Raw genomic sequence first — 60948 nt, 5'->3', positions numbered from 1 at the left:
AACGAAGTCCAGATTACTATAAAGGTAATTAAGGTAATAGCTAAGAACTAAAATAATAATAAGAAGGTAATAGTATTACTTTTTAACTAATATAGTAATAGTATTATTATTATCTCTTAGCTAGTCTAGATACTTATAAAATCCGTTAATATACTAGCTATAAAAATACTTCTTATATAATATAGTAATAAGATCCAGATTACTACTAAGGTAATTAAAGTAATAACTAGAAATGAATATAATAGTAAGGAAGTAATAGTACTATTTCTTAACTAGTATAATAATAGCATTATTATTATCTCTTAGCTAATTCAGGTACTTGCAAAATCATTTAATATACTAGCTATAAAAACACTTCTTATATAGTATAATAATAAGGTTCAGATTACTATAGAAGTAGTTAAGGCAATAGCTAAGAACTAGAGTAATAGTAAGGAAGTAATAGTACTATTTCTTGACTAGTACGGTAATGAGGTCTAGATTACTATAGAGATAGTTAAGGTAATAGCTAGAAATAAGTATAGTAATAAGGAAGTAATAGCGCTACTTCTTAACTAGTATAGTAATAGTATTATTATTACCTCTTAGCTAGTTTAGGTACTTATAAAATTATTTAATATACTAGCTATAAAAACACTTCTTATATAATATAATAATAAGGTCCAGATTACTATAGAGATAATTAAAGTAATAGCTAGAAATAGAAGCTATAGTAAGAAGGTAATAGTACTACTTCTTAACTAGTATAGTAATAAGATTATAATTACTAAAGAGGTAGTTAAGGTAGTAGCTAGGAACTAGAATAATAATAAGGAGGTAATAGTACTATTTCTTAACTAGTATAATAATGAGGTTCAGATTACTATAATAGTAGTTAAGGTAATAGCTAAGAACTAGGAGAATAGTAAGGAGATAATAGTACTACTTCTTAACTAATATAGTAATAAGGTTCAGATTACTATAAAGATAATTAAGGTAATAGCTAAGAACCGGGAAAGTAATAAGGAGATAATAGTACTATTTCTTAACTAGTATAGTAATAGTATTATTATTACCTCTTAGCTAGTCTAGGCACTTGCAAAATTATTTAATATACTAGCTATAAAAATACTTCTTATATAGTATAGTAATAAGGTCTAGATTACTATAGAAGTAGTTAAGGTAATAGCTAGAAATAGGAGCTATAGTAAGAAGGTAATAGTACTACTTCTTAACTAGTATAATAATAAGGTTTAGATTACTATAATAGTAATTAAGGTAATAGCTAGGAATTAGGAAAGTAGTAAAGTAATAATAGTACTATTTCTTAACTAATATAGTAACGAGGTTAAGATTACTAAAGAGGTAGTTAAGGCAATAGCTAGGAACAAGTTTAATAGTAAGGAGATAATATTACTACTTCTTAACTAGTATAGTAATGAGTTCGAGATTATAAAGAAGGTAGTTAAGGCAATAGCTAGGAACCCGAATAGTAGTAAGGAGGTAATAGTACTACTTCTCGACTAGTATAGTAATGAGGTTAAAATTACTAAAGAAATAATTAAGATAATAGCTAGAAACCGGAATAATAGTAAGGAAGTAATAGTATTACTTCTTAACTAGTACGGTAATAAAGTCAAGGTTACTAAAGAGGTAATTAAGGTAATAGCTAAGAACTGGGGTAATAGTAAGAAAGTAATAGCACTATTTCTTAACTAGTGCGGTAATAAGATTAAGATTACTAAAAAGGTAATTAAGGCAATAGCTAAGAACTAGAATAGTAAGGAGGTAATAGTACTACTTCTTAACTAGTATAGTAATAATATTAAGATTACTAAAGAGGTAATTAAGATAGTAGCTAGAAACGAGTTTAATAGCAGGGAGATAATATTACTACTTCTTGACTAGTATGGTAATAAAGTCAAGGTTACTAAAGAGGTATTTAAAGAGGCAGCTTCTAACAAGTCTATAAGTTACGAGGTAGTTTAATTACTCTATTAAACTATTAGTATTAAAGTTACTATTAGAGTAATTAAGGCAGCTACTATAAGTAGTTAAGAACAAGTCCTTAGTCTCCTTAATTAATAAGATAGTATTAGTAGTAATAAAAAGTAATGTCTTAATATCTCATGCCTCTATAATATTACTAAAAAGAAGAATACCGCAACTATTTACTAATTTATTACTAATAGTATTTCTCTAGACAAGCAAAATATCTATAAGATAACTCATTTATAGAGGATATTAGAGTCTGGGTATAAAGAAGTAATTAAAGTTCTTCTTATAATAAGTACTATTAATATAAATATATAAAGTATAACTAGGCAGATTCTATTATTCCAGGTAATAGTATATAGCTACTTTAAAGTAGTATAATTGCTCTTAAACTATAGTACTAAACCAAACTATATAAATAAAAATAGCAAATTACTACTTTCTATTACTTAGTTTAATTATTAGAACATTATAGTAATTATACTTACTAGGTACGAGTTAATAATATGGAACAAGTAAGTAAAGAAGGCAAGTACTAGAACCGGAAATACTTAAAGCCAAGACCTAGCCATAAACTTTAAGTAATACGGATACTTTTATACTAGGATAATATATAAAGATAAGAATACTAAGAAAGTTATAGTAATTAAGTTAAGCTATTAATTCTCGGGTATATATAATTATTTCTATTACTATTTATCTATTATTAATTAATTATAATTCCTACTTGCCTTATATTATTTATCTTAAAAGCTTTCCTACTTTCTATAAAACTATAAGGTATTATATAGACTACTATCTCAGAGAAACCCAAGTTAGAAAAAACAAATAAGCTAGTTAAATAGTATAATTTCTCTTATAGCTATAATAAGGACTTTCTAATATTAATAAAAGAACTTCTTTTCCTTTATCTTATTTATTCTTTCTTATATAAGATAGATATTTGTCTTCTTACTAGGCTTTATTACCTTTATCTAATTAAGATTTCCTGGTATTTCCGAATAGTCTAGCCAAAAACCCGGAATAAGGCCCTTAATAGCTTTTAATAGCTTTAAATCTATATATTAAAGCTTCCTAGAAAAGATGCTAAGGAAATCTCCAGAAGTAATAGAGACTAATAAAGAGACAGAAAAGAGTTTTATTAAGGCAGGCTTATTACTAATAACTCTTTTTCCGGATTCGCCTTTATAAGGCACTATATTAATAAATATAAACTTATTATAGTCAAGTCTATTCTTAATATTATAATATAGGACATATTTATTTAATTTTCTAGATATAGTAATTACTCTATAATTAGCCAGGAAATTCTTATACTTTATTTAGTCTTTATCCCAAATACTAAGATTATTTCCCCAGGCATACAAGAATTATAAAAAGTACTACCCGAGACCAGGGAATTAGTAGTAATAACTAATCCAAATAACCCGCATTAATACTTGCAGAAGCTCTAGTAAATAAGGAAAGAAAATAATAAAAGATACCCGTAATAAAGCAAGCAAGTTAAAGAATTACTTATAAACCAGTCTAATATGGCATATTCGCAAAGCCAAGTCATTTAATACGCAAGCGGAACTCTATAGCCCCTCGTAATTATATATTACCTAAGAAGTTAATATTAGTTAAGGCTATAAAGCCTTAAGGGTAGGCATACTATTTAAGACCCAGGAAGTAATCTAGAGGCTAAATATACGTATTTGGCGGGTAGAGTATAAAGGAAATAAAGTAATAGCTATTCTTATTCTAATAATAGTATTAGTATAATATAAAGAAAGAATTTTAATTTCTTAGTTATTTTCCCGTATCTCTTTTATATTTATCTTATTACTCTTATACTTCGTAATATTTCTCTTCCCTATTCTCTCTTTAATTACTCCGAGTATTAAATCTAATATAGCTTCTATTAATATAGTCTTAGATATCCAAAATATATATTAATTATAATAGTATTAAAGGGCTTTATAATACTTCTTATAGTATTAAAGGAAATATTACTATTTTGTATTTATTGCGAGTCTTTAAGTACGAGAAACTAGTAAGAAAGAATTATAGGCTATTAAATTTATAATTCTCTTAATATTCTTTTTACTAGGTCAAGTATAATAATAAGTTATTAAAGAGTTATAATATTAGGGGGCCTATTAACTATATATATTAAGCAAAAAAATCTCTAATACTAATTGCCTCTATTAAATAAATAATATATAATATCCAAGTAATAAAATTCCAGTCTTAATAATATTCCCGTATTTATTTCTATTACTTTTCTTATTAAACTCCGTGTCTCTAATATTAAATTCTGACTCTGCCAAATTAATACTTCAAGTCCGTTATAGGTCTAATACTACTAATAGCCTAATAATTATAATTACTAACCGGAAAACCATATTATAAGTATTAAGAGATTTCTATTAGTATATTATATTCTCTAATTATAAATAGGTGGCTATTCTTATAGTAATACTAATACCTAGTTCCTTTAAAGTCATATGCTATAGCTATATATATAGTAGCTTTTTCCTTATTACTTACTAGTATATAGAATATTAAATTGCGTAGTATCTTCTTAATATTCTTAACTTTATTTCTTATACCTACTATTTAGCCGGGATATTTATTATATATTTTATATACTAGCTAGAGATATTTCCTAGCCTTATTTAAGAGCTATATAAGCTCTAATCCAGGCTCTGCGAGACTTTACTTAAGGGCGAGAAACCGTGCCTAGTATAAGAGGCCCTTAATATAACTTCCTAGTTAATTTCTTAAGTAAGATTCTACTATTAATTTTTCGTATTTCTTTCTATTAATACTTAAATTAACCTGGATACTAGGAGAACTTGTACTAGTTTTATCTTTCTAATTATTAAGGAAAGTCAGAAGAATAGTATAGTTATATCTAATAAGTAGTACTATAATTAGAAGTCGGTTATATACCTAAAGAATATTAACTTTAGAGTATAAATTAGTATTAATTCTATAATATTTACGGGTATCTTAAATGAGGTTATAGATATAACTAAAGAATTATTCTTTCTTATTAACCTATTATAGAAACTTCTTAATCTCTCTTTAAAGCTTAATAATTATTTTATATTAGTTCTCTTTTTGCGTAAGTATTCTAATCTGGAAGATTTAGTAATTACGACTTCCTTTTAACTAAAGAGGTCCTAATAAAGAAGTTTCTGGTAATACCTTATTAGAAGCCTTTTAGCTACCTCTAGTAATCTCGCGGAAGTCTGCCTTAATTACTTGTATCTTAGTAACTAGAGAAATGAATTTCATATTAGCCCAGATAATGAATTTCTTTATTACCTTATTAATTAATACTTAATAAATAATACGGCTATAGTAATTAAGGTTTTATAAAGGGCTATAGCAAGTTAGGTAGCTTTTTATCTCAGAAATAGAGAATAATTTAGTACTATTCTTTAGGTCTATAATTGAGCCTTTACTATTTATAGTATAGAAATCTGACATACTTATATATTTATTTATGCTCTCTAGGGTAAGAATGTATTTATATAATAATATAATATAAGAATTCTTATTAAGATTAACTTTCTTAAAAATAAATAATAAAATAAAGTTAATAACTATTTCCTTAATTATTAAGTATATATATATCTAATAATATATAATACCTGAATAGATCTTCTTATAAATAAACGAATATTAATACCTATAAGCTAATATCTTTATATAGTACTCTAAGTATAGTAATAGATTATAGGGCAGTATATATAGTAATAGGCACTATCCGTAATATAAATAAGACCAGGAATAATCCTTAGTATATAATATATAAGGCTTATAATATAGCTTACTATATTTCAAATAATTATAGCTAACTTTATAGGGTTTCATATAAAGAGAATAGGGCATATTACTATAGTATAAAGCTTTATAGCTATAACTATAAGTCATATATAGTTTTCTATACTAGGTATTATAAACTTTATATATTTTCTTAATAATTATATTATTAATCCTAATATTATAATTTTTATAAGTATATATATAGTTATATCTATAAGTTAGTACTACTCCGCAGGTTACTAAATAGAAGTAATTAATATCTAAAAGCAGTTTATAATAATAGACTCGGATTTTATATTTATAATACTTTATAACTTATTCTATTTAAACCTAATAGTAAACTTTCTCTAGTATCTGCGCTTTATAATATCTTAATTACTTAATAATATATTTATATAATAAAGAGATATTAAATAATATAACTTGGTATTTTGGCTTATATAGATCTCTATAAGATCTCGGATACTTATACTCGCAATCTTTCTTTATTCTTAAGTAATATTTAAGGCAATAAACTATATTATATAAAGATATAAAATAGTATATATTAGAACAGGAATACTTATAGAGAAGTCTTAATAAGTATCTCCTAGTATAACTGCCTTTAGGGGCAAATATAGTGAAATCGTCCGGCTCTAAGACTTTAATAAGTATTTCTTTATATTAAGGATAGTATAATATAAGACTTAGACTAATATTATTTAAGTATTCTAAAATAGAAAGTACTTTAGTCTATATAAGAATAGGCCTCAAGGTATTAGAGTTACTAATAATATATATCCTATATTAAGCATAACTTAGTAATATATTAATATAATTAGAAGTCTTTAAAAATCCATATTTCTGCTTATTATTACTTCAAACTAATAAGATAATAATAACTTTTGCCTCTTTGCCTTAGAAGTTATCTATAGTAGTAATTCTCAAAGTATTAAGTAGTATTATTTTCTGGACTTGAACTTGGCTATTTATAGAAGTTTCCGGGTTATCTTAAAGTTCCTGAGCTTCTAATTCTTCTTAATCTCAATCCCTAATAATAATTTCGAAGAAATTCACTAGTTACTTCTTGATTTTCTATAATTATCCCAGATATAAAGTAATAACTATAATATCCTTACTCCTATATATTTCTTGCCTTATAAGATATAAGACAAGAATAGTAATTATATCTACTTCAAAAATATTAGTTCTAAATAAGGAAATAGCTTAAGCAGATCGCGGGTTTTCTTTCTCTTAATAATTAAGCTAATATAAATAATCTCGTATCCTATTAACTTCCGGATATTCTAATACTAAGGAATAATCTTGCAAGTCCGAATAAAGCAGAACTCTAACTAGCTCTGAGATAAAAGGATATATTTATTACTAAGTCTTTAATATACTTAATAGTACCCGAAGATTCCCTATTTGTGGCCTAACGAGATACTTAAATAGCGAGATATTAAGGGAATATCTCTTGCCTCGGGAATTATTATATTAAAGCTTATAGTTATTAATCTAGGGCCGGAATTACTTATAATTACTAATTAAGATTATATATTTAATTCCGGGTAAGAATATAGTAAGGGTATATGCCTTAAGAACTTCTCTAGCTTCTTTATAAAGTATAACTTTTGCTTACATATACTAGAGTAACTCGATATTTCTTACTAGCCCAGATATTATTATGCTAATAACGTGGGCTTCTCAAAGATATTAAAGATCTAGTTCCCTATAATATCTATCTAGTACGGATTTGGAACCATAGTAGGAATCTAGTATATAAGTAAGATTATTAGTAAGTTATATACTTCTTTACTTAATCTAATACTTATAGAGAATATCATGCTCTAATATTAATATCTTTCTTAGAGAAATGGCCAAGAGCTGAGTAATAGAATAATTCGAAGCGAGTTTCTTTAGTGCTCCTCTAAGCTAACTCTCTATAACCCTAAACTTCCTTCTCTTTACTTCCTAAAATCCCTCCTTATTTACCCTCTTCCCGAATAATTCCTTGAAGTACGGATTATAGGTCCTTATAAGATGGGCTTAGATATTTATTCAAGAGTTTGGATTATTTAACCTAGATAATATATCTTTAATTTCTCGTAGTATTTCCCTAATATCCTAATTATATTCCCACGTATTATGTTTTTCTGTTCTCGTGGGTTTAGTTCCTTCCCGTATATAATAAAGAGTGAGATTTTAAAGCAAATCGGATTTGAATCATGAGCCTATACGGATGACTTGCATTACGTCATCCTTCACTAAATGCTCTAATAACTGATCGAGAGCATGATTCGTGTAGCATATATAGATAATAGGGCCTAGGTCGACTGCCTTCCGGTTATGGAGTAAAGCCTTGATGATTGCCACTCAGACAAGTTGGACACTCGTACGAGGTTAAGCTACCAGAGTCTAGGAAAATACACCCTGTGTTCTCTAGACAGGCTACGCAAGGCGGCCCAAGACCCATTACCCGGACAGCAAAACGACCCTCCGCCACCGATCCAAGTAACAGAGGATCAGGAATGGGAAGTAGAGGAGATAATTGCCGTACGCAAGACCTATAAGACCTTGCATTACAGGGCTAAGTGGGTGGGATGTGACGAAGACCCAGAGTGGTACCCAGCAGCTGATTTTAAGTACTCACCTCACAAGCTACGGGACTTCCACTTAGCAAATCAGAGCCTACCAGGGCCTCCGGCGCTCCTGAATACCTGGATTCGGAAGTGGGAAGAGGGCGCAGACTCATACGAGGAGCTGGAAGATAGTAGAGAGATGTCTAGAAGCTTGAGGGCAAGCTTTTTTCAAAGGGGGGGGGGGGTAATGTGACGATTCTGTCGTCACCTGACTTTCACCTGACTACCCCCTGAGGCTTCCTGAGCCCGTCTCAGGAAGCGACTCACGTAGAGGCCCCTTGTATATATACGAGCCTCCATAGTCCTTTCTCTCTCTTCTCTTCTTCTCTCCTTAGCTTTAGATCCTTCGTTCATAGGCAATCTACTACAAGATCAGGAATCTCCGGCCTTACCGCCCGTTCCTTAGCATCCCTTTGTACGTGCCGTCACAGTAAGAGGCTTCTTTTGATTGCAAGAGGAGCAAAACTGGTCTTGCGGGCTATTTACCGGGGTTATAGAACCCTCCCAGCTCTTTTGCGAACGCGTAGAACCCCCTATACTCTCCCCCCGATCCGTATCCACGTCCCTGTCCTCTTGCTGGCCTACCCCCCCCCCAAGCCATCTTGCGGGCCTTCCCAAGCCTCGCTCTCACCTGCAGAGCCCTCTTCCCCGTTCGTTGCACCCTCCCAGCTCTCTCCTATCCGTTCCTCCGTCCGTTCCTCTTCTCGCGGACCCTCCCTCGCACGTATAGCTTCCTCCCAACCCTGTGTCCGCGGGTCCTCTCCCTTACGTATAGCCTCTCTCCAAAGCTCTTGTCCCGTTCGCTCCCACCACTCCGCTCTCTCCTGTGCTTTTACTACCCGCTCTCGTGCCTCCTCTCTCCGTATCCGTGCCCGCAAGGCCTTTTCCACGACCCGTTGTGCCCGTTTAAACCGCCGGACCCGTCCCTCCTTTGAAACCGGCTCCCCCTTCTTCTCACGATATTCGTCACGTCGACGGGCGTGGCACGCGGAGCACGTTACGGCCCGGAAGTCCCGCGAATTCAAAGGATAGTCCGTAATTAGTCGAAAACACTTGCATTTAGAGCAACGGAAGCGTTCAAGAGGAAGGGAGGGGTTTTGTCGTACTTCTTCCCGTCGTTCGCAGCTCGGGCAAGGCGTGTCTAACGTGAATCGACGGGCACGGCACGTTGGACAAAAGCTGGTGTAGGTAAAGAGTCTAAGAAGTTAAAATCGTAGTCGGGGTCCATTTTAGGGAGGAATTGAGAGCCGTGAGGAGGAATTAAGAGAGTTAAGGACGTAGAACCGTTTGGTGTGCTGGCACGGACCTTACGGGCGATCACGTGCCGGTGACCGTTTTGTGCGGACGATTCGTTAATATAGAGATAGAAGATGCTCGTAGGTGATCACGTGCAAGTTAAGCAAAATTCCCCAGTTATCACGTGTTGGGCTTGTAGGTGAAGCTAGGAGGCCGTGGGGTACGCTGATTGATTGATTGATTTGATTTGACTTGATTTGATTTATTCCTATTAGCTGTTTAGGGCCTGGCCCTATGTAGCCCCACTCCTAGCTGACCTGAGCTAAATACGTAATTAGTCACGGGACCAGAATCATCCTACAGCCCACGTATCGTCACATTTCAAAACGTTAAGGTCAAGGTCCATCTGTCAAATTTGAGTCGGACGCAGGCCTAAACGGTATTTATAATTAGCAAAGGCTCGTTTTTAGCATATGTACATGTTGTAAACCGCTCTGAGATAGACTTACAGGGTGCGCATACGGTTCAGTCCATCCGATAAGCTGTCAGCTTCCAGAATTGTCATCTCCTGTCTCAATGAATTGTAACCGTTATTGCATGCAATAGTCCTCGGGTGGCTTGGTCCAAGAGCTATCTCAAAACCATCGGATGCTCTCTGATACAAGTCGGAGGAAGCGTCGTACTGTTTCCTAAGGTGGAGCAAAGAGGCGAGGCTGCAGACGCTCATCAGCGTATTCGGATGGTCCATCCCTAGTGTCTTTTCGCTTCCCTTCAGTGCATCTCGGCTCGTTGCTTCTGCCTCTTCATATTTGCCCTGAAGTTGCAGCACCACTGCCAGGTTACCGATGCTTATCAAATTGTGTGGATGCTCCTTCCCTAGTGCCTTCTCGTATCTCTGTAGCAACTGTCGATATGTTGTTTCCGCTTCTTCATACTTGCACAGCTTCTGTAGCACCAATGCTTGATTATTGATGCATGCCAGTGTATCCGGATGGTCCATCCCGAGTACCTTCTCATATCCTTCTAGTACTTGTTGATTCAATGCTTCTGCCTCTCTGTACTTGCACTCATCCTGTAGTACCAATGCCAGTCTGCCCATACATGTCAATGTAACGGGATGCTGCTTTCCCGGTTTCGACTCAAGCCCCTCCAGTGCTCGTCGTTGCATTGCCTCTGCCTCCGCATATTTACCCTGACTCTGCAACACAACTCCTAAGTTAGTAACGCTGATCAGTGTTTCCAGATGCCCCTTCCCTAGAACCTTCTCTTTCCCATTCAGTACTCGTCGATTCATCTCTTCTGCTTCTTTGTACTTGCCCTGATCTTGCAACATTACTGCTGAGATAGTAAGATTCGCTAGGGTGTCGAGATTCTCCTCCCCTAGCAACTTCTCACACTCCTCTTTGCTTGTCGATTCACCATCTCCACCACTTTGTACTTGTCCTGGTTCTTTAGGCTCCTCAGAGCGAGAACCCCTGCTTCTGGCCTTGAACATCCAATGCCCGTGTAACACGAACGGCGCCCAATGGTACAACTCAGGTTTCCTTTCTCTGATGGCAAGTACGGCGGACTGTAGGGCTTTTGCGAGATCGACCCTGATTTCGTCTTGGCCGCTCAGCGACATGTTGAATGAAGAGTAAAAAAGGTCAGAGAATAATGCCGCATCACTGTCGTCAAACTTCCAGAGAGTCGACACAGTTGATGCAGCTCCGGAATAGAGAAATGCAGGAACAAGGCCAATGACGTCGTTGCTCAGGTTTGTTCTCGACAAACCACTGCCGCATGCAAGAAGCGTCGCATGATAAGAGCGTGGGGCGGGCGAGAGGTCGTAGATGTCATCGATAGTGAGAGACTCATCGCCATGGCCAAATAACAAACACTGCTTCGACGGGTCTTCGTCCGTGAATTCGCCGTGGCCATGGTAGTGCAGAAGGTCGGTCCCAGAAGAAATCTCCGAGCGAAAGTTGGAAGCCGTAAAAGAGTCTCCCGAAAAAGATTGGGCCTTGAACTTGTTACCAAGGGATTGAAGAGATGTAAAGGCCTGTGCGGATCCGCCGAATAAGGAAGCCTTCCACTTTTCTCCTACGTCACCAGACTCCCGGGATAGGCTGCCTCCACGCGACTCGTACTGTTTCCTGGATTGAAATGCGGCTTTTAGCGCTGTCAGGCTGCTACAATAAACGATGGGATTTCGCTGAATCAAGACATCTCCATCAAGTTCCAAGGCATGTAGCGGGATCCGATGCAAATTGCCTGCGGGACAGAAGACTAATGTCTGACCAGGCTTAGTAGCATGTGCAAGAGGCTGTACCAAGGGTTGCAGCTGTTTCAGAAGCTCATCCGCGTCTTTCGCCTTCAAGTCTTCTGTCCCTAGCGAAGCGAACTTGTCAATCACGTCGTGAACTTCTCTCCAACTCATTTTGGTAGACCATATGTTTGGCGCACACCCTTGGTAGCATGTGACTAAAAGAGGCGGACTCAATCCGTCATAATCGAGTTCGCCAGACCAGTCCACGAACACGACATCACTGCAAGAATCATCTGCAATGAACCTCATGTCATCAAAACTAACCATCGGAACCCACTCTGAAGATGTGAGCTTTTCCAAAGTTCGGAGACCCGTTTCTTTTGGAGCCAAAGTATAAGCATTCATCAGCCAACCAAAGCCTCTCGACTTCATGTTTTGAATTAGGTGCCATATGCGAATATTTCCTTCCTGCTCATTGGATGGAGAGAAGTTCAGGCAAATGCGGATTCCTTGAAGCGTCAAGTCGAATTTGTTGGCCAGTTCAGTTGCCAAGAGCATTTTGTGCACCTTGGAACGTCCAGTAAGTCCAGCCCAAGATTGGACATGCTTTTGAGCAATAGCTTCGGCGGTATAAAAGGAGTCAAAAAACCGGTACAGGGATAACGGTTGGAGCCTTACAGCTGGACCAAAGCACAGACCGGCAATCCATTGGAGGTTGTGATACTGCCGCTGCAAGTCTCCGCTGTCGCGGTTCTCTTGCAAAGATGTTTCGAAAAGACCGAGTATTTCAAGAAATTCCTCCGACTTCTCGTTTTCCAAAGCGCATGGGATCCCTTGTTCTTGTGACAAAATATTCAATCTGACACGCATTGCCGATGCCAAATTGTTCCTAAGGTCCGTGATACTGAAACTCTGTGTTGCTGTTTGATTGAGTTGTGGTATCAAATCGAGTAGCCGTTTCGTCCCCTCAATTTTCGCCTCGGCGGAACCTGCCACTATGAATTCATGTGCTAAGAATACAAGCAGGTGGTGTCGTTGAACCTCTGGTTGCTTGCTCTTCTTCAAAAGCCAGTTCGAGAGTTTTTCAAACGTCCCTATCCACCGAGTTGTCGACAGCCGGGAAAGCCGCTCGGCTAGCCCTTCCGTGGTGATCTCCTGCAATAGGGTTTTTGCATCGATTTCAGTGCTTGATTCTGTATCTAATAGAAGAATTTGCTCCAATTCTTCTTGAACGATCTCTTGGCTATCGACAGCCTCTCGAAGCCATCTTAGCACAGTCCGATATCGGGAATTCGCACTCTTGGTACCCAGGTTCTGACTTCCAAGTACAAAAGTAGAAAAGTCATTTTCCACACTCCCTGAATCTGTCTTGTGGTCTCTTAATAGCCAGTGCTCATCAATCCGTATGCAGCGATCGTTCGACCACTCTGGGTGCAACCCGTTAAGATGCGGGTTCTGAAGGAAGGGGGCGGTAGAAGTGTCATTTCTCTCTCCATCTGCGTTGCCCCAAAATTCTGTTCCATCCTTGAATAACTTATTGAGTTCTCCCATTGTTTGAAAGGTCCCTTCAGTGTCTCCCGCTTTTTGACATATGTTCAATTTCTGGGAAAACCAGAGACGCAAGTGTAGTGACGAATTAAAACGAGGGTGTTTCTTATCGAACTTATCATGCCACAGCAGGATAGAACCAAATTCTCCAGAGGAAAAGGCCACTTGGTTCGCCGATATTCGATAGAGATAAAGCGAAGCCAATTGCCCGGTTTTTTCGAAGAAGGCCTCAATCTGTCGATAAAACCTCCAAAACATTCCTCTGACCTCAGAGTTTTCAGAGGACTTGAGTATCTCTTCCGCTGTGTTGACTATATTCTGAAGCACTGTGGATTTTGCTGAATTATGCAGTAGAGCAGAATCATCTTCTAAGAACCGGACCCATTTGGTCAAGCTTATCTGAGGATCGTCCCCGGTATGACTCAACTCTTCCAGTCGGACAGTGAGCTCCAAGTGATTCAGACCTTCTGGAACCGGCGCCTCTTGAAATAATTTCCGTGACTTTCGAAATTGTTCATCTGCTTGATCAATTTTCCCAGAAAGTCGGAACGATACTGCTAAGAGCAATCTGGCCTGGCCTTCAACAAACCAGACAGGCTCTGAATCCAACGGCGAGCAATAGCTCAGGAATGATTGAATGGAGTCCTGCTTTGTCACTTCTTCTAGCAAGTGGTTGATTTCGACCGCCAGTATTCTGTAGCTTTCACTCAAGCGGCCTTGGTTTTGTAGAAATTGCCGCAGATTGCTTAAACGGCTTCCCTCGGCTGCTTCCTCGATATGAGGTATGACCGTGAAGTGTTCGGATTTGAATCCTAGATGTGGAGAAGCGCAATCAATGTGCAGGTAGTATCGGTACAATGCGTATATCTGTGCAAAGTTGAGCCAAGTCCATTGCACAAAGTTCCCGTCAAAGGTGCAACCTACCTGTACATCGTCCAGCTTTTCTATCGCCACATTCTGAAGCCATTCCCTGGTTTCACGCATGCTGTCTCGTGCAGCAGTAAAATCGCCTTCGGTTTTATATTCCACGTGGCCCAGCAACAGCCGTATCAAGGTGTGAATGCTATGCGAGTCAACATCTTTCCCCTCCCTTCTTGCAAAGGCAATGGCCCTTCTGAGTATTTCGGCTGCTTGCAGATATTCCCCTTGATTCCAGAGTATCAAGCTATGCTCGACAGATACAACGCCGCTGCATTGCAGTTCTGGAGCAATGGATGCGATAAGGGCCAGTGCGTCCTCAAAAGCCCCAACATTGCCATACAAAACCGCTCTGTCCAGTTTCAAGACTGTGTCTTCGTCCAACGTGTCGTACAAAGATCGGAATCGGCCATTGACTACTGGCACTAGAGGTGCAGGAATTGCTCCTACTGATCAAATCATTCGTTATTCTCGGTTCACTGACAAGGTTTGGTGATCCTACCTTGGGGGTAGTTCGCACCACTCGGACGGCCAAATTTTGAACGCAGGCTTAGATTCTCCATGCCGAACTCTCAACTTCGATCTTGGGCGAGAAGAAATCGACTGTGTATTCTATCGCAGGTCGCAGCAGGCATCGTTTTGGAGGACAAGTGCGGCAGAATCATAACACCCCTCAGCTCAGCTCCAGTTGCTCCTGCCTCGGGCAGCACCGCATTGGTCAACGAGAGATCGTGCTATGATGTTCTGCGGGTCAGCGTAAAATAGAGAACAACTTCTCACACTGGGCTCAGGCCACTTTAGACAGAATCGTTTTTGTTCTGCGTGCAAGTTCTGCCAACTCGCAGCACCGACATCATTTCTAACAATCTTCACAATTTGCTAAGCTGATAGTACTATATCTTTTTGTTCACTATGTGTGAGCCTGAATCAGACGCTAAAATGTGGGCTGACGAATCTACACTTGATTCTAACGGCGGACCAACCTTCTTGTACACATTGGAGGAGGACGTGAACCGAAAAGAGCAACTCGCAAGCTTTCGGGATGAGAACTCAGACGCCCGAAGGAAGACTGCTTTACATAGGGAGAATGAGCAACAGCTGCTTGAGGAAGGACAACTAGCCCGATCTGAGTTCTCCGCACGGCTAGAAAGAGTTACTTTTGGGTCTTTTCAGGGTCAACGGGCTTGCCTCATTTTGTTTTCCGTCGATTTCTGTCCCAGAAATCGAAGCTGGTTCCGCTTTCGTAAGGCGAATGTAGAAGCCTTATTCCAGGCAGAGCAGCCGAGAGCAGACGCGTCGGTCGACGACGAGGGGAGCTCCGCTGGGCCTCTCATCTGCGAATTCTACCCAAGGCTCATTCGTGGTCACGTCCGAAGTATCGCGGAAACTTACGGCTTCTCGGTCTCCGGTAGCCTTCCTCCCATCACCACTACCAACATCTCAGCAACTTGGTCGCTGAGTAAGCCAAAAGAAAGTGCACATCTGCTCCATGGCTGTCTGATCGGGGAGGGGGCGATACGGGTTCGATGGACGGTCAACGAGAACGAAGCAAGCAAGAGTGGGGTATATGAGCGGCTCAAGTTTGCTGTCATTGTGCGGCACGCAGACCAGGCTCAGTTCTCCATGGCCCTGCGAATCAGGGCAACGACACTAGGCGGCCTTTCTATCGTCGGTAACGGTGGTTCGCGCATCATCTTCAGACCAAATCAGCGACATGACATCGAGGAGAACAGTCAACAAATGGGACTGCCCTGGTTGAATGGAGGCTCTATTTGGGCAAGCGGGCAATCTTGGATGCCTGCTGCACAGAGGGTTGACGGGCAGAAAGATCTGGCGGAGGAAAACTTGGAGGACTTGACGCAAATGGAAGCTGTTTTGCTCGGGAGACATGGTCCAGGCGCCCCACCAGTGGACAAGCTCTAGCATTTCACATTATAGGCAACTATAACTCTGCTGCTTAAAATCCTATCGTAATCTTATATGTCGGAACCGGGCCCTTTCCCTCCCAAGGTGACTAATCGCGGCCGTCAGATAGCACTATAAAAGCTGGCGGTGGGTGATAAGGTGAGACGCGGCAACTATATACGTATCCTACTTTCTTGAGTATTGTTGACTTGATATGGTTGTCCTGATGTGAGTTAGGTGACAGTTGTTGCCTTGGCGCAGGCCAGGTCAGGTGGCAACTAAGAGTCACTGCTCTTAGCTGTGTATATATATGAGAGCTATTAGCTGAGTTGAATAGAGACCAGTTCAATCGTAATAAGTATATTTCTAATTCTTTGAGGACAGATAGAAGTATCTCGTGGTTATGTAGATGAAGCTGTGCCATCGTGAGTTTGAATAGCTTTATTTTTTCTTCTTTTCTTTTCTAATCGCTATAAGTTTCTACGCTAGTAATTCTATATGGGTTTTCAAGAATCATGAGGCTCCTAGGCCGTTAGCCAGTCAGTTTGGCCTGTAAGCACGCGTAAAGTACTGCGATTTGACTAACCCTTTAAAAAGTATAATTCTCGATCTGAAAATAACAGCTAGGAAGCAGGTAATAAAGATATTTGGGGCAATTAGCAAGATTAGTTATCCTCCACTACAAATTGATACTACAATCCCCAAAGCAAATCGCCTTATTTCTTTATTTTCTTTAATGAATTTGGGCTTCCTAATCTTCCTTAAGTATTTACAGATATTTCGCCAAGTGCTCTTCCTTTCTCCTGCATTCTCTTTTCCTTATGCGTAGTCTTGGGCATTGCTATGCCATGGATATTGCTCAAATAACTCGCCAGATCCTTAGGGGGCATATCTTGCTAATAAGTACAAGTTATAGGGAAGCAAGGGCATATATAGGATATAGGGAAACCGGGGGCATTAATATGCCCCGCTATATAATTAGGGCTACTAGAACGAGTAACCTGGCTCATTATTACCGAGATTCTCTTAGTAGGTAAAAGATTCTTGCTATAAAGGCAAAACGGGCAGAAGAAGGAAATTATTCAATGCCTATTATTAAACTAGCTAGTATACCCATACTCTCTAACCAAACTCTATACTTCTTCCTAATAAGAGGCAAAATAATTATCTTTCCTAGTCCCAAACTACTCTTATTCAAGAAACTACTTGCAGATACCGCACTATAAGACTAACTTAATAAAGAGGAAACTAAGTCGGTACTTATAGTATATATAGCGGAGATAGTCTTTTTTAGAGAAGAAGATCGAACTTATTAATAGTATAACTTTTAGAGAATCCTATATATTACTAGTTATTAGAGTTATTAGGATAGTATAGCTATTATAATAATAATACTACTCCCTATAAGGGATATTACTAGCTATATAATATTTCTAGTAAAGTACTAGTATATACTAGAAGATATATTTAATCTAATTATAATATGTCTTAAATAATAAATACCTATAAAGCTTTAGACTTATAAGCTTGAGAGGTCCTTAAATATAATACGAGTATAGTAATTCAAAAAGCAAGAGATAGCTTTTAAAGGCTTCCTTTGCGATTTTATTAACTTCTTTAATATAAGTAATATATATAGCTTTAGATATATAATAATTAGAAGATATATTAGCCTTAGAAAAGTAATATATATATATATTAAGTAAAGGTTCCTTCCCAGAAATGAATTTACTAGACTTATATATAGTAGAAAAGACCTTAACTATAAGATCTAATAGTACTATATCTATATAACCTTCCGAGCTTATAGCTATTCGAAATCGAGTAATAGATATGTTTTTTAATATTATACTTCCGTTATTAATATTATAGAGACAAATAGCCTCGGATTCCTCTAAAAGATAATGAGATAAGCTAGTAAGAGAACTCCTATTTACCTCGAACTTATTATCTATTATTAATGGATCTCTATTATAAGTATTATAATTATCTTCCTATCTATATAAATTAGTAGTACTAATTATATTATAGTTATTCCGTATAACCTCGAGTATCTAGTTATAAGTATCTGCTAAGATAGTATTAGTTAATATAGATTCGAATTCCAGATTATAGGTTATAAATTAGTAAGAATACTATCCTATAAAGGCTATATAATATTCTTCTTGGTAGATAATACCTATAAGAGCTCTTTAATAGTTCTTTAGCTATATAATTACTATAATAAGGCTTTTAATATAAGGATTACAAGTACGGATAGTAGTACTAATTAATTCATATAACTTATAGAGTTTAGATTTAACCTACAAGAATTTAAGACTAGCCTTAATAATCTCAGGATCCTACTATATCCTAAGCTACTCTTTTTTACTAATAGTCTGAGATAACTACTAGGTTCTATTAAGAGAAAGCTCATATATTTTTGGCTATATTACTAATATAAATACTATGAAATATTTCCTATATACTAATAACGGATATAGTAAAGTAATAATAACTATAAATATCCAAGTTAGTCTTATAGCCTATTAAGAATCTTTAATCTTTAGTAGATATATTTATATAGAGTATATTTATATATTCTCTATATAATAAGTATAGTATTATATAATATTCAAATCTAACTAGGTAACTAAGGTCTATAATATTCTCTCTAAGCTTTATATTATAAAAAGGCTATCCTAATACTAACCGGAATATAGGAACTCCGATAAAGGCATCTGACTAACGAATCTTATAAGAATAAGTACTTATAATTAGGTCCTTTATTAGAATTAGTAATATTAATTTATATCCGCAAAGAATATACTTACTTAGTTTAATAATAATTAGGTTAGCCCATATTATTCCCGGCCCAAACACGCTATTAACTAGGCCTAATATAATAAGTAAATATAACGAGTCCTAAGTAGCTATTATAGTAGGCAATAATCGGAAAGTAATAGTTTTCTACTTATCCGAGATTATCTAGCCTTTCTAGTACTTGAGATTAATATTAGTAGTAATTATATAATTACTATTATTAAAGCAAATTATATAGAAGTTATAATAGTTCTAGTAAAGGTAATAATTTGGCTATTCTATAACTGCCGGATTACCCCAAGTAAGGTCCGAGCTATAGCCGCAAGAATTAATATAGAGATTTATATATAGTACTAGATTAAGTATTAGTCTAATACCAGATAGCTTAAGAGTAAAGATATCCGAGAAAACTATAGTAATTAAGATATTAAGATAATTTTTCGTAATTACCGACTTTACTCGAGTCTTATTTAATAGCTTACTATTCCGCTCTAGCTTATTAATATATATATAGGCCTGTAATATTTCTTTAGTAATTAGCTACTTTTTCCCAGAGAAGTAGTAGGTAATATAAAGCATATATGAGATATAGCCTCATACTATTTTTGAGGTAATCTTCTCGTCTAGCTTACTAGATAATATTTAAGTAAGGTATAGGAGAAATAGCCTAACTAGCTCGAGTAATATATACTAGGTACCGGAATAAAAGTATATCTCGGGATCTTTAATTTGGACTAGATTTAAGAATTAAGTATTAGTGAGATCTAAGAAAAAAGAAATAGTAATAAATTAATATTACTAATTTGAATAATATAATATGCCAGACTTACCTCGAGAGTTATCTGGACTAATAAGCTTAATAAAGTCTTTAAAGCATATAATAGTAATTATAATTATATTCTAGTAATTCTATAAAATTAGTAAAATAATTTATTATAATATATTAGTATTACTAATTAAAGTCCTATTAGCCTGCTATATATCCCGTATAAGCTTTATAATATAATTATTTAGCTTCTTTTCTTTAATACTAAGTGTTCTCTATTACTTCTATAGGAAAGATATTACTTATAGCTCTTAATACTAAATAAAGGCAAAGGTAATAAAGATAAGGAAAAGTAAAAAAGTAAGTACTAGATTATAACGGACGTGATTCTAGAATATAATACTAATTCCTTCTTCCTCTTTTATAGGCAGAAACATATATATATAAATAGAAAAATATAAATATATAGCTTTTTTTAGATAGAGGCCTATAGTCTTTATCTAAAAAAAGTACTCTTTCCTATACCTGGCGGGCCTTAGATAAGAGCTAGCCCTATACTAAGAGCTTAGATAATAGTAAACTATTATACTTTATTAAGCATGAATTCTCTATCTAGCTTAGTAAAGTTAAATACTTATCCGGGCTTTAGAGTTAGTAATATACTAGTAAGAATATTAAGGTTAAAACTAAATCCTCTTTTAGTTATATATACTAGAGGTTTTATAATAATAGTAAAAGCTTATAAGTCTAGTATTATAATTTCCGTAAATAGAAAACTTAGCTTCCGGTTTATTTCCTATAATATTTATAGAATAGGCTAAAAAGAAAATAGAAATACCTCCGGAAACTTAATAAGTAATTATTAAGTTTTGGAAGCTATAATAAGTAATTATTAAGTTTTGGAAGCTATAATATAAGTACTAATTCAAACTATATCTTCCGTTTTATATTTAGTTAGGCTTAGTAATATAGATATATGCTTTGCTTTCCTAAAAAGGCTAGAAATATTATCTAATTTTGTCTTATTATCTATATTAGAGTTTTTTTTCCGTAAAATAGTAATATTAGATTATAAATATAGAGGAAAATAATTTTGCTATTTAAAGAAATAAAGCAAACTAGTAAATTAACTTATAAAAGCTTACTTCCTTTTTACTATTCTTCTTACTACTTTATAGATTTATTATTAATTTAGGGAAATTAGTCAAATTCTGCTATAATTTATAGATTCTTTCTATAATCTATATATATATAAGAGAAGCAGATATTATAATAAATAAGCTTTCAAATGCCTTACTAATCTTAGTATATTATTAGTATCTTATAATTAGAATATTTTAGTCTTATAACTTTTTTATATACTATATCTTATAGTTATCCCACTATATCTTTATAAAGAAGCCGAAATTATTTATCTAGAAGTTCGGCAAGACCTAATAAATAATTTTATATTAAGTTAATTAATAAGAGATATTCTTATTATAAGGAAGTAATCTCTCGTATTATAGGGAGGATCTAGATATTAGTAATACTCATATAGTTATTATTATATTAAGCGCTCTTACTAGAAAGATTTCCGGGCAAGTTTTAAGCTAACTCAAAAGCTATAAATAAGAGATTTTGCGAAGTTAATTAGATTAATATAAGAGGTAATAAAGAGCTAATATTAAGACAATATCTAATTCGAGTAAGGCTCTATTATATATTTGGTATTATAAAATTCTCTGAAATATAAGTAGAGATTATCTCTATAATAATAATAAAGCCTTTAATAACTTGGGTATTCTAGTTAATCTTAATTAGCTAGTCTAGAACTATGAGACTTAATAATATGGCAATAATAGAGACTTCCTTATTACTTAAAGAATATCCCAAAATTACTTTACTTAGGGTAGTTATTATAAAGCGGAATATACTAAGACTATACTAATTACTAGAACTAAAGAGAAAAATATAGATAATATTAATAGAAGTTTCTAGAATTAGGGAGAATAGTATATTAGGGTAAGAGATAATCCTATAAAGAGAAAGAGTCTTATCTCTAAATATTAAGATAGTAATTTTAATCTTTTAGCTAGTATTTATAATATTTATTAGGGTCTTAATAATTATAAGTTCTGTTTCTATACCGAGTTTTATAATAATATACTAGTATATTCCCGTATCCTTACTTTTAATAAGATTCTAGCCTATCTAGAAGAACTTTTTTATGTCTATAATAGCTTTAAAACATGAGGAAATTATATTAGGTCTAGAAATTATATATATTCATTTTCGGTAAGCTACTTTGGTTTTAGTCTCCTTATAAAGCTATTAATTTATAATACTTAGTAAGCTTGCAGTACTCATTAATATATTATAGCTAAATTAATAGCAGGTACCGCAATAGTAATAGCTATATTAGAAGTCAAAGCAGGGCCCTGGTCTATTATATCTTAAAGTTAGTAGTTATTTTTATAAATAAGATAAAGTATTAAGTACTTATAGTATTCTGGAAGATATATTAGATAATTAATTAAAGATTATAAGTAAATAAGCAAAGTAAGTAATATTACTAGTAACTAGAGATTGCGGCATAAGAAGGCTATAATTATAGGATATAGAGGATAGAATATAGTAGAAATACAGATAATTTAATAGTAGTATATAGTAAAACAAGAATTAATCTATAGAGGAAATGCTTTGGGAAGCCTTATTAGCCTCTCACTTTACCTTAGGGCAGCTTTAAGGCCCCAAATAACTAGTTACTAAAGAGCATATATAATAAGAAATTATAAATCATTATATTGAATTAGATATTACTAGCAAACGCATAATATATTATTAGAGTATTAATAGCTAGTTAGATAAAGGGAGCCTCCCTAGCCCTAGTACGGTAATAGCCATTTATAACAAATTAATTATATTATATTAAGAAATCTATTACTTATTAATCCCGAGGCTCTTATTAAAAATCCATGTGGCAACCTAACCTAATTAGGTTAGCGCATATTAAATGAGACCGCCATATATCTCTTGCCTTAATCCGATATTAATTAAGTTAATTATTAAATTAGCTTCATAACAGCCTCTATAAACGACTCTCCGAGGGCCAGAGGCCAGTTTATAATAGTACTATCTCCTCCCTTAAATACTTATAGTAGGCCCAAGAATAATACTACCCAAGTACTAGCTATCTTAAGGATATATAACTAATAGTAATTCTGGAAAGTACCTAATATTTCCTAGTTAGGGGTTATAAACGAGGTTTCAGGATAATATTACTAAAGAGCCCACTATAAGTATTTAAGGAAGGAATAATATTACATTCTAGCTAATACTTCTATCTCGCAAACTTCTTTTGCTACGAGCTCAAACGCAATAACTAGTTAAAGAATAATTATAGTATATAAACCATAAAATAAGCTACTTTCTACTTGGTATAACGGAAAAAATATCTTTTAATAATCTTTAATATTAAGAAATATCTGCGGGATATACTTATATTATCTATAATTATTTCGCGAATTTGATTTAATTTAATTATCTCGCGAAGTAAGCTATTAATAAACTATGCCTTACTTCAAAATATAGCTACCTTTATATAAGGCCGACCCTAATTTACTACGCATAAAACCAGTAACTATAATATGCCTTTCATGCTTTAATAAATACTACAAATATTAACCCCGTATAAAGTACTTTACTAATCTTTACCAAAAATTAAATTACTTACTATAAACCTCTCGAAGTTAAATATATTAGTAATAGTAGAAATAACTGCAATCTTAGCTTCTAGAGCTTATAAGTGCCTCGAGTAATATATATAGGGAGATATCTAAACATATTTCTTTTTATTATTATAGTTACCTAGGCTTTTTAGTATATAAACTATAGCAGCTAACTATAATTAGTATCCTTTGAGTTCGCGTCTATAGTATTAGAGTATAGGTCTGGGCGGAAAAGAAAAATAATATATTAAGGCTAAAGATTATATATTTATAATAGAATAGATACCTAAGGAAATAATACTATAAGTAAAATAAGCTTATCTATTTTATATATTATAACTCCGTGAGAAAGTATCCTAATCCGGTACTATAGGATTATATTATTTTATTCCGGGCTTTAATTATAATACCTAGTAAATTATATTTAGTGTCTCTAGCCTATATTACGGATAATAGCTAAAGTAATAAGGGTTTATCTTCGCAAAAGCCCAAGATAAAATCTATTAGGGTTCTATTATTAATTTCTAGTAAATTATATTTAGCTTGTTTTGCCTATATTATAGACTAAGGTAATAAGGATCTGTCTTTACTAAGGTCCGAGGTAATATACCTTAAAGTTCTATTATTAATTCTAGTAATAAGTAAAAGTAACTATAAATCTTTAGAAATACGGTATCCTAAAGTATCTTATACTAACTTAATAATATCTTGGCTATAAAATAATAACTAGTTAGTTAATATTAGATTAAATAAAGAATTAATTACTATACTAGCTAGTCGAGTATTAATAATATCTAGAGATAATTAGGATAGCTTTACTAAAGAGAGGCTACTGGGTTTTAATAGTTTAGTATAACCAGATACCTTAAATAATTCCTTAAAGGAATAATCTAGTAATTTATTACGAGGAATTACCTTAATTACTAGCTATTCTAAAGAAAGTCTATCTATTACTATTCCCGGAAAGAAGGAAAATAGTATACTAATCTGCTTCTTTAACCCTGGATAATACTTATTAATATAGTCTATAACCTCTTAATACTAATTCGTCCGGAGGTTATAAAGTCTAATAGTTAGTAAAATAGAATAACAAGTTCTATTAGTAATAAAGGCAAGAACTTACCTGCTTTCTATTATATTAGTAGGAAATCAGAGCAGGATACTATAGCCAAACCGCTCGGTTATTCTTTATAGCGGCTTTCCTAACCCCTTTATTTAATAGTCAAGCGTTCTCTTTACTTAATTACGCTTTTTCTTCCTCTTCTTTTTCTTCTTTTTTTCCTGCTTTCTTTAATTCTTACTTACTTCTTTGCCTTTCTTTCTCTTACTAGCCTTTTTACGCTTATACTTAATTATTTCTGGGAAAAGGAAGTTAGTATATCTATCTCTAATAAATTATTATTTCTTCTTTTTAGGTATGACTTTCTCGGCTTTAAACTTGGCTATTAGTTTAACTAGGTATACTTTCTTTAAAACTTAAAGAACTATTTTCGCGGGCTTAATAAACTTATCTATTAACTTTCCTTTTTCGTTTATATCCTAAATATAAAATTTGAGCTACTTTAGTAATTAATCCGGGGCTAGGATTATTTATAGCCCTTTACTTTATTTTAAGGCATCTTACTCGGGCCTTAATTAAATAGTAAAATTAGAAAACTATATATAATAGCAGAAATTCTAGATATATTCCTGTTTCTTTATACTCTCAATCCGTTTTAGACTTAATTATTAGGCTAGAGATAATATTTACTTATTATTTCTCTTATTTACTAGATTTACTATAGCTAATAACTTGTATTCGGAAAAGTAAAGTCTGCGGGTATACTTATCTTACTATAAGCTCTAGATAATAATAACCTTATACTAATACTATCTCTAATTCTTTATTTGTTTTCTTAAGTACTATATCTTTTAAATTAATACTATAGTACTTCTAATAAAGGTATTTACGATTTCCTCTCTTTATAAGAAGCCCTTTACTATAGCTTATATAAGAATAATACTATTATAAATCGCATTAAAGCTATAATACTACTTATAATTATATTATCCTCTTTATATTATAGTTATAGCTCGGATCTTACGAGCCTCTTATATATGCTTCCGAGCAAGATATTCCCGAGTAATAGACTAGATAAGAAGTATTATATTTCGTGTTTTCAAATACTTTTAGTAATAGTACTTGGCTTTTAGATTCTTCTAAATTATAATAGTATAAGTATTAAGATAATTAGTCCTAAGATTCTCTAGAAATACTAATATACTAGTATAAAAAAGAATTATTATCCTATTCTTATCCAGATTATAGCTATTACCGGCTCTAAGTAACTTTATAAGAATATTATTTACTATATTCCGGATATCTAATATCTATAATAATAAAGAAATAAGTATATAATATTTCTAAATAAATTCTTTATATATTTATCTTATTAGGTATTTAGTACTACTACTTTCGGGATTACTTTTAGCTATATCTGCGAGCTTAATATATATGTGTTTTAAAGCTCTATTATTCTTAAAGTTTTACTTATATTTAGAGGCATATTATATTATATCTAGCTAGTACCGGATTAAAGAGGTAATAGTCTATTCGGAAAACTACCTATTTCCGGAGATATTCTAATTATCTATATTATTATTATAATTAGATAAAGGCCAAATATTAAGGTTTACTAAATAATAAGAATTATTATATATTTATTTATTTCCGAAATTATCTGTATTCTTAATATATACTTGGTTTAAAGATTAATCTCTATAACTAGGTTCTTATATAGTAACTAGTAGGCTTTAATTATAGGAATTAACGGGATTCTTATACTAATTATAAATGTCTAGTAGGCTTTAATTATAAGAGTTAATAAAGTTATTCTCGTACTAGTTAGCCTAACCGCTAGTATTAGGCTCTTTTTCCTATATAATATACTAAGGAAATAGAGAAATAAGAGCCTATTTACTAGATATAGAAATAAGATAAGATATAAAGGCAAGGCGAGATATAAAGGCAGGAATTAGTAAGTTAGGCTATAGGATATTTTAAATAGCTACTATAACTTTATTATAAGTAGTAGAATAGGTTTTAATATATTAGTATAAATAGTTAATTACCTAATAAGATATTAGAAGAATTATATAAGAGAGTAAATTAGTAAAAAGATAATTCTTAACCTTATCTATATCTAAGTATAAGTCTAATTCAAGCTCTAAATTAATAGGTAATATCTTATTACTTGATCTTATTTTCTTTTAAATTATTATTTATTTATGGCTAGTATAGCAAATAACGAATAGTTAATAGCTTATATATGAATTTCGGGAAATATAATAAAAGTATAAATTAAATTAAGTAATTTGCACTTTTTGGCCTTCTATTCCTATACTAGCCAGATATAGGCAATGCCTTAATACTAAACTCTAAGCCTCCCTACCTATTCTTATCTATAGTATATAAGCTTATAGGAGCTCAAAGTCTTATATAAGCCTATATACTCCTACTAGCCCGTATATTTCTACTAGCCTTAATTCTTATACTAGCCTGGATTCTCGTACTACCTATAATTCTTATACTAGTACGTGAGCTTATAGGAGCTTAAAGTCTCGCACGAGCCTATATAGTCTCACTAGCCCGTATACTCTTACTAGCCTTAATTCTCGTGCTAGCCTGAATTCTCGTACTACTTATAATTCTCGTACTAGTATATAAGCTTATACTAGCCTATATATTATTAATAAATCTTTATTAGTTCTCGCAGATTAAGAGCTAGGTTACAATTATAGTATTAGTATAAATAACTAACGAATGCCCCTCTTCCTTATATACCAAAGCTCCGTTTCGTCTTACTATATAACCTGGCTAAAAATACTTGGTATTTATATACTTCTTAGTTCTTATATACTACTTGGTTTCTATATATTACTTGATTTCTGCATATTACTTGGTTTCTGCACACTACTTGATTTCTATATACTACTTGGTTTCTATATACTACTTGATTTCTATATACTACTTGGTTTCTATATATTACTTAGTATTTATATACTTCTTGGTTTTTACACGGCATTTGAAATAGGGCCTTATTTTTACCCCGCATTATTATAATACCCCTATAAGATAACTACTACTAAATCCTCTATCCTAAGTACCCCTAATAAATCTATTTCTTAAAATAGTATAATAATAACCTCTTTAGGACCAAATATACAAATTCCTAGATATTATCTATTAGTTATAGATTTAATCTATATAAGTTATATATACTATTTCTACTATTACTAGCTACTAAGACTCGTGATCTATTAACTAGTATATAGTAATTTTATCTCGCTAGTAAATAAATAGAACTACCTTAAACCCAGAATACTTCCCTAATTAATAAGCTTTCCTAATTAATATTTTCTTTTTTCTTACTTCCCTATTACTTAATATATTATTTATAGAAACTATTATAGAAATAAATAGATACTATTCTATATATAAAACAAAGCCTTACTATATAGTTTAGTATATATAATTAAATAAGATTATTCTCTTAAAGTTAATAATATTATTAATATTATCTAAATAATTATAAGTATAAATTATTTATTTTTAGATAGTACTATTCAAATACTAGCTCCTAATCTATTACTTATAATTATTATAATTAGAAGTATTATTCTAATAATAATAACTATTTAATATCTATATTAAGCGAGATATATAAAATTATGAGACAGATTAAGATTACGTAAATATATTAATTCTTAGTACTAGGAAATAGCTAGTATAAAAGTTAGGTTAGTACTAAAAGACTATTAGTACTAATATATAGTTAGTACTATTAACTAATTAGTACTAAGAAGCTAATAGTATTATTAAACTACTAGTATAAACTATTTACTAGTATTATAGAAACATTTATATTAGGGAATAATTAGTATAAATATGTAATTAGTATAAAGAAATAATTAGTACTAAATAAACCTTATTTTATAGCCCTCTAAATTCAAAATTATTAGCTTTATAATATTATATATAAACTTTAATTCTATTTTATAAAGATTAATTCTTTAGGCTAGTATATAACTAGTAGAATTCTACTAGCCTTAGAAATATCTAGGAAAAAGAAAAGGCGGTTTTAGTAAGACTAGTAAAATTCTACTAGCCTTAGAAATATCTAGGAAAAAGAAAAGCGGAATTAGTATAACTAGTAAAATTCTACTAGCCTTAGAAATATCTAAGAAAAAGGAAAGCGGGATTAGTAAGACTAGTAGAATTCTACTAGCCTTAGAAATATCTAAGAAAAAGGAAAGCGGGATTAGTAAGACTAGTAGAATTCTACTAGCCTAGGAAAAAGAAAAGCGGGATTAATATAACTAGTAGATTTCTATTAGTTTTAGAAATATCTAAAGAATTAATACTAGCTTTTATAAGACTAGTAAAAATCTACTAGTTCTAGGGAAAAAGGAAAATATTATCTAGTTTCCTAAATACTAAAGTAAGGTAAGTAACTCCCGTAATTACTATATTTCTATTCCAGACTTGAGAGCCTATCTTAATTATAGAGAAAAACCTATACTTAACCTTAGAAAAGCTAATTAAGATATATAGAAAAAAATATTATATTATTTTCTTTAAAACGTAATTAGCTATATATATATCCGGTAAAATACTATTTTTAACTAATAAGCATTTACTATTTGCTTCCTATTACTACTATATTAAGTATATGCCTATAATACTAGCTAAAGAAAAGACCTTACCTAGAAATTAAAAGATAAAATTACTTATCTATTTTTCTTTTCTTAAAAGTAATAAGTAAATTATTTCCTTATTTTTCGAAAATATATAGGTTATAAATCCGTATTAAGAATATACTTTCTATTTTTAACTTTTTCTAGCTACTAAATTCTAACTTTTAGTATTTTAAATATATTTATTTTATATATTCTATTATAGATTTTCCGGTATTAGATATATAAGCTTAGATTATTTAAAGAACTATATGCCTTACTTTCTTAATATTTAAAGAATAATCTCCTATATTATAGCTATTAAGCTACCCAAAAAAAGAAGTAAAAAATTAAGTAAGCGGAAGTTTATCTTAATTAATAAGGCTTATAACCTGGCAGAGTTCTATAATATTAATATAGCCCTTATTATTTATAACTATTAGACTAGTTATTACTTTATATATAATTCTATTAATCTCAAGTCCTGGCTACTATCCAAAGAATAAATTATAAGTTACTAGCCCTAGTTTTAAAGATTATAAGGGGCATAACTAATAGGGAGTTAGTAACTATTATATCCGGTACTAGTAAACCTGCTTCTGTATAATATAAAAGCAGGGCATAGAAATCTCAAGTATTATACTAGACTAGAGCGAGTAAAGCCAGAGTAAAAGATTATAGTAAGTAAAAGAGGGAAAAATAATTAAGTCATATAACTAGAAATTTACTAAAGTTCCGTTATAACTAAATACACGCTATATACTATAATATTAATACCGGGCCTACCCTACTATACTACTAAATTAAGCCATAAATTGCAATAAATAGTAATAAGATACTAGACTTATTACCTAGTTTCTGTTTTTATCTAAATAGAATATTATTAATCTCAATCACGTGGTAATACCTCGGACTTAGTATTAATAGAAGCAATAAGCGACTTTATCTAATATATTATCTTTAAATACTTAGCGTAATCCGCGACTAGAAATAAGAATTAAATAATTAGGTAAAAATTATATTATATGGCTTCTAGCTAAAGACAAGAATAAGACTAGGATAATTATATATATTAGAGATTCTTATTACTCTAATAAAGAGCTTACTAAGGAAGACTATAATTACTTAGTATTAGTTTTAAAGATTAAGCAAGATGAGATATATTCCTTTATATAGGCTAGTATATTTAATAGATTACAAAAATTAGCCAAGTTAATAAACTATAAGTTACCTCAAAATAATAAGAAAGCAGAAATAGAAGAATTAATTACTTAATAATATTATATAATTCTCTGACTAATCTAGAAGCAGCCCTTATAGGAACATTATACCTTAAGAAAAAGAGAATAAACTACTAGTTCTATATAAGAACTAACTATATATTTAATATATAAGTCATATAACTCCGCACATATAACTTCCCTATTAAAAGCAAATCCTTTAATATATACCTCACACGCTAAAGCTACAAGTATCTCGCGTAAATATTTAATCTTTATAAATATAGAAATTGGGTTCCTATTATATTACTTATTAAAGCATGCGGAGAATATAAACTTCCTCTTCCGCAAGCTATATAAGTATAGCAGGAAATAAGCCCTATTACTAGCATATAAGAGAATACCCGGGCTAGTAGAAATAATAACTATAAAGCTCAATTACTTATATAAAGAGAACGGCAGGTAATAGAGAGAAATACTAATGCTTTAGTAAGTAACTAAATAATGCCTATACCTTAGCTAAATACATAAATACTACTCCTTATAAGTAATATTTTATCTTGGTAAGTAAACCATATAAGATAGTAAAAAGAATAAAATGAAACTACTCAGAGAGACTTTAAAGCAAATAGACAAGGGCCACTTTCTAATAATAGTACCGGTAGCCTTCTACTATAATTAGGATATTTACTTGGCTTTATAAAAATCAAGATAATTAGTTATTTAGCTACGAGAGCTTTAAGTAAAGGGTCTAGAAGTTTGGTTAGAGGCTTAATTCAAGCATATATAATATCTGGCTATACTAGACTTACTAGAGCCATAATACTCTCCTACTAGTACTATTATAAGAAGTATATATAGTGAGTATATTATAACGGACTAGCTATTACTAGAAAGAGCCCGAATAGAGGTCAAAATATAGGAGTTAGGATAATTAAGGCTAAAATAAATTTAATAATTTATGTTCTCTCAAAAAACATATTTTATTTATCTCGGATATTATTATATAAACGCAAGATACCGGAGTACCTATATTCCTATAAAGCAAAAGTCCCGTAATATACTTAACTACTTTAACTAAATTACGAGAATCTCAATATAAATTAAAATTAAGTAGTTCTAAACTCTCTTAAATAATACTTAATTATTTCTATTTCCTAGGTATTTAATCTCGTATTAAGAACTTCTATAGTAGTTTATTAAATTACTTTTAAGTCTATAATACTTTAACCCAATTTCATTTAAGTAATATATTTGCTATACTCTAATAAGTTCTTTATAACTTAAATCTCGGGCATAAATAAGAATACCTAATTCAATTCCTATATTAGTATTTTTTCAATTATTTTAATTTAAAGTAAAATAGGAATTTATATTAAAGATCTATAAACAAGAAATATTCTCAGTTATTATTACTATTATATTAGCCTCCTTAGCCATATTATGGCTAATATATATATTATGGCCTAAAATACCCGAGAACTATACCTTTATTAATTAGCCAGCCTCAAATACAATCACGTGACTATAATTGAGCCCTATATAAACTCTTTATAAAAAAATAATCTAGATCCATTTCTGGCGGGGTTTATAAGCCATCTCTAGTAAGTCAGAGTTATATAATTATAATAGAGATATTTCACGTTAATATCCCGAGGCCCCGTATACTTTACCTATATACTTTAGAATTATTAATTAGAAAGGCATTATATTTTCAATTAAATATTTCTCATAAGCTATTACTATTCTTGCTTTTCTCAGAAGAATATAAAAGATATTAGTTATAATAGAGTTTAGTAGTAAAAAGAATAAGAGAAACTTTAGAAAGCAAATTCCATAATTAATACCTAACCGGACCTATACCCGAAAGCAATAATGCTTCCGTAAATAGTAATATAGCTTGGCTAATAATTAAAAGGAAGCTAAAGTAAATTTTCCTTATCTAAACCTACCTATTACTTATTAATAAATATAGAGCGCGGGAGATTTGGCCGAGATATATTATTAGAAAGAAATATTATATATAATAATCCCTTATTAGTCTAGATAAAGGTCCTATTATTAGAAAACACAAGAGTCAGAATAGTAGTATTAAGCTCGAGAATTTATAGAGCCGCTCCTGAACCGGTATTCTATAACTTGACTATTATGTCCTTTAAAGCTAAAGCTACTTGCTTGCCGTCTGGCGAGAATATAATAGCCGTGACTTAGTAAGTATAACCCTCAAGTATCTATAGCGTGGTCCCTTTTACTATATCCCAGAGACATATTATCTAGTTATTCAAAGCTAATACTACCTGCTTACTATCCGGCGAGAATATAATAGCCCTAATTAACCGAGTATGGCCCTCAAGAGTCTAAAGCGCCATGCCCGTTATTATGCCCCAGAGTTATACTATCCCGTTATATAAAGCTAATGCTATATACTAGCCATCCGGCAAGAACATAACGGCCATTATACCGTGAATATGTCCCTCGAGCACCCGAAGCACTATCCCTATTACCGTATCCCAGAGTAGTATTATCCCGTTATATAAAGCCGACGCTACCTGCTGGCCGCCCCGCAAGAACGCAATGGCCCTAACTAAGTAAGTATGGCCCTTGAGTATCTATAGCGCGGCCCCTGTTACCGTATTCTAGAGCCGCACTATATAGTTATCTGAAGCCAATACTACTTATTTATCTTCTATTAATACCATAATAGCCATGATTCTGCAAGTATGACCTTTAACTATTTATACCGCAGTACTCATTACGATATCCCAAAGCCGCACTATCCCATTATTCAAAGCTAATACCACCTGCTTACCATCCGGCAAAAACACAACGGCTGTAACTTTGCGAGAATAGCCCTCGAGTATCTATAGTACTATCCCCGTGCCTTTATTATAGAGCCGCACGGTCCGGTCATCCGCAAACGCCACCTGCTGGCCATCCGGCGAGAACGCGACGGCCGCGACGGCCGCGACTAAAGAAGTATAACCCTCAAATATCTATAGCGTAATTCCCGTCTCTAGGTTCCAGAGCCGTATTATTTGATTATTTAAAGCTAACGCCACCTGCTAGCCGTCCGGCGAGAATATGACTGCCTCGACTCTATTACTATGTCCCTCAAGCGTCCAAAGTGCGGTCCCTGTCGCCGTGTCCCAGAGACGCACTATCTCGTTATCCGAAACTAATGCCACGTGCTGGCTGCCTAGAGAGAATATAGCAGCCATAACCGGGCGAGTATGGCCCTCGAGCTAATGCCCGGTACCTATTACCGTGTCCCAGAGCTATATTGTCTAATTATATGAGGCCGACGCTAGTAGCTTGCCGTCTGGCGAGAAGGCCAAGGCACTAACTAATAATAAATAGCCCTCGAGTATCCAAAGTACCATCCCTATTACCGTGTCCCAGAGCCGCACTGTCTCGTTATCTAAAGCAGATACTACGTGCCGACCGTCTGGCGAAAACACAATAGCCTAGATAAAGCCGGCATGGCCCTCAAGTATCTATAGGGCCGCTCCCGAGCCAGCGTCCCATAGCCGGACCGTCTTGTCCCCTAATACTAATACTAGTAGCATGCCGTCTGGCGAGAAGACTATGGCGCTAACCTAGCTCGAGTAGCCCTCGAGTATTTATAGCAAGGCATTCTAATTACTCTCGACCTCCGGTAACCTTCATATCTATTAAGGCACGTAGTCTTTAAACTACTTCTTTACTATACTTATTACTAGCGCAAATATAAGCACACTATAGTATATCTAAAAAGGAGCCTACTCAATTACTAGCCGGTTATAGAAAACGAATTGCCTTATATTATAGACAAATTCGGACAGCCGGGAACACTCACTTACCTGAATTATATATTAGCTAAATATTCGTATTATGTTAGAAGCTAGCTCACGGTAATAATAGACTCCAAAGAAATAATAGTATTAATTCCTTTAGAAACCTTCTATATCTAACCAAGAGCTTCAAGCTAATAAAGAAGATACTCTTATAGGAACTAATATACTTGATTATTATCGCGAAGCTAAGCACTGCCTTTATAAAAATATTAAATCTAGTAAAGACATATATACTAAACTTTAGGAGAAATATACTACTTTACTTAAATACTCGCAAGTTCAGTTATAAGCATGCCTGAAGTATCTAGGCTATAGATGTCTTACTTTAGAGAAGTTAATATAAGCTATATATAACTATAAGCTAATATCTAATATGCTTACTTTTTGTTTACCCAGAAGTTTGAATCCTTATACCTATTATTATTAAGGAAAAAGTCCTAAAATAAAGAGTAATAGAGATAAAGCAAGCAAGTCTAGTTCTTTGAAATATCTAAGACAAAGTATAAATCCTCTAGGGTTTAGTTAATATCCTTCTTTATAATATATAGTAGCCTGCTTAAGAAGTATATAAAAAGCAGTAAGAAAAGAATAGCTATACTTCTAAGGATATGTCTTAGTATATAATATAACTCTTTTTTCTCTTTATTTGTATATTCTGGAATAATAGAATATTCGAGAATAGTAATATAAATCTAGTTAAGGTACTTTTCCGGTACTATAATATTACTACTACTATTCTTAAGAATTATATCTAGCCTTTTAGGTATAAATTGCTTCTTCTTATAAATAAAATAATAAGTAGTTATTACCTAGATAAATAATTTACTTATATTCCGGACTAGATATTAAACTGTCTTATTACCCGGCCAGTTAGTATCCAGAGATTATTCTTGGCTAATAAGTCTTAAGTCATACTCTAGGAAAATACGGATATTATAATTAATAATTAATAGTAATATATTATAAAGAATAAAGTCGCGGTATTTGGTCTCAGGTATTTAGAAAAAGCTATATTATATTAGTATCTCAGGTCTACTTATTAAGAAGACTTATAATTGGACTATTTTTAATAATTAAGCTTTAGCTAAGAGTTAGAGAATAGTCTAAATATTATTATTATTATTATATTTATTAAGCGTATTAATTACTAGAACATACGAGAAATAGTAGCTATTACTATCTAGCTTTAATAATAGATAGAGAACAAGCTAGTACTATTAGTCCCTAAGTAACTAGTTTATAATATTACTCTATTCTATAATAGTATTATAAATATATTAATGGAAAGTAGGTATACTACTCGCAAGCTATATAATAATACTTATAATAAACTTTCTAGCGTGGCCTATATCTCTACTACTTTTTATAAAGAAAAAGCTAGCCCCAAGCCAGTTCTTCTTAAAGTATCTCCAGGTAATAGTATAAGTAATAATTAACTTTCCCGTTTTAGCTAAGCTATTTAGCTAGAAAATATACCGCTTATCTTATTTATTAGCCTATATATATATCTTATAAAGAATATTAACGCGGGTATTATTAAGGCAAATAGATTTATATTATCTATAATATAAATTAAAGAATATATTAATAACGAATAGTAAACTATTAAGCAAGTTATCTAACTATTAGTTACTAGTTAGTATTTTGTTTTTACTATAGATATAATGCAGAGAAATCCCTTATTATAGACTTACTATCCTATATAGAGATTTCGAATAAAAGTAGCCTTAAATAATTAATACTTAAATACTTATTAATCTCTTTATAAAGCTAGCAAAACGCATTTTTCATTCCCTTACTATAAATAAGCGGCATATATATATTAAAAATACCTAGTAAAAAGTAAGCCTTATTCTTTTCGCGCTTTATTTCACGCTTTTCTACCCATAACATTTACTTATTAATACTGAATTTAAATAAAGCACTTCCCTAAAGAGCCCGGAAGGCTAATCCTATTATCTTATAAACTTATTATTCTAATAACTTCTTATTACTAAGTAGCTTGCCCTCTAAAAAGAAGAATTCAACTAATAATAAAGTAATAAGCTCTTATAGTATCTAGCCCCGGATAAACTATTTACTTTCTCGAAAGGCCGCTTCCTATAACTAGGGAAATAGATTATTCTAATTATAGCTATTTATTAAAACATCTAATAAATATATATAATATTTGGCTATATTATAATACTAGTAAAATATAGAGTTAATAGCCTCTAAGAGCTCGGTATTATTCGATTTATTAATATAATAAGTATTTACCTAGAAATACTATAGACTATTATAAGTAGCTTATTCTATATAGAACTAGATCTTTTAATCTCTAGCCTTAGTATTTCTAAGACCTTTTACCAAGTCTTTAAAAATAACTTCTTTATTATTATTTCCCTAAATATACGAAAATATTATATAATATAAGATATTATTAATTAGGTCCTTAGTTAAGCCGAATTTACTATTAGTTTTAAGTTATAAAAGATATATCTCTAAGCGCGAATAATAAGAGGCTTATTTAATTATTCTAGATAAAGAAATATCTCAGATAAACTTATATGAATTTCAAGAGCAAGCTATAGGTAAGAAAGTAGGGCTAGTAAAATACTAAGGACCCAATATTAGAGTATAGGTAGTTTATGCCTGAAATATTAGGTAATAATTAATTAAAGTTAATAATTGCGCCCTTAATACTTCTTTATAGTTTAAAGCTATAGCTATACTTTCGAAAATTAATCTAGCTATAGCTATTCTTAATTAATTCGGTTATTTAAAAAGCAATACCTATATTACTCTTTCTAGACTAAGCGAAATGCCCGAGACTACCTTATAGTATTATAACTATAGCTATCTATTAATCTAATAAAAAGGCACTAAATAATAATACCTTACTTCTTAGGAAAAGAAAGCACTAGTTAATTATATGCTATAAATAGCTAATAATAGATACCCTTTACCTATTAAGTTTATAAGGACCTTAGTACTTATTATTATATATTAATACGCGTTAATTTTCCATACTCCTATAACTAATAGTAATGAGATTTAACTACCCGGAAAGAACTAGCCCCAAGCCTTCTATAAACGCTACCTAAAGTACCCCAGAAGAAAAGAGCTAAATAATAACGTTAAAGATAAAGAGCCTATACCGCCTAAATATTAATCCCGTTTCCCCATATATCTCTTCTAACCAAGTTAATAAAATTAAACTATATATTATATAATACTAATTTCAAGTAATATACCATAAGACTATACCATAACATTTCTCTATATAATTTAGTAAATATATCTGATATAAAAGCATAGATTTCTTGCCTATAGATTACTAAACTTACTAAACCTCTCATTTACGTAACTATCTTAATTACTAAATATATAAGTATATAAAAATAAGAAGAAAGAACTATAGATATCCAAGGTTATATATTTGGATTAATAAAAGATATATAGTACTACCGCTAATTTATACCCAAATACCTAATAATAGAGGGAGAAAGAAGGAAAATAAAAGGTCAAGCCATATAGCTATATACTCTAAATATATTATTAAAGTATTAGAATATAGTTCCATAAATATACTCTATATAATTCTAAAAATATATCTTATACTCGAGAGATATTTAATAGATTTTATACTCAAGCAGATTTCCTTCTTTAATATTAGCTAAATACTTCCGCTTAAAGTACTTTATTAAGTCTCCTGGCTTAGTAAACTTATAGGTACGCTTTTCGAATAGCAAGCTCTATTTCCCTAAGTAAAGGAAGTAGGTAATAGTTCTCTTTTCTATAAATACTAATAATATAGTATCCCTTAATACTTGCTTCTCGGCCTTAGTAGCTACCAGCTACGGGTTAGCCTCCTTTAATAGTATTGGACTTGCCCTTTACGTAGATAGCCTCGCATGCGGTCAGGTAGTAGCTTCCCTCTCCTAGAAATAGTAGTAGGCAGTAACTATATTAATAGCCATATTACGCCGGCGGAACTCTTCTTTAATAGTTATTCCCGGAAGTATTATTATTATCTCGGCTAAGTACTTCTGGATCAGGGGTATCTTATTATTCTCGTCTAAGGTAGTCTTTATATCCTGGCTAAGCTTGAGCCCAGAGAGCTACTGCTTAATCTTATTTACCGGGTATTCCAGATTCTAGCAGTCTTAAAGGTACTTGAGAAGCGCAGCTCTTAGCTACTGCCTGGTATTAAAGATTACATAGCCAATAATCCGGTATATGGGCTATTATATTACCGTACCCTGGAAGCGGTACTTTTACTTCTCCCGCTTTATAATAAGGCGGCGGATGGCGGGATCCTAATTAATAGACAGGGATTTCTCGGGTATAAGTTCTTGCGGCCGGTCAGGATTAATCTAGCGAGTTATCTAATAGGCCGCCCGTATTAGGTTATACTAAGGTTTATAGCCAGAGATAATAGCTCGAGTATTAGTAGTAACCTTCCGCCGGAGGTAGTACTTAATAAAGGTATTAATCTTAGTATATTACATAATTATATTCTAGAGCACATTACTTATATTACCTATCTATTTATAGTTAGTATGTCGCGCGGCGGGAAGGGGCGGGGTTACGAGAAGGGGGCTATAGGATACTCACTACTCTAGTTAAAGGCATTACTCATACTATATTAGAGGTAGTATAAACGTGTAATCTAGGGAAACCTAGTAAGTATGCCAAGCCGCTTTATTTATTTTAAGAGAGTCATATATAGTAATTACTAGTCAGGCGAGATCTCCTACCTATAGGGCATACTAATAGACTTGCAGAAGACGGGGATATTAGCTAGTTCCGGCTTTAGATATAAGGGCAGCTACTTATAGCCAGGCAAGATATCTAGCTCGCTAATTCTCTTAGCTAATGTGAGACTCGGGGCCAAGAATGCGTTATTAGTAAAAATGAGGCCCAGGAGAGTAACGTACGGACTAAGAACCAGAGACGGATTAAAGATAATCTCGGGAAGTAGAAACATATTCCTAGATTCTCTGTAAGCTATACGTCTCACTAGAATAGAAGAAAGGGTTAGGGGAATAAGAAAGGGCCCAGGTAAAACTTATACTTCTTTCGTACCAAGATACTTCTTTATAAACTCGTACGTAAACTTAATTAGGATCTAATAGAGCCTGCCACTAGGGTCCCGGAGCAGGTTTACCACAATATTACTATAGCGGAGGTTCAGGAGCACTAAAGGTCGGTTTCCGGAGAATATATCTAGCTTGCTAAAGAGGCTAGTCTCGATACGGTACTAGCCGTAAATATACCTCTGCTTTGTTATTATTAAGTTAGTCTATAGGATACCGGCCAGATCCTTAATATATATTACCGTATTATTATACTTCTTTATTATTAAGTAATATTTCTTTACTAGCTTCCTAAGAACCTGTAACGGAGGACATTTATTAGCCTCTTATCTGTAATTATTCGGACTGGATTAAGCGGGAAGACAAGAAGCACTACTTACCTAGTATATGTAATAGTTTACCTTTCCCTTAATCTTCTCCCTAGTTACTTGTTTATATATGAGCCGGAAGACCTTCTAGTATGTCCCGAATATACTAGCTAACTTAATACCGGCAAGCCTCCTCTCACTCTTCCCCTGATATTAATTTAATATCTATTTAAAGAAGGCCTTAAGGATATAGTAAGAGATAGCCTATATTATCCGGGCAGGATTCTTTTATATATATTTATAGTATTTATAAAGAAAGTCAGATTAGTAATTTAATAGTAAAAAATAATAGGCAAAAGAGGAATAGGGTATATACTAATAGAACTATCCCTTAATTATATTAAGGAGAAAGAGACTACTATTACTATAGTTCTTCTCTTTATTCTCGGATTCGTTAGAGTTATTCTCTTAATTAAGGTAGTACTTTAGCAAGTAGGCATTCTTCTCTCTAGTAATTTACGCCAGATCTGCCTTATTAATATTAGTATTAATATCTATTAGTATAGTATTAGTATTATCCTTACAAGTAAGCTACTCTAGATCTGGCAGGTCTGACTCATTATCTCCGTTAATATTAGTATTAATACCCGTTAGCTCGGTCTCGATATTAGTCTCCTCTTGCTTATTCCCTATATTAAAGTAGCTCTTAATATCTGACCTATTACTAGCGGAGGAGGAAGAAGAGCTTGGTATTAGTTATTAGTAATAACGCATATTAACTAGATTAGCTAAAGGAGATAATAGTAATAGTAATTAAAAGAAAAGAAGTAAGGCAGAAGATATTAAAGAGAAGCCTGCTACCCAAGTAATAGTAGCAGAGGGAGAGAGGAAAGGTAGAGTAAGAGAAAATAATAGTTAAGTATAAGAGGTTTAGAGAAAAGAAGATAGAGAAGGAAGAGAGGATAAGCAAAGATATAGGATAGCCACTATCTTAAGTTACCTAGTAAATAGTAGACATCTATTTTCTGCTCCCTAAAAAGGCTCAGGCTTATTAAAAAGTAGAAACGAGAACAGAAAAGCAGTTATTAATTTTGGGTGTTCCTATAGTCGGCTAGGGTCGTGCCGCCTTGGCTACTAGGTATACGAGTATTAGAGCAATGCGAGATTTTGGCAAGTCGGCTACTAAAAGCAGCGGCCAAACCCCCCCGAAAACAATAGCTAGTTCGCCGTCTGATTATTAAATATAGCTAAATAATTCCTTAAATAAGAGTATTTAGATTTCTTTTTAGAAAAAGAAATAATATAATAGCTAGTATAAAGATATAATTTATTAAAAATAGAATATTAGAAATAGATATAAAATAAAGCTAAGCCGGAATTACTTATATAAAATAATACTAAAAATTAAGGCATTTTTTCTATTTTATTTTATAATTTAATATTTTCTAATATATAAGATTCTTTAAACTTTAAATTCTTAATTATTATATTAATTCTATTATTATATTTTCTAAATTATTTTTTATTTATTTATATATTTTAGTATTTTATTATATATTTTTTTATTTTTCTATAATTATATAATTCTTATAATACTATTTATATAGTTTCTAAACTTTTAATTATTTTATTTTATTAAAAATTTACTAAAATTGAACTAGAATTACTTTTTTTATTATAAAAAGCTTTTTTAAAAGAATTAATTATTATTTTATAAATAAATTTTTTTAAAGAAATATTTAATTATTAATATAGCTATTTCTTTAAGAATTATATATATATAATTATAGAACTCGAAATATAAAATATAAAATATAAAATTATTAGTATAGCTATTTCTTTAGAAATTATATATATAATTACAAGATATAAAATATAAGATATAAATAATAGAATATAAGTAATAGAATATAAAATATGAGATATAGTTATATAACCTTATATTTTATTAGTAATTTAACTAGTAGACTAGACTTCTTTAGGCTTAGTAAATTTAGGAATTATATATTAATACTATAATATTATAATTTCTATTTCGGAATAATAACTTTACTAATTTATATAAATAGTATTTTATAATTATATAATAGTATTATATATTTCTAGTAAACTAATACTAATTAGTTTATATATATAAATTAGAAAGAATTAAGCTATATTTACCTAAAATTTAGTTATTTAGAAGCAAAGCTATTATTTTAGTTAAAGAAAAAATAACTATTAATTCTATTATCTATAATTCGGTTATATAAGTAAGAAAAATACTTAATTTTATTAAGGTTTAATTATACTATATTAAAAAAAGAATATCTATTAGTTCTATTATTTATAATTTAGTTATATAAATAAGAAGAATATTTGATTTTACTAAATACTAAAACAGTTAGTTATTTAATTATTCTATTTTATTTCTATTTAATACTAGAAATAACTTCTATAAAACTCTTTTAAAAAATACTTTCTTTTAAATTCTTGAAGTTCTTAAGCTTTAGAACTATTAAATTCTCTCGGAATCTCGATATTTTATTTCTCAAATTTCACTTCCTAAATTTCTTATTATAAACAAAATTTTTACTTTAAATATAATACTTTTTATAAACTACTTATCTTATAAACTACTTTTCTTTTTATAAATCTACTTTTTTTATAAACTACTATACCTCGAACTAAATATAAGCTTATAGAATATATAATAATAGAATATATTATAGTAAATAATTCCTTTATTAGATTTATCTAATTTAATTACTTTATATATAATAATAATTATAAGAAATTAGTAAAAAAGTAAAGATATAGAATTAATCTGAATTCTATTAGAATAAATAAAATAACTGAGTTTTTAGATACTAAGCTATTTTAATATATTTTCTATAAAATAGTTAATAATAGCTTTTAGAAGCTATTTAGATATAACTTTAAGGATTTTATTTATTAAGGGAACTTTAATAAGTTTAAACTTCCGGAAATACTATATCTATATAAGATTCTTTAATATAGTAATATATTTATATAATAGAATAATACTATTAATACTATTATAAATACCCTATATATTATTATAAAAAAAGATATATAATATATATAATTAAATAAAGATATATTAATAGCTAGACTAGATCTTATTAAGGAACTAATCCTATTAGGCTTTTATTACTTTTATAAAGAATAAGTATCTAGAATCTATTATTTTTAATATTTCTATATTATTATTTCTTTTACTATTTTTATTATTATTATATTCTATATTTCTATTAGATTTATATACTAATATAAAAGCTCTAGAAATAAATAATATACTTTTACTAGCCCTATTACTACTATTATAACTATATTTAAATAATCTCTAATTTCCTTTAATTATAAAACTTATTAGAGAAATTACTAAGATTTATATTAAAAAATAAAAATATAATAGATTTAATAGTAATTTTAATTATAAACTTACTATTTTCCTTAATATTTACTAATATATAAAGCTTTTATAAAAGGTACTAATATAAGCTTTTCTTATTATATTAAAGAAACTAGTTTAAACCTATTTCTATAGTAACTAGTTCTTTTAATATATATATAAAGAGGCTTATATTAATATTTATAGCTTTTTTAAAGGCCTCGAATTCAAATATCGAAATTTAGATATATAAAATACTACTATATTAGCTTTTATAATAGCTAAATTCCCGGAAAAAACAACTTTTAAAACTATTTAATTACTAATTAATAAATTATATTAACTATAATATAGTTTTATATCTAATTTATAAAATATTAAATTCTTTTATAATAAAATTATTATTTCTTACTAAGGCTTCCGGATATATAAATATATAATTTTAGACTTTCCTATAAATCTCGGCTAGCTTATTAATAAGCTCTAGTTATTTATTACTATATATAAAAGCAAATAATAAGCTAATTTCGAAATCTTCTTTACTAATTAATAATATTACTTTTAGAATTTTTTAAGCTATTATTTTTCCGGAAATTATTAATATAAATCCAGCTATAACTTCAGAATCTATAATAACTATTTCAAGTCTCGTAATTATAATAATTATATTTTAAAGTTATATTTTATATATAAGACGCCCGAATACTATTTATAGAAATATATACTAGAAAAATAAAAGACTAAAAAGGCTTAATTTAGAAATAGAAATATTTATTAGTTTAGATTCCGAAATACCTATAATTTTAATAAATACTTTAGTAATACTTATATATAGTATATTACTAAAGCTAAAAATAAAGAAAATAATAAGAATAATAAGAATAAACTAGTAAATAATACTTTTAAGGCTTTATTAGTAGAAATAAATAAATAAATAAAATATTATTTAGATTCTTATTTTACTTTAGTTAAGAGCTTTTTAGCCGCTTTTACTACTCTTATTTTACTAATAACTATAGCTAATACCCTTATAAATAATCTTATTTCTCTTTTCTTTATATACTAAATAATAAATAAAAACTATATATTAAAATTTATTAAATCTTTAATAGAAAATATCTAGACTTTAATAATTAATAATATATTAAAATATAATACTTATTACTTTTATAAAGTTATAATTAATACTAGAGCCTTTAGATACTTAACTACTAGTTCTAACTAATTCCAAGCTCTCTAGTAAACTAATAATAGTATTAAACTTAATAAAACTACTAAAGATTAAGTTAATATCTAGTTTAATATTAGATTTATATCTTTTATTAGATCTATAATAATAAGTATACTAATTAGGTAAATATAATTCTATATTATATTTTTAAAAACTTTATTTCTATTTAGCTTAGCTAATATAAATAAGCTAGAAGTCTATTTTAATAATCTTACTAATTATCTTATAACTTTTACTAGAAAATATATATCTATAATATAATATTTCAGATACTTTTTCCTGCTTTAAAATATTATATTATAAGACTTTATTTCCGAATTATTTACTTATAATTCCTGCTTTCTTATAGAGATTAAATTATAATATCTATACTATTATTTTAGTTATTTATCTATTAGTAAGCTCCGAAATATACTAGAATAAATAGGCTATAATATTACTATAAAAGCCCTTAAATACTTTATAAAATACTATAAATAATACCAGAAATATAGCTAATTACCTAAATAATTCAAGTTTAATCTAAGAAATAATATTAGCTTTAATTATTTTATTATTATTAATATTTTCTATATTTCTAGTAAGCCTATATTATATATTATTAATAAAAGTATTTAATATTAAGCTAGCTAATAGTTTCAGAATATTAGTATAATATATATCTAAAATATATTTAAATAATACTAGATTAATAACTATTTAGGCCCTTGTAAATTAAATTATAGCAGATATTAAAAAGTAATTTACTAGTAAAGAATTTATTTAGCTTATAAATACTATTAGAACTAAGGTTAAGATTATTTTTATAGAAGCTTATAATTTCGTCGGAATTATAAAATATTACTATAGCCTAATCTAATATACTTATTTTATTATTATAGCCGAAATTAATAGAATTAATAAGAATACTATATTTTAAATAGCTTTTAAGGCTATTAATAACTTTATAAAATCTAATAATATTATTTTAATTCTTTTAATTTATAATATTTTATTTTAAATAATTAAATATAATACTTTATTATTTACTATATTATAGTAATTAGTAGTATTTAAAAAGATAATAATAGAAATTCAGAAGCTTTAAGCTAGATATTAAATTATAAATATTTCAAATACCTGAAATAATTCTAATATTACTAATATTTATAAACTATTTCTAAATTCGAATATTTTTATTTAATATAAAAGAAATACTAGTTAATCTAATAATTAGAATAAATTATATAAGCTAATAGCTATTAATAGAGAGAACTATATACTAGCTTTATTATATAATAATACTATTTTCTATTTAATTTCTATAAAGCCTTTTTATATAAGAGATATTAAGATTATTACTAATAGCCCTAAATCTAAATCTATTTCCGAACCTAATAATAAGACTAAAAGTAATATAAATATAATTCCTTTTATTATTTCTGCTATTTTACTAAAATATAATAGAGAATATTTTTATAAAACTCTAGATATTATAGTATTTTTATAAGATAATAAATTATATAAGAATTCCTATTAAGTTAAAATTACTAGCTTTCTAGAAAAGAATATATTTGAAATTACTTCTAGGTCTCAAATACTAAAAGAAATATATATCTTTAATTCCCGGTTTATTAATAAGATTAAGAATAAGGATATAGAAAAAGAACTTAAAAAATCAAAACTAGTTATCTAAACCTATAATAATAATAAGAAATATATAGTATTAATATAATTACTTATTATTTAATATATTAGCTAGAGAATTATTCTTAGTATTATTATTATAATAATAATAAATACTATAGAATTATATTTATATAATATTTTATAAGCTTATATCTAATTAATAATCTTATTTAATTATAATTTCTATATTAATTTATTTTATAAGCTTACTAGAAAGCTAAATCTAAAGAATAATTTTATTCTAAAGATTATAAAACTATTATATAATATATCGGAAACTAAGAACTACTAGTTTAAAACTTACTATTTCTATTATATTAATAAGCTTTCTATAGAATAGTTAACTTATAACTCTTGTTTCTTTTATAATAAGTAATTCTTGGGAATTATAAGCCTTTAAACTAATAATACCTTATTTATTAGAACTAATAATTTTATAAAAACAGAATAACTAAAGCTTTATAAGACTAAGTTCTTAGCTAAGAAATATAAATTTCTTACTTTTAACTATAATCTCAAGTTTAATAAAAGTATTATTTATATAAATACTACTAGAATTACTTTTATATAGAAATACTAGTATAAAAACCTTTAAATTATTTCTATAAAAAATATTATTACTATAAGTAATAGAAGTACTATTTATTAAATCTTTTTATTAAAAACTAATATATTATTTAATATACTAGAGAAATATATATTATATTAGTCTATTAAATAGAAGCTTTATATAATCTATTAATTATTATTTAAGCTATTAAACTCTCGGAAACTAATATAAAAGCATTTAATAAATATATTTAATAGCAAATTAAGAATATTACTAGAGAACTAAGATTTATAAAACTAGTAAAGGAATTCTTATATTTAATTATTTTTATAGATATTTTATTTATAAATAATAGAAATCTTTTTTCCTAAATTAAATATATTCTAGTTCTAGTAAATAAAGCTAGATATACTAATATTATTTACTAGTTCTCTATTAAATATAAGAGAATTACTAGAAGTATTCTAGCTTTAGAACTTTATAATATAACTTATAATTTTAATATAAGTATTTTAGTTAAATCTATAATTAATAAAATACTAGAAATAGAACTACTACTAGTTATTTATATAAATTCGAAGTTATTATATAAATACCTTATTAAATTAGATACTATTCGAGAGAAATACCTAATAATTAATATAATATACCTTTATTAGATATATAAATAATAAGAGATTATAGAAGTTAAGTAAATTAAAAGAAAATTAAATTCTATTAATTCTATAACAAAATTAAAGCTATTAAATACTCTTAAGTATCTTATTAATATAAATATAATATAATTAGATATAGAAAAATAAATTAAATATAAATAAAATAAGAAATAAATATATAAAATAAGAAATAAATATATAAAATAAGAAATAGATATATAAAATAAGAGAATATTATAAGAAGAGAAGTTATATATAAAAGACTATAATCTTTAGTATATAACTAAAACCTTAAAAGTAATATAAATATATAGAATATTTAAGAGATCTAATACTAGACCGGATTAGGGAATTTATATATAATTAAAGAAAAGTACTATTTTTTCTATTTTTTCTATTTTTTAAAAAGTTTCTAGTATTAATATAACTATTTCTTTAGGAATTATATATATAATTACGAGATATAAAATATAGGATATAAATAATAGAATATAAGTAATAGAATATAAGATATAAAATATAGTTATATAATCTTATATTTTATTAGTAATTTAATTAGTAAACTAGATTTTTTTAGGTTTAGTAAATTTAGGAATTATATATTAATACTATAATATTATAATTCCTATTTCAGAATAATAACTTTACTAACTTATATAAATAGTATTTTATAATTATATAATAATACTCTATTTAATAACTAAATAGTAAACTAGTTACTATTTTCGGAGGAATTTAGTTACTACTTTTAGTAGCTAACTTACTAAAATCTCATACTATTCTAATACTTATATATCTAGTAGCTAAGGTAATATAACCCTAGCTAATTATAAAAATACCCAAAATTAATAAACTGCTTTTTTATTCTTGTTCCTATTTTCTAATAAGCCTGAGCCTTTTTAGGAAATAGAAAATAGATACTTACTATTTACTAGATAACTTAAGATAGTAGCTATCCTATATTTTTACTTATTCTTTTTCCTTTCTCTATTTTCTTTTCTCTAAGCCTCTTATACTTAATTATTATTTTCTCTTATTCTATCTCTCTTCTTTCTCTTTACTATTATTACTTGGATAATAGGCTTCTCCTTAATATTTTCTACCTTACTTCTTTTCTTTTAATTACTATTACTATTATTTCCTTTAGCTAATCTAGTTAATATATATTATTACTAATAACTAATACCAAGCTCTTTCTTCTCCTTTACTAGTAATAAGTCAGATATTAAAAGCTACTTTAATATAGGAAATAAGTAAAAAAAAACTAATACTAAAACCGAGCTAATAGGTATTAATACTAATATTAATAGAAATAATAAGTCAGACCTACTAGATCTAGAGTAGCTTACTTATAAGAATAATACTAATATTATACTAATAGATATTAATACTAATATTAATAAGGCAGATCTAATATAGATTACTAGAGAAAAAAATACCTATTTACTAGAATACTATCTTAATTAAAAGAATAACTCTAATAAATCCGAGAATAAAGAGAAGAATTATAGTAATAATAGTTTCCTTTTTCTTAATATAATTAAAGAATAGTTCTATTAATATATATCCTATTTTTATTTATTTACTATTTTCTATTATTAAATTACTAATCTAATTCTTTTTATAAGTATTATAAATATATATAAAAAGATCTTATCCGGATAATATAGGCTATTTCTTGCTATATTCTTAAAGCCTTTTTTAAATAAATATTAAATTAATATTAGGGGAAAAATAAGAGAAGGCTTACTAGTATTAAATTAGCTAGTATACTCGGGATATACTAGAAAGTTTTCTGGCTTATATATAAATAAGTAGCTAGAGAAAAGATTAATAGGAAAATAAACTATTATATATATTAGATAAGTAGTATTTCTTGTCTTTTTACTTAATCTAGTCCAAATAATTATAGATAAAAAACTAATAAATATTCTCTATTATAGGTTCTTAGGAAGCTAATAAAGAAGTATTACCTAATAATAAAAAAATATAATAATATAGTAATATATATTAAGGATCTAGCTAATATTCTATAGACTAACTTAATAATAATAAAATAGAGATATACCTATAGCTAGTACTATATTGAGACTAGCCTCTTTAGCTAGCTAGATATATTTTCTAGAAACCGATCTTTAGTACTTCTAAACCTTTATTATAGTAATATTATAGTAAACCTACTTCGGGACTCTAGTAATAGGCCTTATTAAATCCTAATTAAGTTTATATATAAGTTTATAAAGAAATATCTCGATATAAAAGAAGTATAAGTTTTACCTAAGCCTTTTCTTATTTCCCTAATTTTTTTTCTTCTATTCTAGTAAGATATATAACTTATAGAAAATCTAGAAATATATTTCTATTTCTTGAGGTTATTTTTAATTTATTTCTAGTTCTTAATTCATATATTACTTTCCTGAGTCTTATTTTTACTAATAATATATTCTTAATCCCGAGTTTTATATTAGCTAAAAGAATTAGTAAGCTAGATATTTTACCTAGCTATAAGTAGCTACTTTTATATCTAAAGCCGGAACTAGTTAATATTCCCGTTTTCTATAAGTTTATTAGTATATCCTATAAGTAAGAGATCTTACCTAACTAGTAATTATTATATATAACTTTTTTAAAATAAATAAAATAGCTTAGTATATTTACTAGGTTTCCCTAGATTATATATTTATACTATCTCTAATATAATACAAGTAATACCTTTAACTAGAATAGTAAGTATCCTATAGCCCTCTTCTTATAACTCTGCTTTTCTCTATTATATAATATACTAATTATAAATAAATAAGTAATATAAGTAATATATTCTAGAATATAATTATATAATATATTAAGATTAATACCTTTATTAAATACTATCTCTAGTAGAAGATTATTACTAATACTCGAGCTATTATCTCCGGCTCTAAACCTTAGTATAACCTAATATAGGCGGCCTATTAAATAACTTACTAAATTAATCCTAACTAGCTATAAGAATTTATATCCGAGAAATCCCTATTTATTAATTAGGATCTCGCTATTTACTATCTTATTATAGAGCAAGAGAAATAAAAGCGCCGCTTCTAAAATATAGTAATATAATAGCCCGTATACCGGATTATTAGCCATATAATCTTTAATACTAGGTAATAGCTAAGAGCTATATTTCTCAAGTATTTTTAAGATTACTAGGATCTAGAAAATCCGGTAAATAAGATCAAGTAATAGCTTTCTAGACTCAAGCTTAGCCAGGATATAAAGATTACCTTAAACGAGAATAATAAAATACCTCTAATATAGAAGCACTTGACTAAGATAATAATAATATTCCCGGAAATAATTATTAAAGAAGAATTCCGCTAGTATAATATAGCTATTAATATAGTTACTACCTACTACTATTTCTAGGAAAGGGAAACTACTACCTAACTATATATGAGGCCGTTTATATAAAGGGCGAGTCCGATATTATTAAAAGAGGCTAACCTATAGCTAGTAGCTACCGAGGCCAAGAAGCAAGTATTAAGAAATACTATACTATTAGTATTTATAAAAAAGAGAACTATTACCTGCTTTCTCTACTTAGGGAAGTAGAGCTTACTATTTAAAAAGCATACCTATAAGTTTACTAAGCCAGGAGATTTAATAAAGTACTTTAAGCAGAAGTATCTAGCTAATATTAAAGAAGAGGATTTACTCGAGTATAAGATCTATTAAATATCTCTCGAGTATAAAATATATCTTTAGAATTATATAAAGCATATCTATAGAACTATATCCTAATACTTTAGATAATATACTAAGAGTATATAGCTATATAGCTCGACCTTTTATTTTCCTTCTTTTTCCCTCTATTATTAGGTATTTGGGTATAAATTAGTAATAGTATTATATATCTTTTATTAATCCAAATATATAATCTTAGATATTTATAGTTTTCTCTTTTTATCTTTATATACTTATATATTTAGTAATTAAGATAGTTACGTAAATAAGAGGTTTAGCAAGTTAAGTAATCTATAGGTAAGAGATCTGTGCTTTTGTATTAGATGTATCTACTAAACCATATAGAGAAATATTATAGTATAGTCTTATAGCGAGTATTATTAAGTAATTACCATATATTACTTTAATAGCATTATTTGTTAATTAAGGTTACGTGGCCAAGAATTGAGAGGTATAGAGTACGAAATTACGGTATTAGGAATAGGTATTTTAAACTGGATATATATATATAGTATAGTTAACTTGGACTATTTATATATTCAGATCATATATCTACTAGGTAAATAAACCTTAATAATTAGTTACGGGCATAGTATATAATGTTTAACTGAGTTAAATATTACTTAGTAAGCAATTCTAAAAATAAATATTACCAGATTACCAAAGTGTATTCATCCTCGACTACTACAACTCAATATAATCCTCCATTTAATATTATTATGACTTGCTCGTTAATTGCATTTCTATATGCCAATAATTCTGTACTCTAATAATCTTTTACCGAATCTCGACGTCTAAATTATGGCATTGTGGCTACAGATTGGTCAAGCCACAATCCGAAAGGCAGGCTCCGGTTATACTGCGCCATGAAATACATTACATGCTGCAGACGTCCCCACTGTGCAAAGGGCTACTCTACGTTGAATACTCTTATCCCATACTCTATTCTGTCTAGAATTGTGATTTCGATCTCACCTTAACTTCTTTAGACACACGAGATCCTAGCCGTCCGAAATCATGCGTCTTTTGGAGATGAAAAGCCCTGGCGAATTCAGCCTGATCCAGGTTGCTACCCATAATACACTTCCCTACGTAATACTTTCGCACACTTGGACAGGTCAAGAGGTCACTTATCAAGATCTAGTCAGTAGTACTGGGAAAAGCAAGTCTGGCTTCGAAAAGATCAAGTTTTGCGGAGAACAAGCGACTAGAGATGGCCTACAACACTTCTGGGTAGACACTTGTTGTATTGACAAGTCCAACTCTGCTGAGCTTTCGACGGCTATTAATTCGATGTTCCGCTGGTATCGAAATGCGAAGAAATGCTACGTGTACCTCACGGATATATCAGTACCTACTTATAACGGAGACATTCAGCCAAGCCAGAGCACATGGGAAGCGGCTTTTCGGAGTAGCAGGTGGTTTACCCGAGGCTGGACGCTTCAAGAACTTATTGCTCCGGCAATAGTCGAATTCTACTCTAAAGAGGGCACGCGATTAGGTGACAAAAAGTCACTCGAAAAGCCAATTCACGAATAGCTTTACACGCAGGGGTAAGCAGGCCAAAAAGGCACAATAATAAGGTTAGAGCCTTATTAGCTATTCTACTCTATGAGAGCACGATCCATACGTCATGTGATACTGGTCACGCAGCGTTTACAATGGCGTAGCCGTGACATTACCCTCCCCTTTGGATCAGGCTCGTCCCCGAGCCGGTCACTCCGGAGCCAGGCATTCGGGCGCTTCACCTTCCAGGGAGCTCTTCAGTACTCATATAGTTTGTCATAACCTAACATGGCCTTACGGAGTTTTCGCGTTCTCACTGCCAGCCTAGGCCCTCGTCTTCCAGACCGTATTATGTGCTCGTGACAGCCTTAAGAAATCGTCAACCACCTCCTATAGAGTTAGTAAAGGAGGAGCCGAAATGGGCACTCAACGCTGGCTGGTGTGGGGATCCCGTTTCGGCCCCCTCAATTCCTCGGGTTCCGAGACGGCCTCCTGGAACTAATAATAGTTCCAGACTAGTGCATTTTCAACTTGGTATAACAGCAGATGAGAGAGACTTGATTAAAATTAGTAAAGAAAGAGGGGTCAAATGGGCACCATTTTCACACAGCAAGACACTTATCCACTAAGAGGTGCAATATTGAGGCCGCAGCTACTTGTCGCCAGTCCTCAATCTCCCTTGCCGCTGGGGCGTTCACCGATCGACGCGTTAGTGAGACGCATAGCCATAGCCATGACCTATTTTTCGCTACCAATGAATCCAAGACGCAGGATTCACGATAAAACGGAGTGGACCGTTTCGACATCCTACGGGCGGCTTTTTAGTGCGGTAGCACAAATATTATGCAAATACAGGGAGCATACTTTGTAGGATTGACGAGAGGGTGTAGTGAGGCTGAATGTCGGCGATCAAATGCATAGCAAGGAATCTCGGCGCTTCGTGGGGCTGCCCTTACCTGTAGCTACGTGCCTATTCCATTCAGCTCCTCGTAAGCACATAGAAATCGGGCAACTGGACAATATGCAAGACAACGTGTGTGGCGAGCGAGGGCAAAACCTTTGGCGCAAAACAGGTTTACTATGCATTAGTAGGCCAGAATGGTAAATTAGATATGCAGCCTTCAAACCACATACTATTCTTATTACCACGTCAGTGCACTAATGACTTTGTTGCTTCTCAAGCGAAGGATCAGCCTGTGCCTTATCATCATTCTCCCCTTCAAATCTCTGCTTGAAGTAATCTTACCACTTGAATTTTGCTAAGATATTCTATCCAAATGCCTGTAAATCAATCTCAAGAGCAATTAATTACTCCTGCAGCCGATATTAAGGAAAGCAGAAACCACTTCAAATGATGCCGCAGGCCCCTCTCTTCGCGGTGGTCCCTTTCCAGCTACTTGCTTTTGCCATTGTGTGCCATCACAAGTGGTCACACAGCGTCAGGCTGAGCTTCCTATTTCGGGGAGCCACCCTCGTCTTTAATTAAATGATGGCTGGAGTGGTGGGTTGCATCGGTGGACTGGCTCCAAAACGAGCTTCTTTACAATTGGTTGCTATTTCGGAGATACTCATGCATGTATTTGCCTTGTTCTGCCTTTTGCGAACAGCGGAGGACATCAGGCTGAGGTATTATTATGGACTTAAGAGCGTGGGAAGACGAGTTACGGTCCATCCACCTTCTCCCCTAGTCCCTCACATTCCCATTTTACTAATCAGCACCGCTTCGCACAATGTCGAGTCCATCCTCTACCCATTATATTCGGAGAAGGCCTGTTCCGACAGAGATTATAGGCCACTCGGATAATCTCGAAGTGGCTAGCAAGTCCCTTTCGCAGGATGAAAAAGCCGTCTTGCAAGTCATCGATACACCATATGATGGGACAGCGCCGCAGGTGCTTGCCGTGTTTAGCTTAAGCGACGATATTGCCGAGGGTATGAAAAGTCTTCCGCTATATGGTAGTAGGACTGCAAGGATTCTAGATATTACTACCTATTCTGATTTCATTATTACCGGCCGTAGAGAAACGAAGGGTCCGGAGAAAATACGACCAGCCAGAGATATCTTAATCAAGTTTCTGCAAGATATATATATGCAGCCATTTGAGGAACGGCGGATTTTCAGATGGCTTAATAACCCGCTTCTCGTAAATAATATCGGGAGTATAGCCTCCTAATAGTCTCAGTATTTGGGCGGTAGTAATGCAAACTTTTATTGCCTTATTAACCGTACGAGCCTGTAACAGGATCCTTTGGATTACGACCTCTATCCAAGAGATTTATACTTGACTTATATGCAAGATACAAATAGCCGGTTAATAGGTAAGTATACTTGATTATATTATTGCCTATTGCTTATAAGCCTCTAGCCATTATAGTGAACGATATCTGGTCCGGGCAAACATTTAAAGTAAATAAATCTCGTAAGAACAATATCCTTTTTCAAAATCCATATAGTATTTCGAAAATACTAGCTAGGACTAGTTAGACCTCCCTTTCGGACGGGTCCGTCGACACTTTCGCTAAACTCCTAGTCCTGGACTTCTTTCTTGCGTCCATTTATTTACAGCCCGTAGATTACTATAGTGCCCTGATCTACTCACAATTGCCGGAAAAAGAAGTCCTAAAGCTTTCGCTCACTAAAAACCCTTATCTTCAAGTTCCCTTAGGTCTCTTCGAGCCTCGTCTATCTGCTAAAAGCAGGGAGGCCTTCAAGGAGATAGAGCACGCCAAAGGAATCCTTAGAAGTGTCCATAACTTAGTGGATTCTATTAATTTTGTAGTCGCAGCACTTGAGCAAAATAATACCGCAAGCATATAATAGCCTGTCCATAAAGACTACGAGAGACATATGCAAGAGCTAGAAGCACTATATACAGAGTGCGGCGGCAATGCAAAGAGGGCCCTAGAGGCTCTTAACCGCCAGCTAGATTACCTGACGAAGCGGTATACTATCCGCAAAGCCAAGGCAATTAAGATCCTAATAATACTGGCCTCCTTATATCTGCCCTTATTACTCTCGGCCTCCGTATTAGGCATGCAATTTCCATTTAAACAGATCGCCTATACCCGACTAAAAAGTAATAATAGTAACCAGAACTTGATCGGAACAAACTTGCTATTCGACTTCTTTGGCGTATTTATCGGGCTCGCTACCGTTACTATATTTATCCTCTATGCCATTAGACTCGGACTTTAGATCAAATCAGAGGGACTGGATATAATCTCAAAGCACTTTAGTAGCCCGTTCTCCATCTTCTACTATGGAAGGCAATAGCGCTTTAGTGGGCGAGGAGGCGATATCTTCGAGTTTATCCAGGTCCTTACTATGTGGTGTATTAGCGCCGGACTTTGCATTACACTCCTGGTAGTATTCCTTATTGGCATACTGAAATCAGCCCAAAAAGCATGGCATACTGCAAGAAATGTGTTCGCGGCGTACATTGTGGTTAGCAGGGTTCTCCTTATATGCTATACCGGTACTTACTGGACCTTGTACACTAAGAGGCTTCGGCGGCGATAGACTCCGTACTCTCCTCTAATTAAGCCTGATTCGAAGTCGTTTGCTACTTCGTTCGTAGTTTTATAAGCTAGCTTATAATATATTCATAATTATGTTACGAATACACGACAATCAATGGCCTGAGGCTCGGCAGGCAGGACTGCACAGAGAACCATTAACGGAGATCACGGGACGGTCAGTCACGTGATGGAGTCCAAAGAATACCGACGGACTTCATTGGGCAGGCAGGAATCCATAGGACTCCTAGGCACAAGGGACTATATAAGTAGATAGCTTTTCTTAAACAGAAGGCTTATACTTAACTTTATTAATTATACTTCTTTAATGCCTACTAGTTTTCAGTTCCTTAATAAGCTTTACAACCACCGCGCGAGCCTTATCCGAAGTCTCTTGCCTTTCGTTAAAACATTAAGAGGAGATAATAATCATATCGAGTCCTTTTAAGAGAGGTTGGAAGCAGGTGTGGCGATTACCCTCAGCCACTTAGATAATGGCGCTAGCACAGACCTGCCACCACAACTGCGGAAGAACTCCGCCTCTGATGCTTTATATAAACCGATATAAAATAAGTTTCCACGTTAGGAACTTACTCTATACGAAAGTTAGCACGGTCGTAGTTCCTTTCCATTTGTAGATATTATAATGTTTTGAAACCTAAATACATAATTAAGTTAATGAGCCTTTATATAAGCTCTCGCGAAATTTAAATACCTATCTTAGAATTAAAATACGTCAAACTAGGGTGAGGCAAGTATGAAACAAAATACTATTATGTGGCGTTGAGATATTTGTAATTTTGTCGAAGTTCCAGTTGTACTACGGGATTTTCGCTTCGCAGGGATGTCGCTTATAAAGTGAAAACTGGCCACAGGGGCCGGGGAAGGCAGGCGCAGCTTCCGTGTATCTTCAATATAGATAGGCAAGGATTACGATTATTATAGAAAGCTAATTGGCTAGGATATGGTTATTTAATAATTAATATTTTATGATTTGGAGTACCCTGTATTAATTCACCGTGCGTATTATATAGATCTCGGTTTATTATTACTTATTTTTACATCTTAAATATTATGGCGCTATTATTCATAAGTACTATTCTCCCCTTCCTAATTATATTATTCACTTTATTGCTTTTTATCGCACTCTCTGCCCTTCCAGGTCTTCCCAAGTCGCCATCCCGTACCCACCATTTACTAATCACCTCCTCCACGACCACCACCTCCTCCATGCGAACCACACATTACCACACTAGTAGTACTGCCCTTCCTATATACCCAAGAATAATTTACCGCTTTTATTGGCGCCTTCATAATTATGGCTACCGCCGAGAACCCTCTAGCTCTAGCTTCTACCGCTCTCGATAACGTATATAATCCGGACGATATTAGCCTTCGTAATAGTGAAGTGGTTCAGGAGAATTTAGACTTACTGGATACCTGTCCTAAAGATTGTTTATTATATTTATAATAATCTCTATTGGGGAGTAGCTATATCTCTATTAGAACTATTATTTGAAATTAAACCTCGTTATTCTCCCTCAAGTTTAAGAAGTCTCTATAGTAAAGTAAATACTATATCTTTCAAATAGCGGAGGATAGGGCGATCTTCCTCTATATAGCGATTTCCCTTGGCGGATAGCTACTCCTGCGTGAATCGGTAATAGCCGATTAAGTAGGCTTGGGTTGTGGGGTACCTGAAAAGCCTATTTCGCAAAATCATTATAATAGACTTAATAATGGTTAATCCCAGCCTAATACCACTTATATATATTGCAATATAAGAGATAGTCCGTTTAAATCTATTTAAAATAAAATATTACTTATTATATAATTACTAAGAGCCCTAGATAGATAATAATTCTTGTATCTCGCTTAGCCTGGAATAGAGATAGCTATCTCTGGCGCATCTTTCAAGAATAATTATTTACGAAGCAAATATAGTCTATATATATATTATATTAACGCTTTAAAGTAAGTAAATATAGCTATTCTGCTTATCTTTATATATATATTTCCCGAGCTCTTTTATGCCGCGGATAATACTTTCATATGAGTAATCCTACTTTACCCTAATATATATTATAATATTTTCTATACCGAGCTCTATTACCCCCTACTCGAGCTCCCATATAACTAGTAATACTATTACTGCTTCCTTAATCGGGAAGGCTGCAACCGGCTTACCTCTCATATATATAATTCTCGAGTCTTATAGCAAGGAAATACTCGAGTCTATAAGCGAGCAGTTTCTTGATCTCGCTATTGAGGTGCGACTCCAAATAATTAGTATAAGTTAACTAGTAAAGCTACTTGCTAAGGCAAATAGATTTGGATATTAGGAGACGGATATTATTAATAACGAAAATAGTATCCGTCCTGTCTAGGGAGGCAATACAAATATATAATTAAAGCCCGATATAACCGGAACCCCAAAGCTACTAACTGTAATTACTGGCCAGTATTGCCCTTATTTTATAGCTCCGTCTTAACTACTTTCCCTCGAAAAATCTCGAGCCCCAAATCGTACGAATATAGCCCAAGTCTTGCGAGACGAACCTTTCTCGGTGGACGCATATCTTGATACTCCCGATATCCAAAGTACTACTTCTTCCGGAAAGAAAGGTAGCTATAGTATTTAGAGTATATAGGGTATTACGGGTGTGCAAGATAGGGTATTAATAGCTACTAGGACTGCTGGGAAACAGGGATAAAGGAAGTGCTTAAGGACTGGATCCGTAACTTATATTCCGAGATCTCGTAATATCTTAAAGAGAATGCAGGTACAAGATATAAGAGGGGGAGTATAGAGCTAATGCCCTAGAAAGCTAGTTTGAGCATTGGCTGGAAAGTTATCTCTATTAATTTCTGCCTAGCCTCTCGAGTTTATAGTTATCTCTGACTCGGAACCAGAACCTAAAGGCGATAATGATTATTAAACCAAGGCCCGTTTAGGCGTTTAAGCAAGAAATATTTATAACTTTAATACGACTCAAATTCAGAGTACTAGCTACTATCTTTTAAAGTAGGGCGGCCCGAAATATGATATTAATTATAATAAGCTCAAAGAAAACTAGGCTTTTAGGTAGGAATGCATTTTTAAAGAGAACTATAAGTTAAAGCGGCCGGCGTTAATATGTTTCAAATATCTCTTGTTTTATTCTGGATAGAGATTATGCCCTGGTATAGTGGGATTTGATTAATGTCTTATATTTAGAAACAAATTCATTAGCAGAACTTATAACAGTCTTATTAAATATCTCCTAACCCCTTCTCTATTAGTGGAATACTAGTAATGCTATATTCCTGCTTCTTTGACTTTCTGATTACATTCTTCCGTACCACCTTTTTCTTAGGGACCTCTTTCTCCTATGGGACGTATATGTCTTCTTTGCCAGAGTCTGCAAACTTTTGCACTACGCCACCTATATCCTCGCTTGCTATAGATATTATTAAAGAAGTCCCTGCGGATGGGGTAGCTTTGACTAGCAGACTAGTATGTGGCGAGACGCTCAAGTTTTGAAAGGAGAGTTCCGTATTTTCCAGATCTTTGTCTTCGGGGGCTGGCCCATTGGAATTCTTCGTACTCTCCAAGATATATTCCTGCGTAGCGAGTAGGCCTTGTCCGATAGTATACCTTCGGATTAATGAGCTTGAATGCCAGTTGATGGAAGAAGAGTAGCTTATGATATCTGATTCTCAAGGGTGCATTGCTTTAGCCTAATGTCAATCAGAGCAGCCATAACAGTGCCCGACGGAGGGCTCTCGTCTGGAGAGTAGCAGAGAGCAGGACCATGTCTGCAATTTGGAGAGATCCGTCGGAATAAGAAGATCTTTGGAGGTCGGTCGACTATTTATCAAGCTGTTCATCGAAGCTAGAGATATCAATATCGAGTTTGTGATGCGTGTACCGACTTGTGGTAAGTTGGGTGACCTCCGCCCGAGATATAGTAGTACGAGGGCGAGCCCGAGAAAGAATTCTCAATACCTGCCTGAGCCAGGCAATCTCATCCGTAATATCGGAGCAATATTAGGTTATATCGGATACATCTTACTTTTGGGGTACTTTGAAGTCATCTCGTCTCTATAGCATCTTGTATTTATATAATACTATTTATAATAATTAATATAATATATTTTGAGGGTATTTATTTAATTATTATACTTGATTCCGTCCTTTAATTATCTGACTGTAATTTACAAATATTAGCTCCGTTATTATAATCTCTATCTACTGCCCCTCTTCCGCCCTGACCTTTTACTCTACCCGCTCTAGTCTAGTATAATACTTGAGATTTCTATGCCCTGCTTCTATATTATACGGAAGCAGGTTTACCGGTACCGGATATAATAGTTACTAACTCCCCGTTAGTTGCGCCCTTTATAACCTTCAAAACTAGGGCTAGTAATTTACGATTTGCTCTTTGGACGGCGGCCAGGACTTGAGATTAATAGAATTATACATAAAGTAATAACTAGTCCGACGGTTACGGATAATAAGGGCTATATTAATATTACAGAACTCTACCAGGTTATAGGCCTTATTAATTAAGGTAGACTTCCGCCTGCTTAACCTTTTACTTCTTCTTTTAGGTAGCTTAATAGCTATAATATAAGAGATTATTCTTTAAATATTAAGAGAATAAGGCATATAGTTCTTTAAATAGTCTAAGCTTATATATCTAATACCGGAAAATCTATAATAGAATATATAGAATAAATATATTTAAAATACTAAAAGTTAGGATTCGGTAGCTAGGAGAAGTTAAAAATAGAAAGTATATTCTTAATACGGATTTGCGACCTGTGTATTTTCGAAAGATAAGGGAATAGTCCGCTTATTACTTTCGAGGAAAGGAAAATAGATAAGCGGTTCTATTTTTTAATTTCCAGGTAAGATCTTTTCTTTAGCTAGTATTATAGGTATATACTTAATATAGTAGTAATAAGAAGCAAATAGCAAATACTTATTAGTCAAAAATAGTATTCTGCCAGATATATAT

The 60948-nt window shown here is 31.5% G+C and overlaps 7 protein-coding genes across 7 annotated transcripts; 3 read left to right on the top strand and 4 right to left on the bottom strand.

Annotated features, from left to right (window-relative positions):
* Positions 1 to 232: 232 nt before the first annotated feature.
* Positions 233 to 1968, top strand: K444DRAFT_625395 (uncharacterized protein; the record flags this gene model as incomplete). Its single annotated transcript, XM_024882522.1, has 13 exons — positions 233 to 244; positions 307 to 315; positions 745 to 783; positions 841 to 879; positions 949 to 975; positions 1141 to 1161; positions 1237 to 1257; positions 1411 to 1440; positions 1507 to 1570; positions 1616 to 1641; positions 1699 to 1728; positions 1792 to 1821; positions 1888 to 1968. The coding sequence occupies 13 exons, from the start codon at positions 233 to 235 to the stop codon at positions 1966 to 1968; spliced, it is 429 nt and encodes a 142-aa protein (XP_024741655.1).
* Positions 1969 to 10155: 8187 nt separating this feature from the next.
* On the bottom strand, positions 10156 to 11145 carry K444DRAFT_520072 (TPR-like protein; the record flags this gene model as incomplete). The annotated part of the gene is made up of 1 exon (XM_024874014.1): positions 10156 to 11145. One exon carries the CDS (start codon positions 11143 to 11145, stop codon positions 10156 to 10158), a length of 990 nt encoding a protein of 329 aa, XP_024741654.1.
* Positions 11146 to 15195: 4050 nt separating this feature from the next.
* K444DRAFT_608421 (uncharacterized protein) lies at positions 15196 to 16535 on the top strand. Its single transcript, XM_024879384.1, has one exon. It carries the CDS (start codon positions 15277 to 15279, stop codon positions 16285 to 16287), a length of 1011 nt encoding a protein of 336 aa, XP_024741653.1. The 5' UTR covers positions 15196 to 15276; the 3' UTR covers positions 16288 to 16535.
* A 16373-nt stretch (positions 16536 to 32908) lies between these two features.
* Positions 32909 to 33946, bottom strand: K444DRAFT_520358 (YVTN repeat-like/Quino protein amine dehydrogenase; the record flags this gene model as incomplete). The annotated part of the gene is made up of 4 exons (XM_024874042.1): positions 32909 to 33091; positions 33353 to 33450; positions 33586 to 33674; positions 33786 to 33946. Coding segments are annotated over 4 exons (531 nt in total), but the record flags the coding sequence as incomplete, so codon positions are not given.
* A 4292-nt stretch (positions 33947 to 38238) lies between these two features.
* On the bottom strand, positions 38239 to 38418 carry K444DRAFT_520202 (uncharacterized protein; the record flags this gene model as incomplete). Its single annotated transcript, XM_024874030.1, has 1 exon — positions 38239 to 38418. A coding segment is annotated over one exon (180 nt), but the record flags the coding sequence as incomplete, so codon positions are not given.
* A 13522-nt stretch (positions 38419 to 51940) lies between these two features.
* K444DRAFT_519517 (HET-domain-containing protein) lies at positions 51941 to 52462 on the top strand (the record flags this gene model as incomplete). Its single annotated transcript, XM_024873960.1, has 1 exon — positions 51941 to 52462. The coding sequence occupies one exon, from the start codon at positions 51941 to 51943 to the stop codon at positions 52460 to 52462; it is 522 nt and encodes a 173-aa protein (XP_024741650.1).
* A 7885-nt stretch (positions 52463 to 60347) lies between these two features.
* Positions 60348 to 60536, bottom strand: K444DRAFT_519640 (uncharacterized protein; the record flags this gene model as incomplete). The annotated part of the gene is made up of 1 exon (XM_024873971.1): positions 60348 to 60536. A coding segment is annotated over one exon (189 nt), but the record flags the coding sequence as incomplete, so codon positions are not given.
* Between the last annotated feature and the right edge of the window lie 412 nt (positions 60537 to 60948).

Source organism: Hyaloscypha bicolor (assembly GCF_002865645.1).
Source record: "Hyaloscypha bicolor E unplaced genomic scaffold K444scaffold_17, whole genome shotgun sequence".
In the NCBI taxonomy this organism is placed as follows: Eukaryota; Fungi; Ascomycota; class Leotiomycetes; order Helotiales; family Hyaloscyphaceae; genus Hyaloscypha; species Hyaloscypha bicolor.
Note: the sequence above shows the minus strand (reverse complement) of the source record. Positions and strands in the feature narration are given on the sequence as shown.

Bases quoted from the DNA above. Each gene is read 5' to 3' on its own strand.
- K444DRAFT_608421 (XM_024879384.1), top strand. From the start codon at position 15,277: ATGTGTGAGCCTGAATCAGACGCTAAAATGTGGGCTGACGAATCTACA.